General features: G+C 43.8%; 1 protein-coding gene across 1 annotated transcript; it reads left to right on the top strand.

Annotated features, from left to right (window-relative positions):
* Window positions 1-3,282: 3,282 nt before the first annotated feature.
* si:dkey-42p14.3 (EF-hand calcium-binding domain-containing protein 10) lies at window positions 3,283-10,158 on the top strand. Its single transcript, XM_059652236.1, has 4 exons — window positions 3,283-3,450; window positions 5,400-5,564; window positions 5,665-5,755; window positions 9,943-10,158. Exons 1-4 carry the CDS (start codon window positions 3,312-3,314, stop codon window positions 9,992-9,994), a joined length of 447 nt encoding a protein of 148 aa, XP_059508219.1. The 5' UTR covers window positions 3,283-3,311; the 3' UTR covers window positions 9,995-10,158.
* The last annotated feature ends 61,931 nt before the right edge of the window (window positions 10,159-72,089 follow it).

The raw sequence follows: 72,089 nt of genomic DNA on the forward strand, positions 1-72,089 counted from the left end.
GGTCTCCCCCCCACCACTCCCTCCCTGTCCCCCCAGGGTCTACCCCCACCACTCCCTCCCTGTCCCCCCGGGGTCTACCCCCACCACTCCCTCCCTGTCCCCCGGGGTCTCCCTCCCTGTCCCCCAGGATCTCCCCACCGACTCCCTCCCTGTCCCCTGGGGTCACCCGCCCCCACTCCCTCCCTGTCCCCCCGGGGTCTACCCCCACCACTCCCTCCCTGTCCCCCGGGGTCTCCCTCCCTGTTCCCCAGGATCTCCCCACCGACTCCCTCCCTGTCCCCCCGGGGTCTCCCTCCCTGTTCCCCAGGATCTCCCCACCGACTCCCTCCCTGTCCCCCCGGGGTCTCCCTCCCTGTTCCCCAGGATCTCCCCACCGACTCCCTCCCTGTCCCCCCGGGGTCTCCCCCCCAACTCCCTCCCTGTCCGCCAGGGTCTCCCCCCTACTCCGTCCCTGTCCCCCCGAGGTCTCCCCCTGACTCACTCCCTGTCCCACGAGGTTTCCGTCCCTGTCTCCCGGGGTCTGTCTCCCTGTCCCCCAGGTCTCCCCCTACTCCCTCCCTGTCCCCCGGGGTCTCCCCCCGACTCACTCCCTGTCCCACGGGGTCTCCCTCCCTGTTTCCCGGGGTCTCCCCCACAACTCCCTCCCTGTCCCACAGGGTCTCCCCCCCACCACGCCCTCACTGTCCCCTGGGGTCTCACCCCCCACCACTCCCTCCCTGTCCCCTGGGGTCTACACTCCCCACTCCCTCCCTGTCCCCCGGGGTCACCCACCCCCACTCCCTCCCTGTCCCCGGGGTCTCCCCCCCACCACTCCCTCCCTGTCCCCCCAGGGTCTACCCCCACCACTCCCTCCCTGTCCCCCCGGGGTCTACCCCCACCACTCCCTCCCTGTCCCCCGGGGTCTCCCTCCCTGTCCCCCAGGATCTCCCCACCGACTCCCTCCCTGTCCCCTGGGGTCACCCGCCCCCACTCCCTCCCTGTCCCCCCGGGGTCTACCCCCACCACTCCCTCCCTGTCCCCCGGGGTCTCCCTCCCTGTTCCCCAGGATCTCCCCACCGACTCCCTCCCTGTCCCCCCGGGGTCTCCCCCCCAACTCCCTCCCTGTCCGCCAGGGTCTCCCCCCTACTCCGTCCCTGTCCCCCCGAGGTCTCCCCCTGACTCACTCCCTGTCCCACGAGGTTTCCGTCCCTGTCTCCCGGGGTCTGTCTCCCTGTCCCCCAGGTCTCCCCCTACTCCCTCCCTGTCCCCCGGGGTCTCCCCCCGACTCACTCCCTGTCCCACGGGGTCTCCCTCCCTGTTTCCCGGGGTCTCCCCCACAACTCCCTCCCTGTCCCACGGGGTCTCCCCCCCACCACGCCCTCACTGTCCCCCGGGGTCTCACCCCCCACCACTCCCTCCCTGTCCCCTGGGGTCTACACTCCCCACTCCCTCCCTGTCCCCCGGGGTCACCCGCCCCCACTCCCTCCCTGTCCCCGGGGTCTCCCCCCCACCACTCCCTCCCTGTCCCCCCAGGGTTTACCCCCACCACTCCCTCCCTGTCCCCCCGGGGTCTACCCCCACCACTCCCTCCCTGTCCCCCCGGGGTCTACCCCCACCACTCCCTCACTGTCCCCCAGGGTCTCCCCTCACCACTCCCTCCCTGTCCCCCTGGGGTCTCCCCCCACCACTCCCTCCCTGTCCCCCCAGGGTCTCCCCTCACCACTCCCTCCCTGTCCCCCAGGGTCTCCCCTCACCACTCCCTCCCTGTCCTCCGGGGTCTCCCTCCATGACCCCCGGGCTCTCCCTCCCTGTCCCACGGGGTCTCCCCCCCACCACTCACTCCCTGTCCCCCTGGGGTCTCCCCCCACCACTCCCTCCCTGTCCCCCCAGGGTCTCCCCTCACCACTCCCTCCCTGTCCTCCGGGGTCTCCCTCCATGTTTCCCGGGCTCTCCCTCCCTGTCCCACGGGGTCTCCCCCCCACCACTTCCTCCCTGTCCCCCCGGGGTCTCCCCTCACCACTCCCTCCCTGTCCTCCGGGATCTCCCTCCATGTCCCCCGGGCTCTCCCTCCCTGTCCCACGGGGTCTCCCCCTACCACTCCCTCCCTGTCCCCCGGGGTCTCCCTCCCTGTCCCCCAGGATCTCCCCACCGACTCCCTCCCTGTCCCCCGGGGTCACCCGCCCCCACTCCCTCCCTGTCCCCCCGGGGTCTACCCCCACCACTCCCTCCCTGTCCCCCGGGGTCTCCCTCCCTGTGCCCCAGGATCTCCCCACCGATTCCCTCCCTGTCTCCCCGGGGTCTCCCCCCCAACTCCCTCCCTGTCCGCCAGGGTCTCCCCCCTACTCCGTCCCTGTCCCCCCGAGGTCTCCCCCTGACTCACTCCCTGTCCCACGAGGTTTCCGTCCCTGTCTCCCGGGGTCTGTCTCCCTGTCCCCCAGGTCTCCCCCTACTCCCTCCCTGTCCCCCGGGGTCTCCCCCCGACTCACTCCCTGTCCCACGGGGTCTCCCTCCCTGTTTCCCGGGGTCTCCCCCACAACTCCCTCCCTGTCCCACGGGGTCTCCCCCCCACCACGCCCTCACTGTCCCCCGGGGTCTCACCCCCCACCACTCCCTCCCTGTCCCCTGGGGTCTACACTCCCCACTCCCTCCCTGTCCCCCGGGGTCACCCGCCCCCACTCCCTCCCTGTCCCCGGGGTCTCCCCCCCACCACTCCCTCCCTGTCCCCCCAGGGTCTACCCCCACCACTCCCTCCCTGTCCCCCCGGGGTCTACCCCCACCACTCCCTCCCTGTCCCCCCGGGGTCTACCCCCACCACTCCCTCACTGTCCCCCAGGGTCTCCCCTCACCACTCCCTCCCTGTCCCACGGGGTCTCCCCCCCACCACTTCCTCCCTGTCCCCCCGGGGTCTCCCCCCACCACTCCCTCCCTGTCCCCCGGGGTCTCCCCCCACCACTCCCTCCCTGTCCCCCCAGGGTCTCCCCTCACCACTCCCTCCCTGTCCTCCGGGATCTCCCTCCATGTCCCCCGGGCTCTCCCTCCCTGTCCCACGGGGTCTCCCCTCACCACTCCCTCCCTGTCCTCCGGGATCTCCCTCCATGTCCCCCGGGCTCTCCCTCCCTGTCCCACGGGGTCTCCACCCACCACTCACTCCCTGTCTCTCAGGGTCTACACTCCCCACTCCCTCCCTGTCGCCCGGGGACTCCCTCCCTGTCCCCAAGGGGTCTCCCCCCAACTCCCTCCCTGTTCCCCCCACCCCCCCCCCCGGCGTCTCCCCCCCGGGGTATCCGTCCCTGTTCCCCGGGGTCTCCCTCCGTGTCCCTGCCCCGGTTGCCATGGTGACACCGCCTGTTTACCGCTGGCGGACTGACATGGCGTCGCCCCTGGAGCGGGAGGCGGCCGAGTACCTGACGGAACATCAGATCCTGGAGCTGCTCGATAACCTGGTCAGCATGTTGCTGTACGAGCGGCCAGGTGGGTGACTACGGAGGGAACCGAGGGCGCCGCGCCCCGGGCTTGGCGGCCCGCAGCGACCCAGCGGAGGCTCCGAGGCCGGGAGCCCTGTTCCTGACAGCCCCTGCCCTCACCCGCCCCCATTAAACCACCTACCCCATTCCTCAACCCCTTTCCCTTACCGCCCCATCCCCACAATCACCTTCATTCCCCTCTCCCCATCACCCATGGCACTTCCCTCATCTCCATGTTCCCCCATTTCTCCCCGTTTTGCCCTATTCTTCCACCAATTCCCACCACTCCCCCTCCCCATATACCCACCATCCCCCCTCCCCCATATACTCACCACCCCCCTCCCCCATACACCCACCACCCCCCTCCCCCATACACCCACCACCCGCCACATTCTCTACATTCCCACTATTCCCCCTTCCGTATCTCCACCGTTACCCTCTACTCCAACATTGCCAATCCTGACAGTCCACCCCATCTGCCTCTCCCCCAATCCCATCCCGTTCCCCCATCCACCCTTTCCCTGTCCTTCTCATCCCTACATTCCCAAACTCTTCCCCTTTTTCCCGTTAAACTCTTCCCCTCAGCCCCAAGCTCAACCCTCTTGGCACCATCTAACCACTGACTTTATATTAGTTTAATGGCACCTTATCATATTTTATTTCACACAGAAGTATTTACCAATTTATCACCAGCTTGGCAGGTTTGGATGGGTGATTGACACGTTTGTGTTGTATATTCCATATAGTTCTTTGTTACTATGTTAGAGTGAGCATAATAAAGTGAGGATGGATAAATGTGTCAGAACATCCTACATATCTGCCCACATTGGAGAACAACTGGGGCAATTTATGTTCATTTCATGGAATAAAATCTTCAATTTATAAAGTTTGTATCATTCAAAAGATTCAAAATTGAATCTGAAACAAAATAATGTGCAGGGTTAAAGGCAGAACGCAAGGAAATAACAGTGAATTACTCCCAGCCATAGAGCAAGACTGGATAAAATGGGCTGAGTGGCAGCCTCCTGCCTGGTAACAATGCTGTGTGATATCTTTCTTAAATAAACATTTTCTTAAAAATCAAGCAAAACTGCTCCTTCTTTTATAAAGCCACAGCTCATCAAGTCCAAAACCATAACAAACGTAACGTACAAAGTGGTAATTCTGCTGTTTTATCTTGTATATTCTGTGGTTCCAAAATATCACAGTTGTATTGCCAGACGCTGGGTACTGTTTGTCCATTGCAGCCTTAGCTCGTAAGAAAGTAAAAGAGATGGAAGCCACCAACTGATCATTCTCCACAGCCTATTTCCAACCAGGTACTAAATAAAAACTGAAAGAACTGCGGATGCTGTAAATCAGGAACAAAAACAAAGTTGCTGGAGAAACTCAGCAGTTCTGGCAGCATTTGTAAAGGAAAAAACAGAGTTAACGTTTCGGTCTGGTGACCTTTCCAGCGATTGGAAGGGTCACCGGACCTGAAATGTTAACTCTGTTTTTTCCCTCACAGATGCTGCCAGACCTGCCGAGCTTCTCCAGCAACTTTATTTTGTTCCAGCCAGGTACTAGTCATCCGGCCAAACCTAGGTTCATATCGACAAGGAGACTCTCTAGTTTGCACACTCGGCGACCAAAGATCAGGAACACAGGACAGAAGTTCAGGAAGTCCAAATTCTCATAGTGAACAAAAGTATAAAATATTGAGAGATTATAGTCAGATGGTATACAGACCTACTTATTTTCGATGTGTGAGATAAATGTGAACAGAATGTAGTGATATGTTGAACAGAAAATTAGAATTGTTTTGCCACCTCCATTCATGCTGCTGTTTTCATAGGCAGTTGTTGACCTATTTATTACCAAGTGTAGAAATTTGTTCTTTTGTCTTTGTTTACAAAATGAATAACATAACTAACTGAACTACAGTAACAACTGTTCGATTAAAAATATTTGCAGCTAAGCCAGTGGAGTTTTTAGTACAGCAACTGGAAAAACTGAAGAGTGCCAGACAGACTAAGAAGGACTATCCTTCCTTGTTTGATGAGTCAAATGTAGATGCTGTGTTTGGAATTTTGGATCCTACAAAGCAAGGACATATTACTTTGAGGCAGTATAGAGAAGGTAAGATTCTCATGTCTATTTGTAAAGGATTTTCTGCTGTTGAGTATGGAGTATTGTGAAATGAGGCTCAGTTCTAATTCCTTGCATGGACTCATTTCAGCTTTGAAAACTCTCGGAATAAAGGATTTTGAAATGAACCCAACGGGTGCCGAAAATGATAAAATCACTCTGGCAACATTCAAAAAAGTGGCGTAAGTACTGAATCCATTCTCTTGGCATTGTCCTAGTAACTTCCAAATTATCCAGCAGAGAACAAATATTCTGATGGCTTTTGTGCCATCCAAGAATTCAACAGTGAACAATTCTGATAGTGATTGGCCAATTCTAGTACATTCCCACTGGGGAATTATAAACTTTAATCTCCAAAACGTGCAGATTCTTGGCGCTGTCAGTTTTTGATTTTTGGACACATATATTTCTATTTCTGGAAATATGATTTGTTTTTGGAGGAACCTAGGTAAGATTCAGGCTCGCAGCATAGACTTTCAATGGTTTTAAAGAGAAGAGAAAACAATCTAAATTAATCTGATGAAGTGTCACAAAGATTAGTTTTAAGAAATCTGAAAATTTCTGAAAAAATTGAACTTACAGAAAGCTGTGTGTTGATTGTAAAAACAAAATGTGGTTGGCACAGTAGGTTTTTATTTTTAGCAAACACAGAAATGTGGTAAGTTAGAGAAGGCAGTGAGACCTAACATGTTAATAGAGGAGGATGTTTCGTTGATCTGGAAATTTTACAGGTGGGAAATAGTTCCTCGAGGATTGTCTCCTCTCATCCTGTCCTTTAGACACTGTCTGTTGCTTTTGTGATTCATGTGTAATATTCACAGCCAAGGCTTCTTCATGTGCACCTTTCATTACTCAGAGGGAGAAGTGCAGCAGGTAGAGTGGGAACACTGTCAGTTCCAACCTCTCCTTCGTGGCTGTTAGGTCAAATTCCTGGAACTCTCTATCCAAAACACTACAGGAAGTACCCTCACACTGACAGCAAAAACAGTTCGAGAAGAAGGCTCACCATCACTACCTTGAGAGTGGCTTTGTTGGTCATGCCCTTGAAAATAAATTGAAAAGAATTCAAGACAGCATGGTTCCAAGGGGGTTGAGAAACATATCAACCATGATCAAATCACAGAGCAGACTTGATAGGGTGAATGGTGTAATTCTGCTCCCGTATTTTATGATTGATGGATTTCATCTTCAGTCTATACTGGGTCAATCAATCACAAGCCAGGTAGGCAGCAGGGACAATGCAGTTGCTTTCCTGCCCCTTCACTACAGAAATTGCCCATGGTTGTCACTAATCATCATTATCATAGATGAGGATGGGTCAGTTTAACTGCATTGTTGTCTTATTGTAAGAGCTTTCCATCACTGCTTGGTTTATGTTGACTTAGTTGTCACTTAAGGATACAACCTTCGAACATAACCCAACAAGGAATCAACACTGAACACTGCAGAGAGAAAATTGATAGAAAAGCAAGAAACCAAATAATAACTTGATGGCACGAGTATTATAAATGGCAACTGTCAAAGTATGATTACAAAACTGCATGGTATAATTCCATTCTCAATTTCTATTATCACTTTATATCTACTGTAAGTTGCACGCAAGAAAAGTAAGCTATCCTCTCTGGAAATTGTGCATTTGTCTTTTTTAAATTCTTGGATTCAACTGAATCTTAAATATTTGCATGACTTATCCAAATCCATGGCATAACTTTGAATTATAATTTGCAGTGGTGGCACTACAGTTGCTTTTCATACTTTCTTAATCTAAAGTAGCATCAGGCCCTTCATTTTAAGTTAACTGTGATTCCCTAGAGGTGACATTAAGAATTGGCCTGAAATTTGATGTTATAATGACAATAAAATATTCAACTTACGCTATTATTGCCCTTTGAAGTACTGACATTAACACATAGGAAGTTAAGAGGGAAAACTAGAAGTTGCTGTATGTGATTCCATGCTCCTCCACAGGGTGCACTGTTGTAGATTTTGCATATTATTCTCCAATCACGGTATGATTTGATACAATCTCCAGCTTTTTACACACAATTCTCACTATAAAGAAAACTTTGAAAAAGTTTAGCTCTGTTGAATGAAGGCTGAATGAGTTTTTTTTAAGCAGAATACTTAGTCAATATTATTGAACAATATTATTAAACTACTAAAATATAAGAAATAGGTACTAAGTCATCCTGGAGCAGTGTTTTTAGAGCCATAAGACTGTGCTATTTTTGGGTCTGTAGATTGTGAAGGTGCAAAGATGGCCTTTTGAGGAATGGTGTGCTTTTCCTGTCGGATGTGGGAGATTACGAAGAATTTCAATGTTTCTGATGATTGTCTGTAGGAAGTGTGTTTTGTTGCAAATCCTGTCAGATCTCATGAATCAGAGCGGCAGCTAGGGGCAATGAGGAATTTACAGGTGCTAGGGAGTGTGATGGATGGCATTTTGGGGAGGGTAGAAAAACTGCAGATACAGTCACATAGATAGGTTACCTCTAGTGAGAAGGGTAGGCAGGTAGTGCAGGAGTCTCCTGTGGCTATCTCCATCTCAAACAAGTGTGCTGTTTTGGAAAATGTAGGGGGTGATGGGCTGTCAAGGGAATATAGCACTGAAAGCCAGGTTTCTGGCACCGAGACTGGCTCTAATGTAATGATGGTATGTCAGGTTCCACATTGGACTTCACAAGCTTCAAAATCTCCCCTCCCCCTACCGCAATCCCAAAACCAGCCCAGGCCATCCCGCCTTCCTAACCTGTCCTTCCTCCCACCTATCCCCTTTTCCCACCTCAAGCCCCACCCCCATCTCCTACCTATAACCTCATCCCGCCCCCTTGATCTGTCCGTCGTCCCTGGACTGACCTATCTCCTCCCTACCTCCCCACCTACACTCACCTTTACTGGCTCCATCCCCGCCCCTTTAACTTGTTTGTCTCCTCCCCACTTATGTTCTCGTCTATCCATCTTCGTTCTGCCTCCCCCTCTCTCCCTATTTATTTCAGAACCCCCTTCCCATCCCGCATTTCTGAGGAAGGGTCTAGGCCCAAAATGTCAGCCTTCCTGCTCTTCTGATGCTGCTTGGCCTTCAAATGGAACTAGATTTCATTTCTATGAAAATGAATTTAGGGTTTCTAGTCAGCAGGGATAAGTTAGACTGAAGGGTTTGATTCTATTCTGTACAGATTTATGACTCTATGACTCTATAACTTCTCTGTCCCACAAAAAATATTCAGAATTCTGGAAGGTTATTATCTCCAATTCACATTTTAAAAAATCCATAGGTTTTTAAAGTTTCTTTTTAAGTTTGTTTGATATTTCAACTTCTGCCCTCATCCTATTTATATGTCCCAAATTTTATTTTCTCATTGTGAACTGATTAAAAATAATGATAATGATCCCATCTGTACTGATCTAGGTTTAATTTACATCACAATACAGGAGATGTAGAGTCCTTTTTATCTTTCTTGAAATTCAAGCTTCCTTCACTATTTACTTCAAAATCTCACCATTATTTTAAGGAAGTGCTATCAGTTACGTTAGTGTATGAGTAAATTTCCTTTAGAAAAGGTAGGAAGTCATTCTGTGCTTACTACTGCAACTATTCTCATTATCAATGGGTGCTCCATTTACGAGTTAATAATCACCTCTGTGTTTTGCACATTCATAGTAATAGTCCACGTGGTGACCTGAAAGCCATCAACTGCATTACTTTGCTTCTGTGATTAGTTATGACTGTATATAAATGCTAATAAAATGTATGGGATTATCATAACAATTTATTATTTTTAAGTTTCAGTTTTTTTAAATAAACATCACTGAAAGGGATAACATGACTATATTGAATTATTATTTTTGTATGGTAAACATTAGCAAACAACTAAACACCGCACACAAAAATGTATCAGTTGTTTTATTTATTGACTTAATATGGAAATGAGGGTGGTTGATTTTTAGCTGTCTGTCATTTATCCAGGAATGTTCAGACAGTTGGTAGCAAAGAGGAATTAAACTTGGTAGTCAGGTTAAGAAACTCTTAAACCCTCTCACTTGGCATGAATTGTTCACCATTTCCTGTTCTCACATAGTCAGTGAGATTCCATAAAACAATGATCATCAACACAAAGAAGTCAAAATGTCATTTCATTTAGCACTTAGAGCTGTGAAAAAATAAATGATAATATTTTTTAAATTTTCATCAGTTGTCTTTCCAATAGGACTCCTCAAGATACATGTGGCTTCAGAAAACTTAATTTTTGTCGCAAAATTATATATATATACACACAATGTTCTCTTTTGACCTTATATATAATACTACATGCAATGCTGTTTCAAATCTATTGCTATACTTATTTCATGTTTTTATTTATATTCTCAGGAATGTTGGATTAATGAACGCTTGTGCCACATTCAAAACTACTCAAAGTTAAGCAGCTTGCTTTTGTCTCCATTGACATTTTGTAGATTTACCAATAACTATTTGGATGGCAGCAACTGACGTGCATCTCAACATGCGTAGAGTATAAATGATGTAGCCAGATAATTTTGCTACACACGTGTACGTGAATAAATTATATTCACCTTGACAATGAAATTGATATTGTTATTGTTTCCAATGGAGTACAACTACACTGTGACCATTTTATGTGGACTTGCATTAACCTTGTGTTGTTTTAACCATAGAAGAATTCAGAGAGGAGCCTGCATTATGCCAGAGTAAGGACTGAATTTTATTTAGCTAAATTTTGCTCTGGAGGTGGCCTCCTTGTCCGATGCAGTAAAGATTGGGAGTATACCTGCCTCCACTTGACCAGTTTGCCATTTAGTAGTTGTTGGATGGTTAATTGGCCAGAGGTGGGCCTTCTGCCCCCATTGATCATAAAATTTAGGCTAACATCTGGATGCTTGAACACTAGAGAACACTAAGTGGATGATTTGAGTAGATTCAATCCTGGTTCTAGGTTAACATTGAAAGACATGAATATACAAATGTGAGGGCAGAAAAAAAACTTGTCCATCAAGCCTCCTCCACACTCATGTTCCTTTTAGCTCCATAGCTAGGCATTTCCATATGCAGCCATCTAATCTCCTGCAAAAAACACAAAATCCTTGGATCGGTGAAGGTCAGACAACCTCTGGAAAGTTTCTATCATGATGTCATCATGTGATCTGAACTGGTCAAATTCATGTTAGTCATGCTTTTGTGGACCGTTAATCCATTTATTTTTTATATTTGATGCAAAGACCATGACAATAGAAAATGTATTATCAAACTAAAAACTGTTCTGTTCTCAATTTGAGTACATGAATAGAGAGCTTTCCCTTTGTATGAGGAACTTAAATGACACCATCAGGCCAGAAGATGAAGGCACCACCTAGTTTCAAAGATGTAGAAGAAAAAACAAAATAAAGCAAAAGTAACTGACATTGCAATCAACTTTTAACACATCAGAGTGCAGAATTATAGAATTTTACAGGACAAAGGAACTATGTAGCTCATTGTGCCTGTGTCAGATCCCTCAAAGATAGTACCTATTTTGCCATTCTTTTCCTGTACATTTCTTTTCAAAAGAAAAAAGTCTGGTTCTTGTCTGGTTCTTATCCATTTCTGCAGCATTACAGGTGTTAACAACGTTTTACGTTATTTTCTGCTTCCAATGCCTTACATCCTCAGTTTCCTGATAGAGAGATATTTAACTCAATAAAAACCGAAATTGCTGGAGAAACTCAACAGGTCTGGCAGCACCTGTACAGAGAAGACAGAGTTACCATTTTGAGTCGTGTGACCCCTCAGAATAGTTACAGTTGTGAAGATGGGTCACTGCACTCAAAATGTTAGCTCTGTTTTCTTGCCAGACCTGCTGAGTTTCTCCAGCAATTTCAGTTTTAGTTTGTTTCAGATCTCCAGCGTATGCAATTCTTTATCTTTTCATAAGTAGTCGATTCAGTTGGTTAGGTGGCTGAAGTGTGGCTCAGATTAATGTTCAGTTTGTGTTCCAGCTGAGGTAGATTTTGGAACCTGCCTTCTTGCCCTGTCACTGACAGTGGAAAGCAATGCAAACGACCACTGACAAAACCACAAAGGAACATGGTTCGCAATAGAGCATCAGCAGACATTGAGTCAAGGTCCTGTCTTCAGGACACAGCAATCATGTTATGAAATGGAGTTGCAGATGCAACAGCCAGTGGAAGTTGTTCTTTTCTGCATCTCAAAGATACCTCCGTCTGATCTCCCTTTTTTTTAAGATGTACCAATGTATCTTTATTCCCCTCACAACCGAAGCCTCATATACAGATACCCTCTGTTTTTGTGCCCTCTCCATGCTAGCACCATTGTGTTGTGTAAAATGGGGAACTGTTTAATTGTTCTTCTTTAAAGGGAGGTGATGGCCTTGTGGTATTATCACTGGACTGTTAATCCAGGGATTCAGATAACATTCTGGGGACCCCAGATTTGAATCCGACCACAGCAGATGGCGGAATTTGAATTCAATAAAAATCTGGGACTGAGAGTCTAATGATGGCCGTGAAACCTGATTGTCAGGAAAAACCCATGTAGTTCACTCATGATTTCTAGGGAAGGAAATCTGCCATCTTAGCCTCGTCTGGTCTACATTTGACTTCAGACCCATAGCAGTGTGGTAGAATATCAACTGCCCTATGTTAGGGATGGGAAATAAAGATAAGCTTAGCCAGTTATACTTATGTCCCAAGAATGAATTATTAAAAAAAACTCCATGTTTTCCATTCCTTCCCCAAGAAACTAGACACAAAATCCTAACATGAAATTCAGAACATTTGCCTATTGGCACAGCTTGTCACTTGCTTGTCTGGGCTTTAATCCAGCTCTGCGATCAGCACTGTGTTGCTGCATAAGCTATGAACACCAAGCTATTCCACATTTCTGCAGGCTAGTGGGCATCATCAAAAAACTAGCCTCATCATGGCTGCTGTCAGAACTACTCATTATTACAGCTTTTCAGGGCTTCAATGTGGAGTTCGGGGGCATTTATGACTTGCAACCATCTGCCAGGTCACTTTGACAGCAGGGATATACATGCATTTACGCACGATGCTTTTTATTCCTTTCTTAGTCGTCATTCATTTTGCACTGACTGGGAGGCTGCCAGACTCTCTGGCTTGCTTTTTAGAACATAGCCTCTCCAGTCTTAAACTTACAGTCTGTCAGCCTCTTGTCATTTGCATTTTGTTTTCAAGTATATGCTCTTCAGCTATTACTTAAAATCTGCCAACTTTTCCAGCTTGCATTGCTGTTTAGTGCAGACAGAGAGGCCTGTCATGGTTCATAGCACTGAATAGTCAACAAGGTAGACACCAAAGCCATGTCAATATCACACCTGCAGCCTATTCTAGCAACTTACACACAGAAGCAACCAAATGATCGTGTCTGAAAGTCAAAGTTGGTGTTGGGGGTGGGGTGTAGAGGGAGGAACTTCACTTACTAGACTGAGGAGTGAATCAATTATGGAGAGCTGAAACACCCAGTCAAGGCGCGGGTCCAATCTCAGACCAGGAGGTTGGCTACAGTCAGTGAGGAATTTGTCCAACCAGAGTCCCAGGATCCTTGCAGCCCACAGATTGGGTCATTGGTCCAGGGGTGGATTGTGCACATTTGGGCTGTTTTTGTAAGTCAGTCTAGGGGTGGACCGTAGTCAGCCGTGGGGGTTTGGGTATTAACAGTTAAGGGGGCTCAACAGTGGATAGTCTGTGCAGTCCTGGGGAATGTGAGAAGCTTTAGTCTGTGCTTACAATTGATTAGGCGGGGTCCCAGAGGGAAGGACAATGGTGAAAAGGGGCAGATAGAAAATGGGTTCTCATAGGAGGGAACAGAAAGCTGTAGAAGGGGGTGTTTGCACAATTCACGGTACAGCCAACAAAAGCATGGCAGTTGTCAAAGCCATGGGCTCTGGGGTAAATGGGAACATAAATAGTAAAGAGGCTGAATGGTAATGAGGAAGCTGGCAGGTCATTGAGGACACAAGGACAGTGACACAAAAGGGAACATGACAGGTGGAGAGGTCATCAGAGAATCCTGCGATTCACTCATGGTAGCTTGAAATTGTAATGTCACTCATCTGACATGCAACTACATTACATTAAAAGATCATTCTTTATGCAGCCATTAACATTAAAAGCTAATGCCTCAAGCAACCTTGACCACAACATTCATTGTATCATATGTGGTCCCCTGTCATTGTCATATGTGCAAAACTGTTGCCACAAACTTAGAAGTTTCACCTGGCTTTGCCATTTCTGCATCACTTTGCATACTTGATACCTACAGAACTGCCACATCTTCACACTGAACTGTACATATTCAGAGGCATGATCTGTGCTGTTCAAAGGTGGCTTTTGTTTTCTGGGAGGGAGTGTTATTACATTACCTGAATTTGACTTCCCATTGTAACATGAGCACTTTAGTCTGCACTACAAATCTGCTTAAGGTTTCATAACTGAGGCTTGACATTGCCTTCTTGTGAAGGTGAAGCCTCCATGCCACAGTGTGTGATGGTAACACATGTCACTTCACTGTGTTTGATTATGAGCAAATATGAATACTGTTGCTGATACATCGTTCTGACGTTCCCTACGGATTATTGGTTCACACATCTGAGCCGAAACCGGTGTTTGGAGAATTCTTTGTGGGTCTGCTGACCGTGAGACGACTGTATTGAAGTGGAAATCATTTACAATGTCATCACCAGGAAACTCCAGCAGCTGCCATATAGCCTCCAGAGGGAGGTCAAGGAAAATGATGAGTCCACAAATCTACTGGCCTTGCTAATGTTCGTTACAGCTCTTGGAGAACAAGGTGGAAGCAAAGGATGTCATGGGCCATCAACACCAATCTCTATTGCTCACTCCGATGTTGTAATCCGAAGGAATGGCTGGCTATTCCATCCTGGTGCCCATCAAGGTTACATCTGCACTGAATTTTTATGCCAACTTCTCATTCCAAAGATCAACTAGGGACCTGCATGGCATTTTTTTTGTTCATTTGTGGGATGTGGATGTCGCTGGCTGACCAGCATTTATTGCCCCTCCCTAGTCCCCCTTGAGCAGGTGGTGCTGAGCTGCCTTCTTGAACCGTGGAAGTCCACCTGCTGTAGGTTGACTCACAATGCCATTAGGGAGGGAATTCCAGGATTTTGACCCAGCGATAGTGAAAGAATGGAAATACATTTCGAGGTTAAGATGGTGCATGCCTTGGAGGGGAACTTGGAGGTGGTCGTGTAACCACATGTCTGTTGCCTTTGTCCTTCTAGATGGAAGTAGTCGTGGATTTGGAAGGTGCTGTCTGAGGATCGTTGGTGAATTTCTGCAGTGTATCTTGTAGATAGTACACACTGCTGCTACTGAACATCGGTGGTGGAGGGAGTGGATGCTTGAAGATGTAGTGCCAATCAAGCGGCTGCTTTGTCTTGGATGGTGTCAAGCTTCTTGAGTTTTGTTGGTGCTGCACTCATCCAGGCAAGTGGAGAATATTCCATTGCACTCCTGACTTGTGCCTTGTAGATGGTGGAGAGGCTTTTAGGAGACAGGAGGTGAGTTAGTCACCGCAGTATTCCTACCTTGTGGCCTGTTCTTGTTGCCACTATGTTTATGTGGTGATCCAGTTGAGTCTCTGGTCAATGATAACCTTCAGGATGTTGATAGTGAGGGATTCAGTGATGGTAACGTCAAGGGGTGATGGTTAGATTGTCTCTTATTGGTGATGGTCATAGCCTGGCATTTGTGTGGCACTAATGTCACTTGCAACTTGTCACCCCAAGCCTGGATAGTGTCCAGATCTTGTTGCCCTTGAATGTGGATTGCCTCAATATATGAGGAGGCACAAATGGTGTTGAACATTGTGTAATCTTGGGTGAACATCCCCACTTCTGACCTCATGAAGGAGAAAGTCATTGATGATGCAGCTGAAGATGGTTGGACCTAGGACACTATCCTGAGAAGCTTCTGCAGAGATGTCCTGGAGCGGAGATGATTGGCCTTCAACATCCACGACCATCTTCCTAGATGGTAGGTATGACTCCAACCACTGGAGAGTTTGTTCCCTGATACCCATTGATTCCAGTTTTGTTAGGGCTTCTTGATGCCACACTTGGTCAAATGCAGCCTTGATGTCAAGGGCTGTCGCTCTCACCTCACTTTTGGAATTCGGTTCTTTTGTCCATGTTTGAACCAAGGCTACATTGAGGTCAGGAGCTGAGTGGTCCTGGCAGAACCCAAACTGGGCATCACTGAGCAAGTTATTGCTGAGTAGGTGCTACTTAGCAGCACTGATGATGATGCCTTCCATCACTTTACTGGTGATTGAGAATAGACTGATAGGGCAGTAATTGGCCAGGTTGGATTTGTCCTGCCTTTTATGTACAGGACATACTTGGGCAATTTTGCACATTGTTGGGTAGATACCAGTGTTGTAACTGTGGCTAAGGGAGCGGCAATTTCTGGAGCGCAAGGCTTCAGTACTATTGCTGGAATGTTGTCAGGCCCCGTAGCCTTTGCAGTATCCAGTGTCTCCAACCATTTCTTGATATCACGTGGAATGAATTGAACTGGGGCTAAAGACTGGTGTCTGTAATGCTGGGGACCGCTGAAGGAGGCCGAGATGGATCATCCACTCGGCACTTCCGGCTGAAGATTGCTGCAAATGCTTCAGCCTTGTCTTTTGCACTGATGTGCTGGTCTCTTCCATCATTGAGGATAGGCATCAAAATTTTGGCAAAGATCAAGAGCTCGGGTTGTGGATGAGGTTGTTGACTTGCTCGCCGAGCTGGCTTGTTCTCGTTTAGACTGTTTATCACCATGCTAGGTAACATCATCAGTGGAGCCTCCATTGAAGCAATGTCATTCTACTCTGTTTGGAATTTATACTATTTGGTCCATTATGGTGAGTAGTGTCATTTCCGGTTTTGATCCGTATGGGTTTGTATATGAGGTCCAATTCTATATATTTGTTGATTGCATTACGGATGGAGAACCATGCCTCTATGAATTCCTGTGTGTCTCTGTTTGGCTTGGGCTACAATGCTTACATTGTCCCAGTTAAACTGATGGCCCTCATTGTCTGAGTGTACTGATATTAAGGAGAATTCGTCTTGCCGTTTTGCTGCTTACTGCTAACTGTATAAATTCGAAGCAGAGTAGAATAACATTGCTTCATCAGAGGATCCACTGATGATGTCACCTAGCATGGTGACGATATGTCTGAGCGAGAACAAGCCAGCTTGGCGAGCATGTCAACAACCTGAGTGTGGGGATATTTGAGGAGCCTCCTCCTCCAGTGAGTTGCTTAGTTGTCCACCACCATTCACGACTGGATGTGGCAGGACTGCAGAGCTTAGATCTGATCTGTTGGTTGTGGGATCACTTAGTTCTGTCTATCACTTCCTTGTTTTGCTGTTTGGCATGCAAGTAGTCCTGTTTGGTGGCTTCACCAGATTGATGCCTCATCTTCAGGTATAGCTGGAGCTGCTCATGGCATGCCCTCCTGCATTCTCCATTGAACCAGGGTTGATCCCCTGGCTTGATGGTAATGGTTGATTGGGGGTATGCCAGGCCCTGACGTTACAGATTGTGCTGGAGTACAATTCTGCTGCTGTTAATGGTCCACAGCACCTCATGGATGCGCAGTCTTGAGTTGCTAGATCTGCGTGAAGTCTGCCCCATTTAGCACAGTGATAATGCTATGCAACATGATGGAGGTTATTCTCAATGTGAAGGCTTTGTGATGGTAAGGATGAGGTCAAGTATGTGTTTCCCTCTTGTTGGTTCCCTCACCACTGCCGCAGACTCAGCCTCGCAACAATGTCCTTTAGGAACCGACCAGCACAATCTGTAGTACTGCTGCTGAGCCACTCTTGGTGGTGGACTTTGAAATCCCCCACCCTGTGTCATTGCCATCCTCAGTGTTTCCTCCAAGTCCTTAGCCCACAACTCCATTCGGGAAGTGACAGGTGCCATTTTTACTTAAACTAATACCACCCCTGTGAAAAGAAACCAGTGGAATTTTCCAGATGAAGGGCAGTATAGATCACATTACTCTGGAATGTTGTACAGCACCCACATTACATTGGGAGGCTCAACCTGCAGGATTCATCAATCAAAAAACCTTCAATCCATCAGATCAGCTTATCTCAACATTGTGCCAAATTCTGGAGGAGAGCTCCAGGTACCCTAAGAACTGCCATGATGTTTAAATTCTGGAGAATGAATAGGTTCCTGTCTTCTTCCAAGGTGCTTGGGCCTTTCAGGGACAGCTGCCTGGAGACAAACCTGCTTTCCAAGAGGAATGAAGTGCTTTTGGAATTCCTTTCATCGTGTTGCGTTCTGTTGGCTATATGGCAACCAGCTCTTGGCCAGGCCAGAATAAACATGGCTTTGGTTATTTTTGCATCTCTTGAACATTTCTGATGATGAATCCATATGTCTGTACTTATTCATAAAGTAACTGCACTTTACAGATCTGTCTTACCATTTGGGAGACAGTAGCAGTCAGCGAAATGAGGAATATCATAGAATAGTGTTGAAGCTAGGTGGCCTTTAAGGCTTTAGCCAGCATATGATGTCAGAGTTAACAAAGTGTGGAGCTGGATGAACACAGCAGGCCAAGCAGCATCTTAGGAGCACAACAGCTGACGTTTCAGGCCTAAACCCTTCATGTCAGAGTGTTGAACAGTGCAGCCTCTCATGATTGGCAGCAGGCCATGAGCAATCTTGAGTCACATGGTTTACACACCTCTAATGTTTCAGTGTCTGAGTACACTGACAAATTGCCCTGAAGTACTGGAGCATCCTGTAGATCTGCCTTGTGCTGTTTCCCTTAGAATGAGGTTGAGCTTTGAGGGAGGGTGGAGATGTGAACTTTCTATTGACTACCTCCCAGCCTCAACTAGCAAGGTGCTCCATTGTAAAAGTGAATGATAGAATGCGACGTTGCTTTGCTAAGTTGCGTGGAATCATCACAGATTCTGTCTTCTCACTCAGAAAGTAGGTCTAAGTGCCAATGACCTGTACAGACTAGGGTTTTGAGGATCTGTGAAATCTGAGACTATCTGCTGTGAAGGAGTTTGTAGAATGTGAGAGCTTTTTAACATTTGGTCATTACAAGCTACTTTCATCCTTGGGATGTCTGAGCTACTCATCTGTCAAATGCCTCAGTATCTGAGGAATCTTGCATGGTGCGGAACGTTGTGCAATTATCGGCAAACATTCCCACTTCAGACCTTATGATGGAGGGAAGGTCATTGACGAAGCAGCTGAAGATGGTTGGGCCTTGGACAAGACACTGAGGAACTCCTGCAGAGATATCCTGGAGTTGAGATGACTGACCTCCAGCAACCACAATCATCTTCCTACACACCATGTAAGATTCCAAACAATGGAGAATTTTCCCCCGATATCCATCGTTTCCAGTTTTTCTCGGACTCCTTAATGCCACACATGAGCAAATGAGACCTTGATGCCAAAGACAGTCGTAGTCAGACTTTGCAGCCATTTGGTGCCCAGCATTAATGGCAATGACAGAGTGAAGGTCCTTGCACGTATCTGACAGTGACAGTGTGCTGGATATCGATCTCCAGAAGCCAATCAGCAGTCAGATGCATCCATGACAGAGCAAGCATGTAACTAAGAACGTTGGGAAACTCCTCCATCCTTCAGCCTAGTTTATTGATTGCCTCTAACAAACCCAATTGCTGTTCCTGTGTTTCTCTGTGCTTTTTGTCAAAGTCACTAATGGCTAAATCCATGGAATAGTTGTCTGCCTGAGGCTGAGGAGGTGCCTGATCTCTGGCAGTCCCCATGTTACCAGCCCAACTGGCTTTGAAGAAGTGCTAGTGATGCTGTCACCAGATTGTGTTCCTGAATCTCATCTAGAAAGACGTGTTCTGGAGGACAGGGTGCAGCTCAGAGCCTTGTTGGTGTATTTTCTGAGAGTTCACTGCCTTCCTGCACAGAGGTGGTTATTGAGGTGAGTGTAGGAAGTGGTGGCCTCCTTCTAATTTTAGTTTGCTGGGCTCTACAAGTACCTGCATAAGAGTAGGGAGAGAATTAACTGTGAGAAAGGGAAAAATCTTGTATGGAATGAGAATGAGTTAGTGAGAGCATTAAATGGAGAGTACTGCACGCAAGATCTCACAGTGAAGCTCATATCATCGGTTGCTCATGGAGATCTCACCAAGACCCCAGGTCTCATGTTCTCGCACGAGCGATTATCATCTTCTCCAGCCAACTGCAGCATTAGGGGTGGCACAGTGGCTGGAATGGTACAATAGCTCATTAGTTGGCACTGATGACTCACGGCACCATGGACCTGAGTTCAATTCCAGCTCAGATGACTGTCTGTGTGGAGTTTGCACATTTTCTCTGGGTCTGTATGGGTTTCCTCCAGGTGCTCCGGTTTTCCCTCACAGTCCAAAGATGTGCAGATTAGACAGATTGACCATGAGAAATTGCTCATAGTGTTCAGGGATGTGTAGGTTAGGTGGACTAGCCTTGGGAAATGCACAAGTGCAGGGATAGGGTAGGGGTGTAGTTCTGGGTGGGATTCTCTTCAGACAGCCGGTTTGAACTTGATGGGCTGAATGGTCTGCTTCCACAGTACAGGGATTCTATGATTTCTACTCATACAGTCTAAGAAGATTTTTGGTTGCCATCCTGCTGCTGGTCTTGGCCCTCTCACCCCCAGTTCAGAGAGACTTTGTCCTACAATTTTTCAATGTGGAGGACTGAGTGTGGTGCAAGTGGATGGGAGCGCCATTAATGGTGATGCAGGAGCAGGAGAGGTAATGAGGTGTCTCCAGTGAGTGAATGAGACATGCAGGGGGCAGGGAGGATGAGGAGTTTGGGTGTATGAGGTGTGTGAGCAGAGCTGTTGAGTGAACATGTAATGACAAGAGTTGTAGTTGGTGGCAGAATTAGAATGAGTGGTGGCCCTGTGAATACAACTGCAGCTGATAGAAAATACTATTACAGAACAAGAAGGTCTTTAACTTTCTTTCAGCACTGCAGGGCATCATCATTGGCCCTCGAGACAGCATTTACCCAGCAACATACCAAGTCCCAACAGTGGTCAGTACTTTCATTCTCCCACACTACAATTAGGTGAGTCTGAAACCGTAGAGGCTGGCTACACAACCAATAAGCTGTAAGGTGGAAGATTTCATGAGAGACCTTGACATGGGCCATGGACGACAGTCACCAGGAATCTCACCGAGAAAAACACATTGCCAAAAATTGGGGAAATTCGGCCCAATGTCTTCAGTACTGCCACCAACTCCATTTCCAAGCTCTCAACTCTATCACTCTCCTGAGCTGCTGTCTGGGCTGAAGTCAGACCACTCACAATGTTGGCACACTATCTGGCTCTGAACTGAACTTCATCCATGTTATCTCTTATCCGGATAATTTCAATTCTTCCTTGTCCATTCTACGACCTTGCACTGCCTATAAACTTAGAGTAATCAAAAATGCTTCATCACAAAAATGCAGTGTGATTTACTGTCAATTTGTGTACTGAATTTGGAAAATTATTATTAAGGACAGAGAAAGTGAAAATTTGTCAGTTCCTAGTTTGGAAGCCAGTGCTATTGAATTGTTTATTAAACTTTCTATTAAACTAAGAGTCAGTAGTTCAAAATAATATGGGGCCAGCCCAACTCAGCAGAAACAAAGAACATTCACACCGTTCTCTACGTGACCCCCTGTTCCACTCCACAATCACTCCAAACACTTCCTGACTCCCCTAATGTATGATCTGAGGCTCTTGTAGAAGATATAACTCTTGCCCATTCACCTTTACCTCCTTGATAACAAAGTGTGAAGCTGGATGCACACAGCAGACCAAGCAGCATCTCAGGAGCACAAAAGCTGACGTTTCGGGCATAGACCCTTACCTCCTCACTGTCCAAAGCTTGGAATATATGTTCCAGGTGAAGCATTATTTTTCCTGTATTTCTTTCAATTAAGTCTATTGCATTCACTGTTAACAATGCCTACGCTTTATTTGGTGAGACTAAATGCAGTGTGAGTGACTGCTTTTTGGAATGACACCGCTATGAGCCTAGGAATGACCCTGACCTGCCAGTTGCTTGCTAGTTCAATAAACCACCTGTCTCTCATTGTAAAATTTCTGTCCTGGGCCTACCGTGCTGTTCCAATGAAGCACAATACAAGCTTGAGGAACAACACCTAATTTTCCATTTAAGTCTTAATATTGAACTCAATACCTTCAGAAGCTGCTTGCAATCTGATCTCACTGCCTTTCCTCTGGCTCTCCCAAAAGTATATAAAAAACATTTTCCTATACCTTGCAGTTCTGAAGAAGATTCACCTAGACTCGAAACATTAAGCTTGTTGTCTCTTCATGGATGCTGCTTGATCCACTGTGATCTCCAGCATTTTTTGTTTTCAACACTGAAGAAGAGTCATCGCAGACTCAAAATATTAACTCTGTTTCACACCCCGCAGATGCTGCCAGATCTGAGGAGTTTCCCCAGCATTGCGTATTTTAGATTTCACAGTATTCTGCTTTTATTATTGTGTAAATGCACCCCAGTTTGAGTTCTCTGATCAATTCAAAGGGCTATCGAGGGCCCGTGTGTTCCGAGTTAAGGGAAGACAAAACCAAAAGACTCTAGCCCACTTCCCATCCTGTTTCTAATAATTCCAGTATCCCCAACTGAATATGTGTAAATGTTGGATGAGAACAGTATCAGACTTGGCTATGAATGCTCATGCACTGAGTTATTTGCAGACATTGATTACCAAAGTTTACATTTTGGATATGATTACTTGGACAAGTGCTCAAACACCAGGTTGCCCTAATGCAATGCCCCAAGGCAAGGATATAATGTTCCATATTGATAGATGAATGAGAAGATCCTGCTCTACCATTTCATAAGTTTGTAGGTGAATTGACTGTGGCTTCAATTCTGTGTTGTACCTATCCCCATACTCTTGATTCCCTTGTCAATTGAGAATCTAACCAACTCAATCAGCAAAGAAGTAAGGAACTTTTGCATGACAGAAAAACCTTTTTATAATATCCTGCATAATAAGCAACTGTATTGTAGTCATTTTCTTGGCCTCAGTTCAGCATATGAAGCCAAAGCTCAGAATAAGTTTTAATTTAAACCAAATAATCTTCTAAACTGACAAAGTGATAAAGAACCTCAGTCCTCAGTAAAGGGGTCACCTTTGTCCCCCTTCACCCACACATCAATGTATACCGGTCATGCTGGGATGTTGACCAGTTTTTCCGCCGCCTCCGCCTCCGCACTTACTTCTTTAATGGTGAACCTAACCCTCCCTCCACTGACCCCTTCTCCCACCTCTAACACACTCCCACCTCCTGGACAGCACCAAAAGGTCTCCTGCTCTCTCTCGACCTCTTCATCTCCGACTGCCATGGAGACATCAATCGCCTCACCCTCTCCACCCCTCTCACCCACTCCAACCTCTCCCCCGCAGAACATGCAGCCCTCTGCTCCAATCCCAATCTCACCATAAAACCCACAGACAAGGGAAGCGCAGTTGTAGTAAGGTGCACTGACCTCTACATCGCCGAGGCCAAAAGCCAGCTCTCTGATACCTCCTCCTACCGCCCCCTTGATCATGACCCCATCCCTGAACACCAAACCATCATCTCCCAAACCATCCACAACCTCATCATTTTAGGAATGACCTTCCACCCACAGCCTCCAACCTCATCGTTCCCCAACCCTGCACTGCCCACTTCTGTCTTCCTCCCAAATTCCACAAACCTGACTACCCTGGTCAACTCATTGTCTCCACCTGCTCGTGCCCCACCGAACCTATCTCCACCTATCTGGACTCCATTTTCTCCCCCTTAGTCCAGAAACTCCAATGATACCACCCACGCCCTCCACCTCCTCCAGAACTTCCAATTCCCCGGTCCCCAACACCTCATCTTTACCAGGGACATCCAGTCCCTATACACCTGCATTTCCCATATAGATGGCCTAAAGGCCCTCGCTTCTTCTTGTCCCACAGGCCCGACCAGTTCCCCTCCACTGACACCCTCATCCGCTTAACCAAACTTGCCCTCACCCTCAACAACTTCTCTTTCAATTCCTCCCACTTCCTACAGACAAAGGAGTTGGCCATGGGTAACCGCATGGCCCAAGCTATGCCTGCCTCTTTGTAGGTTATGTGGAACAATCCCTCTTCTGTACCTACACTGGCCCTAAAGCCCACCTCTTCCTCCGTTACATTGATGATTGTATCACGCCACCTCATGCTCCCACAAGGAGCTTGAACAGTTCATCCACTTTACCAACACCTTCCATACCAACCTCAGGTTCACCTGGACGATCTCCAACACATCCCTCACCCTCCTGGACCTCTCTGACTTCATCTCCGGTGACCACCTCGAAACCGATATCCATTTCAAGCCAACAGACTCCCACAGCTACCGAGAATACACCTCCTCCCACCTACCTTCCTGCAAAAATGTCATCCCCTATTCCCAATTCCTTTGTCTCCACCGCATCTGGCCCCAGATCAAGCATTCCACTCCCGTATATCTCAGATGTCCTCGTTTTTCAAGGACTGCAACATCCCCCCCTTAGGAGTCGACAACTCCCTCGACCGTGTCTCCCGCATTTCCCGCAACTCATCCGTCACACCCCCTCCCGGCAATAAAAAGAACTAAAAACAGAATCCCCCTCATTCTCACGTACCACCCCACCAACCTCCGGATCCAACGCATCATCCTTTGACATTTCCACCATCTGCAATCCAACCCCACCACCAAAGGCATTTTCCCTCCCCACCCTTATCTGCTTTCTGGAGGGACCACTCTCTCTGTGACTCCTTTGTCCGCTTCACACTCCCTTCCGGCCCCACCACCCCTGGCACTTTTCCCTGCGCCCGCAGGAAGTTCTACACCTGCCCCTACACCTCCCCCTCATCCCCCAGTGCAGGCCCAAGAAGACTTTCCACATCAAGCAGATGTTCACCTGCACATCTTGCTAATGTAGTATACAGTATCGGCAGTTCCCGTTGTGGCCTCCTCTACATCGGGGAAACCAAACGGAGGCTTGGGGACCACTTCACAGAACACCTACGCTCAGTTCGCATGAAGCAACTGTACCTCCCAGTCGCGAACCTTTTCAACTCCCCCTCCCACTCTGCAGACGACATATCCATCCTGGGCCTCCTGCAGTGCCACAGCGATGCAACCAAAGGTTGCAGGAACAGCAACTCATATTCCACTTGGGAACCCTGCACCCTAAAGGTATCAACGTGGATTTTGCCAGCTTCAAAATCTCCCCTCCCCCTACTGCATCCCAAAACCAGCCCAGTTCGCCCCCTCCTCCCTAATCTGTCCTTCCACCTAACCCATCCTCCTACCTCAAGCCCCGTCCCCATCTCCTACCTATTATCCTCATCCCGCCCCCTTGACCCGGCCGTCCTCCCTGGACTGTCCTATCTCCTCCCTACCTCCCCACCTTCACTCACCTTTACTGGCTCCAACCCTGCCTCTTTGACTGGTCTGTCTCCTCTCCACCTCTCTTCTCCTCTATCCATCTTCTATCCATCTCCCCCTCTCTCCATATTTATTTCAGAACCTCCTCCCTCTCCCCAATTTCTGAAGAAGGGTCCAGGTCCGAAACGTCAACTTTCCTGCTCCAATGATGCTGCTTGGCCTGCTGTGTTCATTTAGCTCTACACCTTGTTATCTCCGTTTAAGATCATCATTGACTTCAAAGCATTACGGATCTGGGATCTTTCTGCTTCTTGTGTTGTAGTTCACAATTGTTGGCCATTCAGATGAAGTTCTCATTAGACTAGTTTGAAATTGTTTTATATTTTCCATCCAAAACCTTTGGAACAACAGCAGAAGCGTGCAATATTATTTTACAGTTGGTATAATCCCTAAAATCAATGAACATTTGTACTGTATAAATTGATTTGTATCAATAAGTGAACTCTTGAGAGATAAGCCAGTTCTTAAGTCAACAAAAACTGCAACAATTTGCATTTATAGCTTTTTACATTGGAACATGTAGAAAGATGTTGCAATGCATTTCTCAGAAGCGAGTCAGATAAAAATGCTGAGCATAGAAGGTATTATTAGGAGTCATGGCTAAAAGCTTGCTGTAAGAAACTGAATTTAATGGAGCACTTTAAAGAATGAGAGAGAAATTGAGAAGGCAGAGAGACTTAGGAAAGCAATTTTAAAGTTTAAGGCCTATGTAACTGAAGGCACCGATCGTAGGGCAAAAGGAGGAGGGAGGTCTAAGAATTAGAGTGGTAGGAATCACAAAGTTGTAGCATTTATTACAAAGAAGGAGGGATGAGGCCATGAGAACATTTAAACATAAAGATGAGTATCTTAAAGCTAAATGGGAGCCAATGTAGACGAATAAGCACAGGAATGATGTGTGATTGGGTCTGGTTGCAGAGGACATGTCAGCAGAGATGATGTGAACTTAAATCTTTTTTGAGAGAGTAGAAGATGGAAATTTGAACAAAGCATGCTTGAGAACTTCAGCAACAGATGGGCTGAGGCAGCATTAAAGGAAGGTATATATCAGAGATTAGATCAGATGGTCTTTGCAATGGACACAGTATAGAGCCTGGGGAGAGGGATAAAATTATGGTATAAAGATATTCGTGGTAGGGTCTGAAGATGTCACTTTTCAATTTGAATAAAACACTTTTTCCCTTCCTTAGTTTTCCTGAGAAGAAGGGGGACTTTCCTCTTGGACCTCAACACTCTCTCTGAAATTAAAGACATTTATGTTACTGTTTGACGCAATAGACCACTTCAGGCAAACATACCAAATGCCTTCTTCACTGTCCTGTCTACCTGAGACTCCCCTTTCAAGGAACTGTGTACCCGTTCTCTATGGTCTCTTTGGAGGTACAGTAGGAGGTAAGGTTGGAAGGGGGTTTGGGAAGATGAATGAGGCAAAAATATGTTTGAGATATGATCAAGATCACTTAAACTTTGTGGCCTTCACCCCAGTAAGCTCATGGACTGAATGTATATATATGTTCCTGCTTCATTACAATAAATACTTTCTAATTCTTGGTTGATAATTATGTCACTTTTCCATCACCAACTATTAAGTGGCAGAATTCAACACCCCAATGTAGTATGAAAACTTTGTTTAACATACATTTGGATGAGGAGAAATACTTCAAAGCTCACTACGGAGGCATAACATTGACTAGGAAATCTCATGTCACACTGTGTGAAGGCATAACATGAAGTTTCATTGTGATGGATATGAGGCTCAGGAGTTCCTTCCAGAAAATCCATTTATCTTTCTGACATTCCATGCAGATTATCTGCTCAGTATAGACATCGCTGTGTCTAGAGTCAATGTGAACTTAGTACTACTCAATGGTAATGTAGATAGAGACAGCATATACAACTTCAGCAGCAAGCTCAGCAAGGGCAGCAACCTGCAATGCCCTCCAGAAGGAGAAACAGTTGGTAAAAATCCATCAAGGAGTTAGAAGAGAATGACGAGAATGATGGATCTATAGGCCTCATTGTCATTTTCGTCAACTCGCTGAAGACTGTGCAGGCACTGATTAAGGATGCCCTGCATCGTCATTGAACTCCGTCATCTGTTGGAGGAGACCTGTGCTCGATGATAGCCCCACCAAATGTGTGTCAAAACTGCTGTGATATTTTAAGTCTCTGGATTGTTTCAAGGAGCAACTGGATGACTGCGTAGCATCTATCAATCCTCAACCCATAAATGCATCCAGGATGTCACCGATGCCATTTTCTTCAGATCGCCTATCTTCATATAACTCAACCTGATGAGGAGAGCTGAGCAGCTCGGCCGGTGGGATTTACCACCATCACTGGTGTTCTCCGAGTGTAGGACCCTTTAGATTTCACCCTCCTCTTTTGATTTGACTGCACCACATCAACAGCAAAGTTTTCCACATCATCAACATTCAATTTAAGTGTGACCATCATTGTGTAAAATTTTATTGGTAATCTGGCAAATAGAGTGCTAGTGAAGATATTTTCTCAAAAGTTGCTTGGTTGGCCATTAAGCTTTCCTCTGGCCCCACATTAACAGTTGCACTCTTGAAGGCTCCCTTTGCAAAGAGTGAGAAACCTATATTGCACCCCCTTAAAACTGCCATCTTAATTCTCCTGACCTGGTTGTGATCCAATTTCTCTTGCAGTGAGTGCAAGAGGGGGATTGACTGGTGGAAGGAGATGGGAAAGGCATTAGGAGTGATGCAGTAGCAGGAGTGATGGTGAGGTGACCATAATGTGAGAGTAGGAAGCACAGAGGGAAGGAAGGGTTAATAGCATGGATGGGTAAGGTAGCTGAGAGAATTTGAGTGGATACATGAAATAGCAAGAGTTATTGTCCATCAGCCTCAGTTGATTTGTGTACTGTGGCAGAGTTAGATGCAGCAGTGGTGACCATACAACTGTGAGGCAGCAGGGAAAATATTTCCCTTAGAGACACAGACCATTGACCTTGGTTTTCCTGCGTTGCTGAGCATTCTGCTTCATCCAGGAAAAACACTGACCCTGACCACTATCCATGTCCAGACCGGCTGTGTCTGGTATCCTTGAGCCCCGTAGCTGTTAGTAGGAAAAAGAATTGGCCTTCTGCCCACCACCCTTCTACCAGCACTTCCAAATTCTAGTGTGCAAAGCAGGAAGCGATCTTTGCTTTCTGGGCCACATCTACAGTGATGATGGTAAGACATCACATTGGGACGGGCAGTTCATGGCTTGCAGCATCTGAAGTGGTGTACAGCTGGGCGTTAATATGATGCCAATGTGTCAACACTGGAAGGTCCAGATAGTTGCGAGCACTTCCACTCTGCTGCCACACAAATCCACATTGAAGGTGTCAAAGAGCCTGTTGAATAACTAACAAGATGAAGAGCAGAAGCTTGCATGTAACAAGTCTTGAGCCATGACAGACAAATGCCATTAATCTCACTTGACAAAACACTTTGATTGAAAATGGGAAAATTCTACACTTTGCATTAAAGTGTGCAACATCAATAATGAAATTTGACAAGTGCCATTAATGCTAAGTGTGCCACTTGGATTTTAACTCCACGCTGGCTTTCGTTGGTTGGGTCCATCTGAGAATTCAGTAACTTCAATCCAGGCCCCTTCCTGCAAACCATTTCTAGAGCACTTCAACTTCTGATTAGAGAAAACATTACAGCAAAAAATTATCTTCACTTGAAATATAATTTTATTTTTTCTCCTTTTTTGTTGGGATCTGAAATGTATGTTTACTCGGACATTTAATTAATGTACTGTGACATTAATTTAAACAGATATTTTATGATGTTATTGTAAATTTAGGTGCATGAGTGTACGTGTACACACATAATGAATTTCACAACCCCTTACAACTCCTCCACCTAATGCATCTGACCTCCAGCAAGCCCTCACCCAAATTACTTACACCTGACCCTTCAATTCCCAGTTTAACATGAAATAAAATCTGAAAGAACTGTGGATGCTGTAAACCAGAAACAAAAACTGAAATTATTGGAAAAGCTCAACAGGAGGGGTAGCATCTGTTGAGAGAAATCAGAGTTAACATTTTGAGTTGAGTAACCCTTCCTCAGAATTGAGGTGTTACTGGATTTGTCAATTTGTTGTACCACTCTCCCTCCCTCTCCCTCACCATTGATGATTTTGTTTCCAGTAAATTCTAGGAAAAGGGCAAACTTCTTCTAGCCTGAATGCCTGATGTTGCATTTCTGTGTTTGATAGCGCACTCCACAACTGGAGTGAATAATATCGCCAACAAATGTTGTGCTAGCTTTTCACTGTGGAGGTTTTTTCTCCAGGAGATTGGCTCAAACAACGCTAACATTTTATGTTGTGAGGTGTGTGGCCTTACTCCTTTCATAAAATATTATAAGCCTTTTATTCCCATTATGGATCTCCCCCTTATTGGCTTATTTGGCAGGACTAAGATTTCAGATCCTCAGGTCTGCCCTGCAAGAGGGGGTGAGTATATTTTGTTTACCTCCAATAAGTAGTGCAGAAATATCTAACCCAGAACAGTCCAGTCAAGGAGCAAAAGAATGTGAAGGGAGGACTCAGTACAGGAGGCAGAGCTGTGCTCTTGGGCTGCGATGTGTGTGCAGATCATAGGTGAAGCTGTGCATATTCCAGACCACTCGGTAGTTAAAAACAAATATGAAGTATTGCTGGGAACAGTTGCCCCAGCAGATGAGAAGTGGACTGATCCCACAGGATTCAATGTCTAATTGGCTTTGAATTTTAAAAAGCAGAAAACTTTGATTGAATTTACAATGGTTTGTTCTAGTTTCCAGAAGGAAAAAAAGCTTGTGAACAAGAGGTCTGAGTAAGAAAAAAACTAAAACCATTTTGAGAAACAGGATATTTTGTCCTGCCCTTTCTTATACCAGCAGAGATTTAACAATTTTTCTCAGTTTCTCAGTTTTCTTCATGACACAATATGGTTTCTATATTTCTGGATGTGAGATTTTGGACAGGACTAGTGTTTGAATTTCTAAACTTAGATATGTTTGGAAATTATAAACCAGTTGGACTTCTTCTAGAAACTCCATGATTTCATTTTTAATCAGGTTTGGAGAACATAGTGAGAATGGGAAAACCCTGAATTGATTATGGTCAATAAATCTCCAAAGTAAAAGCAATGCTTAAAACTTTGAAACCTTGACATCAATGTCTCTGAAAATTACCACTATTAAAATAACTTGAGTCACGTATTTAACTCAGACATGCAATCAGAAAATTGATTAAAGTGTAAGGAGTCACTTTACTCTTGTTGTGACCCTTTTACAAAATCTTATTTAATTCCCATTGCACTGGTGACCGCATATTTATGATTGTATAAGAGGAGCAATTGTAGACCATTTGGTCCCTGAAGACTGCTCTGCTATTTAGTAAGATTGTGGCTGATCTGTTTCTGTTGCTTTGAATTCCACGTTCCCTTCTACCACCAACCCCCACCCTTGCCTCAAAAGAATCTATGAACCTCTGCCTTAAAATAGTTAAATACATTTTCTCAGCTTGTTTCTGAAGCAGAGGATTCCAAAGTCACACACTCCTCTCAGTGAAAGGTGCGTGTGTATGTGTCTGCCCCAATAACAAACCTATAGAAGGGCATTTAAATGGAGCGGTGGGATTCATGGAAGAGGTACTGAATGCAGGATGTTCAACGTATAACCTCAATACCTTGCACCTGTAGTTTGAAAATTTGCATATCGGAAATGGTAATGGTTATATTACTGGACTACAAATTGGACTGCTTCAGAGTTTAAATTGCATTAAAGCAACTGGGAAATTAAATTGCATTAGTTTAGTTATTTACTAATTGCATTAATAAATCTGGAATAAGAGGTCAGTGTTAGTAATGGTGAGATAACAAAGTGTAGAGCTGGATGAGCACAGCAGGCCAAGCAGCATCACAGGAGCGGGTAGGTTGACATTTCGGGCCTAGACTGTTCTTCAGGAATGTTCAGGATCTTCATTTCTGAAGAAGGATCTAGGCCTGAAATGTCAGCCTTCCTGCTCCTCTGATGCTGCTTGGCCTGCTGTGTTCATCCAGCTCTACACCTTGTTATCTCAGATTCTCCAGCATCTGCAGTTCCTACTATCTCTGAAACAGTGTCAATAATGGTGACCATTTGACTACCAGACTGCTGTAAAAACCAGTCTGGTCCATTAACATGCTTGAGGGAAGGAAACCTGAAGCCCTTATCTGTTACAGGTAGTTCTGCTATAACACATGTTTTGTTAATACAAATTAGCTGTAATGTGATTGATGTATAGTGGACCTGTTTGGATAACGCAAACTTCCTGCCATGCACGTACAGCGAGTTCCTTATATTGTGATTTCCTATGGCCATTTTCCATAGTGCAAAGTCACACGAGAATACAACTATTGCATTATGAGAGAGCTAGCGGTACGTGTTATAAAAAATAATGATTACTGAAAGAGTTTGCATAAAGCTCCATGCAATCTGATGTCACACAGGCTTTGGATGGAAAAACAAGACACTTGAGCACAAGGTTCTTGTGGAGATAATTTTTTCCTGGTGTTGTGATCACAGCTGATGTTATTACTGGATTAATCAGATCCCAGGTTGAAAGCCAACTTGACAGATTGTTTTCTGTCTTGATTTTTATTTAACAGGATGGCCTTCCACTTAAACAAAAGCACACAATACTGCAGAAAAATGTACAATGCAAAAGAAATTAAGATACAATGGAATAAACAGTTACTAATAAAACGACCTGGAAGATACATTTCAAAAATGGAATCCCATCAATTCCAAAACCATCATGGTACAACCGAAGAGAATTTCCTTCCCTCAGATTTACATATATTTGACTTTAACTGCCTCCTCCAATTCTCAGTCTTGTTTGATAGTCTCTTCCTTGAGTGTTCATAGAGCTAAGCTTAGATTTTCAAACATAGAATAATTCCTTTCAGGCTTCTCACCAAACACTTATGGTTTGGAACTTTTAAATTAAAGTCCTGACATTCAGGTAGCCTATTTTCAAACTGTTTTGAATTTTCTCCTTTCTTCGGAAGGAACTGTTCCTTATATTTAATATCAGCCAGGAATTCTGGGAACTGAAACACAAAAGGCTTTCAAGCTGTGGATTTTCCTATGAGTACAAAAAAATTACTGACTCTTCTCCCAAAAGTAAGGGAATGTTTTTTAATGTTTACTCAGTGTATTTATAAATCTCTCTCCCTGCAACTCTCTCTCTCATATGGCCTTTTAAAAAAATTATGGTTGCAGAAATACTCACAAGTTAATCATTAAACTCCCCTCAATGAATTTCACGGTTCAAGAAGGCAGCTTAACATTCCTTCTGGGGTGACTCAGTGGCTCAGTGGTTAGCACATTCTTCTCGTGTCTGCATGAGTTTCGGCCGGGTGCTCTGGTTTCCTCCCACAGTCCAAAGATGTGTAGGCTAAGTGGGCCGGCTATGCTAAATTGCCCATAGTATCCAGGGATGTGCAAGTTAGGTGGATTAGCCGTGGGATATGGAGGGTCACAGGGATAGCGGAGGGAGTGTGGGTTTGGGTGGGATGCTCTTCGGTGGCTTGTGTGGACTGAGTGGGCCAAATGGCTTGTTTCCACACTGTAGGGATTCTGTGATTGTCAAAATCAACTAGGGATCGGCAATAAATAACTGGTCCTCATTTCCTATGACGAAACCTATATGCTCCTAGTACAAAATCCAAACGAAAATATACATTGAGCACATATTTTACATCACACTGACTCCTGATAATCTTAACTAATTAAGCCTAACTTACCAATGTGACTTGAACCTATTTCTATAAACTGCCCCTTGTTGTGTAAGACAATTACCTCTTGTTAAGACTCACTAGTGGTCTATCCTTTTCATAAATAATTAGATAGGCTTTTAGACTTAGCGGACAAACAAGGGTTTTTGACATAAGATCATATGAAATAGGAACAGAAGTAGACCATTTGGCCCCTCAAGCCTTTTCTGCCATACAATAGGATTATGGTTGATCTGACATTTCTCACTTTCACCTTCCTGTCCTTTCACCATAATACTTGTTTCATGTCCTGATCAAGAACCCATCTTAGTCTTAAATATACACAATGAGTGAGCCCTGCAGCTCTCTGAGGCAACAGGTCTCTGTGGCAAAGAGTCCCAAAGAGTCTCAACTCTCCGAGTGAAGAAAATGCTCTCCATCTCACTCTTAAATTTGCACCCCTTAATTCTTAGACTATGCCTTCTAGTCGTGGACTCTCCCATGAAGTGGAAACATCCTCTCAGCATTTACCCTGTCAATTTATTCCTTAAGAATCCGACATGAATCATTGGATCACCTCTCATTCTTCTAAATTCCAATGAGTAGAGTCCAAACCTGTTTAATTTTTGCTCATAAGATAATCCCTCCATGCCAAGGCTCATCCTTGTGAGCCTTCTCTGAGCTGCCTCTAATAAAATAATATATTTCCTAAATTGAAAGGAGCAAAACTACTCACAATATTCCAGATGTGATCTCACCAGCACCTTATACAATTTCAGTAAGACTTCCCTACTCTTACACTTCAACCTCCTTGAAATAAGGTCCAATATTCCATTAGACCTGCTGATTCCTGCTGCACCTGTGTGCTAGCTTTGTTTGTTTCATGTGCAAATATCCCCAAGTCCTTTGTGTTGCAGCTTAATACAGTTTCTTTCCATTTAAATAATATTCTATTATTTTATCCTCCCTTCCAAAATGAACTTCATATTTTCCCACATTATGCTTGCTAATTTTTCCCCCTCTTTCTTAGCCTATCAGTATCTCTCTGAAAACTGTTTGTATCCCTCTTATAACCTGATTTTCCACATATTTTAGTGTCATCTGCAATATTGGCTACAGTAGATCCACTTCCTTCCTCCAAGTCATAAATATATGTTGCATTGATCCCTGTGGAACCCCATTGGTCACAGGCCGCCAACCTGAAAAAGAACACCTTATCTTCAATTGGTGTTTCCTTCCCATGAGCAAATTCTCTCACCATTGCCAATATCCTACTTCTATCACAATGGGTTCTTAATGGATTAACCTTTTGTGAAGTACCTTGTCAAATGTATTCTGGAGGTCCAAATATAACCCATCCACTGGTTCCTGTATATCCAGTCTGGTTTAGACTTCCTCAAAAAACTCTAATAAATTGGTCAGACATGATTTTCCATTCATGGAGCCATGCTGGCTTCCTTGATTAGATTATGATTTTCCAAATGTCCTGCTATTACTTCCTTTATAATTAACTCCAATACTTTTCCAAAAATGGATGATACGCTAATCAGCTTTTAGTTATCCCTTTTTTGAATAGGCATGTCATATTAGCAATTTTCTAATTGTCCGGTACTTCTCCAGAATCCAATAATTTTTGAAAAATTGGTAGGTATCCTATATCTCTGTATCTACCTCTTTTAGGATCCTCGGATGCAAGTCATCAAGGCCAGGGACATATCTGCCTTTAGACCCATTAGTTTGTCTAATACTACGTTGTGGATGACAAGAATACTTAATTCCTCCTCCATATTCTTTAGTGTTAAGGGAATGTCCAAAGTATCTTCCACTGTAAAGACTGATGCAAAATGTCTGTTTATGTCCTCTGCTGTTTCCTTGTTGCCCATTGCCATCTCCCCAGGTTGAGTTTCTCAGGTGGCTAGGTCCATTTTGATCTCTCTCTTTTCATTTTAACACATTTTTAAAAGCTCTTATAATCAGCTCCTTGCTAGTTTGCCCTTTTAGTTTATTTTCTCTGTCTTTATCATCTTTTTATCATTTTTTTGGATTCTGATCTTATCCTAGTCTCAGGGTTATCACTGACGTTGGCCTCTTTATATGTTTTCTCTTCTACCTTCATACTGCCCATAACTTCCTTGGCTAACCATGCTTAGTTTCTTTTATTCTTAGGCTTTTATCCTTCTTGCTGAGGTGTATTTTTGCTGAGAGTCATGAATTACCTCCTTAAATGCCTGCCACTGCACTTACAGAATTATTAATGATAATAGAAAGCTATCAAATGGTTAATCTTCTCTCCAGTTTTGGATTATTAATTTAAGCCATTAAGTTCAATAGTTCTCTGTTCATTCCATTTCAAAATTGAGGCCAAGGTGTATTAATTCTCTTCTTTAGGTTATGTTGTTATATTCTTCATAGAATGCTAGGGACTATTTCTTACGTGAATATATATCCTAGGGCACCATATTTTCTTCCGGTCATGCGCTGAGTATCAATGTATCAGTCTGTCAGTTCACCAATCCACCTAACCTGCGCATCTTTGGAGTGTCGGAAGAAACCGGAACACCTGGAGGAAACCCACACAGACACTGGGAGAATGTGCAAACTCCACACAGACAGTTGTCCAAGGGTGGAATCGAACGCATGTCCCTGGCACTGTGAGGTAGCAGGGCTAAACGCTGAGTCGCCATGCCACCATGGCTCATCTGTGGCTTTGATCCATATGCCTATCTCTGACCCATATCCTTTCATACCTTTGCTTAACAAAGAATGATCTATCTCAAATTTAAAATTAACACCTGATCTTGCATCAATTGCTGTTTCTGGAAGTGAGTTCCAAACCTTTGCATGTAGAAGTGCATCCTAATATCACATTTTCAGCCCATTAGCTCCAATTGATCAAGATCCACTGATAATCTTAGACAACCTTCTTCACTGTCCACTGTGCCACCAATTTTGGTGTCATCCACAAACTTACTAACCAGGCCTCTGAAATTCTCAATCAAATCAATTATTTCCTGGACACAGGAAATATCATGGAGTTCATTGCTTTCCAGGTGTTAGAACTGCCCTATTCATTAGTTACTGTTCAATGACCCTCTGGTCTTTAGGGAAGAGAATTCCAAAGATTAGTCTGTCTCTGAGAAAAGAAATTCCTTCTGATCTCTGTTTTAAATGCAAGAATCCATGATTTTAAACTGCGGCCCCAGTTTTAGATTATCCCACTGGATGAAACAGCATCTCACTATTTATCCTGTCTAGCCTTCTCAGAATCTTATGTGTTTCAATAAGAACACCTCTCACTCTTCTAAACTCCAGTGAATATTGGCTCAACTTTTCTGCATTAGACAGCTCCTTCATCTTAGGAATTTGCCCAGTTAATACACCTTTACTATTATGTGGTGGCATAATTTTAAGGTGATTGGAGGAAGGTATAGGGGAGATGTGAGATGTAGGGCATGTGGAATGCGCTGCTGGCAGTGGTAGTGGAGTCAGATACTTCAGGGACTTTTAAGCGACTCTTGGATAGGCACATGGAGGATAGTAAAATGTGGGGTTTGCAGGGTAGATTGTTCTTAGTAGAATAATAGGCAGGCACAACATCATGGGCCGAAGGGCCTGTACTGTGTGTGCTGCTCTATGTTCTATGTTCTAAGTGCTAATGTTCTTAACCTTCCTGAACTGCCTCCAACATTATTATCTCTCTTCTTAAAGTAAGGGGACCAAAACTGTAGATTGTACACCAGGCCTGGTCAATGGCCCATGCTGTTGGAACAAGACTTACTGACTTTTATACTTCAAGCCCTTTGCAATGAAAGCCAGCATTCCATTTTCCAGCCTAATTACTTGCTCTACCTGCCTTTTATGCTAATTTTCTTGTACAAGGCCATCCAGTTCATTGTGTACTGCAGCATGCTGCAGCCTTTCTCTATTTAAATAATACTTATTTTTACATTTCTTAGTCTCAAAGTGGACAACCTCACATTTTTCCATATTAGAAGAAACTGTCAAATTACTGCCTATTGGATTAAACCATCCCTTTGCACAGTCTTTGTGTTCGCTTCAGAATCTGCCTGCCCCTCAAAACTGCATCATCAGCAAATTTGGCTGTGATACACTCAATCCCGTCATTTGAGTCACTAAGTAGATCATAAGTGGTTGAAGCTCAAGCACTGATCCCTGTGGCATTCTACTATTTATAGTTTACTCAACCTAATTGTGCCCTATTCATCTCAAATCTGTTCCCAGTCAGTTAGCCAATCTGCCGTAAATACTCATATCCTGTCCCCATAAAAATGAGCCCTTGTGTAGGGCACACCTTTTATGGGTCACTCTTTCAATTGCCTGTGTATGGTTTCCCTTTACACATCCTGCTTGTTTCACCCTTGACAAACTCTAAGCTTTTGTTCGATGTGATTTATCTTTCACCAAACCATGTGGACTCTTTCTGATTGTATTATGATTTTCTAAATATCTTTACACGGCGTCCTTAGTAATGGACACCAGCAATGTCTCAATGTCCTGAACAAAAAATCAGAAATTACGCAAACGGATTTTGGACTGTCTGCCTATGTTCTTGAATGGGGACATGACATTTGTTAACTGTGGTCACTGAGATAAAAGGGAGGTGCTGATGCACTAACAAAGAAGTAGAGGGCAGTCTTGAATTTGTCTCATAACAGAAGAGAGCTGAATTATGGGGAAAGATTGTAACAACTTGGACTATTTATCCTTGAGCATCAGGCAATCTTATTGCTGTACCTAATGTTGGAAGTGGAATAGAAAAGGTACATTGAGAGCGCTGCTTGAAGCTAAAATCACCACTGCAGAACAGAGGGTCACAGATTTGCAGAGGGAGATGAAAATGTAAGATTGATGAAAATTCCTTTTCAGAGTGTGATGAATATGTGGAATAGAATTCTGAGCCTGTAGCAATGTGGAAGGAACAGCTGGATCCTCCGATATGGGAACCTTTAAGGCCTCTGGACAAATCCGGTGAACCAAATTTTGCCTCATTTGCATCTATCCAGGGCCGTCATTTACATGAGCTCCATCTGGTGGTGACAACACATATTTTTCCAATCTCCGGTATGCAAGGAAAATCTTAGCATTCTTAGCTTAAATAGTTCTACGTAATCAACATTTTCAGCATTAGATTGCAAATAATATACTGGAAGCCGACCACATTATAGGATTTATTATTTATGTTGTATTTTGGAAATTAAGGAATGCCCACAAGAGATTTCTACCCTGTTGAGTTAATGGGTCATTTATCTGCATCTTGTATTTGCCATGCTACTCATTTAAATGTTGATGAAACCGTCTCATGTAAAAATTCAGCCTGAAATATCACTTCTATTATCAGACTATTGACTGTCACAAGCCATTTGATGCATTTAATGTGCTGAAAATGTGAAAAGAAGGATGTACTTTTCTTTCCATGGCACCTTACACAACCTCAGGGCATGTCAAAGTACTTCATGACCAGGAAGTTAGTGCTGAGATATTGTTCCTGTTGTAAGGAAATGTGGTCAATTAATGTGCAAAGCAACATCCATACAGCAATGAGATATATGGCATAATAACAATGTTTACATGGAGTTGGTTCACTTCAACTTTTTCATCAGAAGAGAATTTGTTCAATATTAGTAACAAACCCAATTTAAAAAAGCTCTGCTGTTCTTTATTTAGCACTTTGGCTTAACACTATATCTGAAAGGCTGCTGACAGTACAGTACTCCATTGTAAAGCGCATAAAATTCAACCTAGATTGTACACTCAAGTTTCTTGATGGGACTTGAAAGCTAACCCACTGACTCAGAGTCAGACACCAAACCATTGAGTCGTGGTTAACCCATTCAACTCAGAATTGAAACTTATGAACTGCTAAAGCTACAAACCAAATTATTTCAATGGTAGTTATGAATGGGAGAATGACAGTGTTATCTCACCAGTTGGGTCATCTGTGTTTTTTTTCCCCAGATGATTATCTTTCCATGCAGTGTGACCTATTTGCTGAATATATGAGCAATGCATTAGTTCAAAAACTGTGGCCCAACAGGAACTGAAATAGCAAGGATTAATTCTCTAACTTTGGGCAGTATTGCTATCACAGATTAAATAAGCTTCTTGCTTTGTTCAAGTAACAACAGTAACTTGTTCTTTTATATAGGGCCTTCACACAGTGAAATTTTAACACACTGTAACATCCCTAGGTGTTCAAAGCAGCATTGTCAAACAGGATTTGACATTAAGCCACATTAGATATTAGGACAGATAGCCAAATACATGATCAAAGAGGTAAGTTAAGGAGTGCCTTAAAGAAGGAGACAAATAAAAAGAACTCTTGAGGTCCAAGGGAGAATTCCAGAGCTTAGAGCTCCAATGACACTTCAATGGAGATGTTCAGAAGTCCAGGATTCATGAAATGAGTTTTGGAGGATTGTAGCTTTCAATACAATTACAGACGTAGGAAGGAGTAAGGCCATGAAGGAAGTTAAACTCATGAAAATTTTAAAATCAGAGGCATTGCTTATGTGTAAGCTAACGTGAGTGGACAAGCAGAGAGATGTTGGGTGAATGACACTTGATGTGAGTTTGGACAGGCCAACAGAGTTTTAGATGACCACAATTTTATGTTTTCCAAGAAAAATAATCAAATCTATAGGTAACTAAGTCATGGATCAGACCTTCCACTGCAGATGAACTGATGCAAGTGTGGAATCCAGCAATGGTACCTTCTTGATACATGGCCTTTGTGGTTGGAAGATCATCTAGGTGTTATTTTTGCCTCAAGGTTACTTTAAGGAGTGAGTAACTGTCTCTTAAAAGGTTACCCTTGCCTTCCAGAATTTATGAGACCACTTTTGGAGTACGCATACAGTTCTCGTTGCCCTGCTATACAAAAGTATTATTATTAAATTGGAAACGGCACAGAAAATATTTACAAGAATGTTACTGGGACAGGAGATTTTGATTTTTAAAAAGATGCTGTATAAGTTGGGACTTTTTTCCTTGGAGTGTAGGAAGTTGAAAGGGTGACCTTATAAAAGTTTATAAAATCATGAGGGGCAAAGATAAGGTGAATAATAAAGGTCTTTTCCCTAGGGTAGGGGCAGTTCAAGATTAGGGAGCATATTTTTAAGATCAGAGGAGAAAGATTTCAAAGGGACCTGAAGGGAAATGATTTCACACAGAGGGTGGTTCGTGTGTGGAAATGGTAGATGCAGGTGCAGTAACAACATCTAAAATACATTTGGACAGGTAGATGAATAGGAGAGGTTTAGAGGGATATGGGCCAAATGCAAACAAACAGGGCCAGTTTAGTTTGGGCAATTTGGTTGTCATGGAAGAGTTGGATCAAAGTGCTGTATGACTCTACGACTATGTAGGATGGAAGGAAAAGCTGTGACATCCTAAGCTAATGATGAAGGCTGTTGACAGGAAAGAAAGCATACACCTACGCAAATCACTTGTGGTTCGACAGCAGATGAATATTGAAAGACTGGAAGACCATCTCACTGGGTAGGCAAATCACTGCAGCCATAAAATTCAGCAATTAAAGCAAAAATCATCAGCTGTCTATGTCTCTGAGTCCCCATCTGTTTGGACAAGGGCACAAATAAATGCGACCATATACACAATTTGTTTGCGGTCTCCAATGACACTGATTCTCTTCTTTGGAGGTATCTTTAGTTTTCTGTACTCATCCTGCTTTAGTTCCCTGCACTCAATGAAAATCCTGAAAATCATGTATTTTATGTCTTCTCAGCTTCTTTCCCACTTATTCTTTAGTCATAATCAAATTTGGCCTCAATATTTTTGCTTCTTTCTCCTAAGTCATTAAAAGGTTCTGCACATTGTTTGAGGTCACAACAATGATTCCTGTGATATTCCACTGGTTACAGTTTGCTGACATAAAAATGAAGCATAATTCCCATTCTGTTCTTTCAGTTAATCAGCTCACTGCCTAGCATTGCCAATGGAATACCTTGAACATTGTCAAAAATTGCTGGAAAAACTCAGCAGGTCTGACAGCATCTGTGGAGAGAAAGCAGAGTTAACATTTAGACAGGTACATGGATGGGATAGTTATGGTGGAATCTGGGCCAAATGCGGCAAATGGGACAAGCTTAAACTGTGAAAACTGGGCAGCATGGGCAAGTTGGGCTGAAGGGCCTGTTTCTATCCTGTAGACCTCTATGACTCTATAACATTTCAGGTATAGTGACACTTCTTCAGAACTGATTGTAGCTGGGAAAAATTTGGCATATATGCTGATGATGGGTTGTGGGGCAGGGTGGTAGAGTAAGTGAAATGGAGCCCAAAGAGAGAGAACAGTAACTGGGCAGACAAAGGAATGGCAAAGATTTGGTTTGATTTGATTTGATTTATTGTTGTCACATGTCCCTGACTACAGTGAAAATCTTTGTGTTGTGAGCAGTACAGGTAGATCATAGTGAACAAAGGTATACAGATCATAGGGCGTTTAGGCATACAGAGTTTTAATTGCACAGGAGGTGCACAAAAGCAAGACCAACATTAGATTTGAAATTAGAGACGACCATCCAACAGTTTGATAACAGCAGGGACAAAGCTGTTCTTGAACCTGTTGGCACCTATGTTCAAGCTTATGTATCTTCTGCCTGATGGAAGAGGTTGGAAGAGAATATCACTGGAGTGGAAGGGATCTTTGATGATATTAGCAGCCTTTCAGTGGCAATGAGAAGCATAGATGAAATCCATGGATGGGAGGTTGGCTTATGTGATGGTCTGGGCTGTGTTCTGTAGTTTCATCCAGTCCTGGGCAGAGCAGTTGCTGTACCAAGCCATGTTGCACCCAAATAGAATGCCACCTGTGGTGCACGTGTACAAGTTGATGAGGGTCCTTATGGACACACCAAATTTCCTAAGCCTCCTGAGGAAGAAGAGATGTTGTTTTGCCTTCTTGTCCATTGTACCTACATGGGAGGACTGGGACAGATTGTTGGTGATTTTCCCTCCTGGGAACTTGACGTCCCTAATCCCATCCACCTCAGCTCCATTGATGTAGATAGGGGCCCATCCTCCTCCTTTCTTCTTGAAGTCAACAATCAGTTTTTTTGTTTTGCTGACATTGAGAGAGATTGTTATCATTGTATCACAATACCAAGCCCTCTATCTACTTCCTGTATTCCAACTCATCATTGTTTGATATCTGGCCTACCATGGTTGTGTCATTGGCTAACCTGTAGATGATATTCATATGAAATTTGGCCACACAGCCATACATGTACAGGAAGTACAGAAGGGGGCTGAGTAAACATCCTTGCAGGGTGTTGGTTTTAATGGTTATTGTGGAAGAGGTGCTGATGTCTAACTTCATTGATTGCATTCAATGAAGATCCAGTTGCAGAGGGCAAAACTGAGACCTATGTCTCAGAGTTTTGAGATTGGCTCGGTTGTGATTATTTTGTTGAAGGTGAGCTGTAGTCGATAAGTAGGAGCCTGACGTAGGCATCCTTATTATCCAGATGTTTCAGAGATGCACGTTGGGATAGGGAATTGGTGTCTGCTGTGGATCTCTTTTGCTGGTAGGCAATTTGCAAGGGATTGAGGCAGGCTGGGAGGCTACACCTGATGCAGCCATGACTAACCTCTCAAAGTACTTCACACTTGGAGATCAGGGCCACCAGACTGTAGTCATTGGTGTACGTTATGTGTGTTTTTTTTGGTACCGAGATGATGGTGGTCTTCTTGAAGCAGGTGGGAACTTTGAATTGCAGCAGGAGATGGTTAAAGATGTCAGCGAATGCTTCCACCAGCTTGTCTGCACAGGGTCTATGTGCATGGCCCAGGGACTCCATCCTGGCCGTGGGGTTTAATCTCAAGAAGGCCGACCTGACATCTGCAGCGGTGACTGAGGGAACAGGTGTATCTGGAGCTTTAGGGGCAGGTGTCACTGCACTGCTGACGTTCTGCTCAAACTGAACATAAAATGTATTGAGAACATCTGAGAGAGATGTGTTTCTGGTTGCTATTTCATTCTGCATTATTTTGTACCCTGTTATGCCATATAGGTCTTCCCAGAAGTGGCGGGAGTCTGTGTGGTTAGTTTGGGCCTCTAACTTGGTCTAGCACTGCCTCTTAGCATCTCTAAAGGCCTTGTGGGGTTTGTATCTGGATTTCCTGTAAAGGTTTACGGTTGGGGAACACTTGGATTGACTTCTTTGGCACACAGCCCTCTACGCACTTGCTAGTGAAGTCTGTGACGGTGGTAGCAGACCCCCCTAGTTTGTCTGCTGAATTCTTGAATATGATCCAGCCCACTGATTCCAAGCAGTCCCAAAGACGGGTCTTCCACTGCCTCAGATCAACACTGTACTACTTTGTGTACTGGCTTCTCTCGTTTCAACTTCTGCTTGTAAGCTGGGAGAAGGAACACAGATAATAAAATGTGAGGCTGGATGAACACAGCAGGCCAAGCAGCATCTCAGGAGCACAAAAGCTGACGTTTCGGGCCTAGACCCTTCATCAGAGCGGGGGATGGGGAGAGGGAGCTGGAATAAATAGGGAGAGAGGGGGAGGCGGACCGAAGATGGAGAGTAAAGAAGATAGGTGGAGAGAGTATAGGTGGGGAGGTAGGGAGGGGATAGGTCAGTCCAGGGAAGACGGACAGGTCAAGGAGGTGGGATGAGGTTAGTAGGTAGCTGGGGGTGTGGCTTGGGGTGGGAGGAAGGGATGGGTGAGAGGAAGAACCGGTTAGGGAGGCAGAGACAGGTTGGACTGGTTTTGGGATGCAGTGGGTGGGGGGGAAGAGCTGGGCTGGTTGTGTGGTGCAGTGGGGGGAGGGGACGAACTAGGCTGGTTTAGGGATGCAGTAGGGGAAGGGGAGATTTTGAAACTGGTGAAGTCCACATTGATACCATTGGGCTGCAGGGTTCCCAGGCGGAATATGAGTTGCTGTTCCTGCAACCTTCGGGTGGCATCATTGTGGCAGTGCAGGAGGCCCATGATGGACATGTCATCTAGAGAATGGGAGGGGGAGTGGAAATGGTTTGCGACTGGGAGGTGCAGTTGGAACACAGGAACACAGAGTTGTGATCTGATTTTCCAAATGGGGGTATGGAGTGGTATGTAGCAGTGATCAAGGATGTTCAGTCCTCGAGTGGGGCAGGTGACGTGTTGGTGGTATTTTGGTGGCACCCTTTTGAGATTGTCCTGGTTGAAATTGCTGGCCATGGTGAATCAGGCTTCAGGAAGTTTCATCCCCAGAGCATTTGTTGCAGTGTAAATTTCATCCAGAGCATTCTTCACTCTGCTACCGTGGTATGTAGACCGCTGTCAGAACGGCGGAGGTGAATAATGTCCCAGACCACCAAATTGCCTGGTCAACATCTCTGTCTCAGGCTTTCTACAATGCTCCAGTGAAGATCAGCACGAGCTCAAAGAACAGCACTTCATTTTCTGTTTGGGGATCCTGCAGCCTTCAGGACTCAATGCCGAGTTCGATAATTTTATAGCCTGAGCAAGTTCGCCCATGTCCTTACCCAACCTCCACACACCAGGCCTAGTCATTACATGGGCTGCTACCACAAATAACCATTGTCTGCCACTCATGGTCCCTTTTAGCAACTATTGATTCACCCAGGCAAACTTCTACCCATTCCTTTGTCGATCCAATTACTGTTCTCTTTCCCTGGCATCCTTCTCCACCTGTTGTTTACTCCACCACCACCACCCCCCCTCCCCCACCACCCTAACCAGCATAAATACCAATCTTTTTCAGCCACAATCAGATCTGAAGGAGTGTCACTCGACCGCAAAGGTTTCTGTCCACAGATGCTGCCAGACCTGTTGAGTTTTTCCAACTATTTCTATTTTTGTTTCTGACTTTGAGCATGCGCAGTTCTTTGTATTTTCTTTAATCATTGAGTGTTTAACCTCTAACGTCGAGCTCTTGAGCCATAACCCTTTATGTGGCACCCTATTGATCGCCTTTTGCGAAATCCAGTTACCCTACGTGTACTGGTTCCACTTCAACCACCCTGCTTCTTGCATTCTCAAAACACTTGAATAAATTTGTCAACTGCAACTTCCCTTTTACAAAACTGACTTGACTCTTCCTTAATGTATGTTGAGTTTTGAAGTACCTTGTTCCTGTTTCCTTAATACTGGATTCTAGCATTTTACCAAAGACAGATTATAGTTTATCCTCGTTCTTTATTGAAGAGTGGCAAAACATTAGTGATTTTTCAATCTGCTGGAGCATACTTGAATCCAGGCAATTTTGGAAGATGGGCTTTGTCAGTAGTCATTCCTTTTAAGGTTGTTGGATGTAGGCCAGGAGGTCCAGGGGACTTGTCAACGTTTAAACCTGTCAGTTTGCCAATTTTTTCTCCCTAGTAAAAATGATTATTCTATGTTCATACTTTCTGTTCATCTCCTCATTATTTTATGATTGTTAGATTGCTTATGGTGTATTCTACCATGAAAATAGATACAAAATATTTATTTAAAGTTTCTACTTACTCTTCAACTCAGCATTAAGGTGACAGGCTTGGATTTGGAATGACAACCAATGCATTTGAGGGCACAGAAAGTACAAGTTACATAGCCTGTTTATGTAGAAATTAGTAAGATCCATATTGTGATAATAAATGGAGGGCAGAGAGGGGATTGCTGTATAAAGGCTTCAAGACTCTGAAGCAACCTTTTGCTTACATCAAGGAGCTGCACATGACTGACTATAAATACCACAGTGTTAGAGTCCAGAAGATCACCACCAGATTGCAACAGTCTTGACTGGAAGACACACACAACAACTTAACATGAACAAACAGGAGGATAATTTTGTCCTTAAGCCATGAGTCAGTGCCTGGTATAGTATAGCACTGTGTATAGCAGTATTTACCTCTAATGTATAATAAATAGTGGTACATTGAAATTTAAGCCTGAAGGCAGTGCTTCATTTTGCCTTCTTCTAAAAGAGTTTATCTCGAACCCAAACTCACATTGTGATCCACAAACATGATAAAAGAAAGTGACAGCTATGGGATACACTGCAGAGAGAAATCACAGCAGCAGTGAACATCAAAAACAGACTTGAGTTCATCTGTAGAAACGAAGAATTCAAATGTGATTTTTTTTTCAAGGTATTGTTCTGTAGCTTTAAGCCCTAGCTAGCAGCCAGAAAACCCATCTCGCCAAATAACTGCTGTGAAGGAAAGTTGCTAAACAAAAAACTCCTCTAAATGATGTACAGGAATACAGTAAGTCTCAAAAAGCTTTCCCTTCCCAGTCAAGAAAGGGGAAGAAAGTCTTTAAAAATGTAGAGAGCACTAAAAACTCACTTGTACCTGAGGAGAGAAATACAAATTCAGTATCCACAGAAAGAGGTCAATCATTAAACTCCAAAGCCAGGCAAACCCTTCAAGAGAGGGAACAGAAAGATTTCATTTCTGCACGAAAAACTAGGCTGAGGGGCAAGTGAATGAACACTGAGCTATTCGCACAATGATAAAGTTAACAATTGTAAATTAAAATAATTTCTCCAAAATCATTGATTGATAAACGAAGAAAAGTTTTTAAAAAGTTATCATTGAAATTTGAAGTACCAGAGACCTAACAGTGAAATTAATGAAATCTTATTACTTTGGATGACAGTTTGGATGTGGTGCCTCTGTAAAAGTTTCTGAGGGTCCTTATGGATGTGGCGAATTTCCTAAGCCACCTGAGGAAGACGAGGTGTTGTTGTGCCTTCTTGACCATTGCAGCTACGTGGGAGGTCCAGGACAGATTGTTGGTTCTCATCACTACTAAGAACTATACACTCTTGACATTCTCCAACTCAGCATTGTTAATGCTGAAAAAAATGTCATCCCCCCCCAAGGGGATGACATTTTTGCAGCAAGGTTGGTGGGAGGAGGTGTACTCTAGGTAGCTGTGGAAGTTGGTGGGCTTGAAATGGATATCGGTTTTCAGGTAGTTGCCAGAGATGGAAACAGAGAGGTCCAGGAAGGAGAGAGAGGTATCAGAGATGGTCCAGGTGAACTTAAGGTTGGGGTGGTAGGTGTTGGTGAAGTGGGTGATCTGTTTGATCTCCTTATGGGAGCACGAGGCGATGCTGATGCAGTCATCAATGTAACGGAGGAAGAGATGGGGTTTAGGGCCAGTTTAGGTATGGAAGAGGGATTGTTCCAGTAACCTACAAAGAGGCAGGCATAGTTTTGGCCTATGCGGGTACCCATGGCCACCCCCTTTGTCTGTAGGAAGTGGGAAGAATTGAAAGAGAAGTTGTTGAGGGTAAGGACGAGTTCGGCTGAGCGGATGAGGGTGTCAGTGGAGGGGGAATTGGTTGGGCCTGTGGGACAGGAAGAAGCGGAGGGCTTTTAGGCCATCTGCATGGGGAATGCAGGTGTCTAGGGACTGGACGTCCATTGGTAAAGATGAGGTGTTGGGGACCGGGGAATTGGAAGTTTTGGAAGGAGGAGATGGAGAGCATGGGTGGTGTCATGGACATAGGTGGGGAATTCCTGGACCAAGGGGGAGAAAATGGCGTCACAATAGGTGGTGATAAGTTCGATGGGGCAGGAACAGGCAGAGACAATGGGTCAACCAGGGCAGGCAGGTTTGTGGATTTTGTGAAGGAGATAGAAGCGGGCAGCGCGGGGTTGAGGAACAATGGGGTTGGAGGCTGTGGGTGGGAAGTCACCTGAGGTGGTGAGGTTGTGGATGGTTTGGGAGATGATGGTTTGGTGGTCAGAGGTGGGGTCATGATCCAGGGGGAGGTAGGAGGAGGTGTCGGAGAGTTGGTGCCTGGCCTAGGCAATGTACTATAGCTGCGTCTGCGGGTTCTATGGTGAGTTTGGGATTGGAGCAGAGGGCTGCATGTTTTGCGGGGGAGAGGTTGGAATGGGTGAGAGGGATGAAGAGGTTGAGGCGATTGATGTCATGACAGCAGTTGAAGATGAAGAGGTCAAGGGAGGGTATGAGGCCTTGGGGTGGTTTCCCACCTCCCTAAACTGCTCTTCCTCCCACCTATCCCCTCCTCCCACCTCAAGCCCCACCCCCATCTCCCACCTACTAACTTTATCCCATGTCCTTGACCTGTCCGTCCTCTCTGGACTGACCTATCTCCTCCCTAACTCCCCACCTACACTCACCTCTACTGGCTCCATCCCCGCCTCTTTGACCTGTCTGTCTCCTCTCTACCTATCTTCTCCTTTATCCATTTTCGATCCGCCTCCCCCTCTCTCCCTATTTATTTCAGAACCCCTTTCCCTTCCCCCATTTCTGAAGAAGGTTCTACGCCTGAAACATCAGCCTTCCTGCTCCTCTGGAGCTGTTTGGCCTGCTGTATTCATCCAGTTCTACACCTTGGTATCTCAAATTCTCCAGTATCTGCAGTTCCTACTAACTGTGAAACTATCTTCGTTCATCTCTGCAATGATGCTATGTTGGTAATGGAAAACCGAAAATACATCGAAAACATTTAGATCTGCAGAAGATTTGACAATTTTCAGCTTTAGTTTATTTTTAATCCTTCATATGACGTGGGCAGCACTGCTAAGCTAACATTTATTTCCCATCCCTAATTGCCCAGAGGGTGGTAAGAGTCAGTCACATTGTTGTGGATCTTGAGTCACATGTGGGCCAGACCATGTAAGGATAACAAATTGCCTTCCCTAAAGGATAGTAGTAAACCAGATGGGCTTTTCCTGACAATCAGCAATGGTTTCATGGTCATCATTGAACCCTTAATTCCACATTCTTCTTACTGACTTAAAATTCCACCATCTGCCGTGGCAGGGATTTGAACCTGGGTTCCAGAACATTAGCTGGATTAGTAGTCTAGCATTAATGCCACTCGGCCATTGCCTCCACATTTAGTTCCACAATGACGATCTTCCAACAAATTTTCAACAACTTTAATCAATGAAGTATACAACAAGGCAACAAACTTAATGTGTCACAAGGAGGTCAAATCCTAATGGTATTCCTCCAAATCAAGAAAATGACCATCAATCTCAAATCACTGTTAACAATCAGCTCATGCAATACCATACACCAATACGTATCATTCCATCAGAAAAAAATGAGAGGTCTTATCTGAGATAATGCAGATATCTGCAGAGGCTGGAGAATCCAAGATAACAAAGTGTGAAACTGGATGAACACAGCAGGCCAACACAGAACACAGAGGTCTTATCTATTTGATAGATCAGTAAATCAATAGATTTTGAAAGCATAATGTCTAAGACTTCAAACAAATTCAGTGTTGGAAAATCAAATCAAATGTAGAACTCTTAACATGACTCCACTACATGGTAAAAATATCTGATCATAAATTGCACAGTCAACAGGTCAATGAGAAACTTTACATTTGAAAGCCTCATAGCAATTTTCATAAGTATTCCACTTCAAGATCGAATAAAGCACTAGTGAAACCATGCTACAGCAGCAGATACCAATTTCCAGGAGAACCTGTCAATTGATTCTTGAACAAACTCTATGTGGTATTTGAATAATGCAGCAGTGGCAACTTATAACAACAGTCCATTTATGAAAGGATTTTCATTGGCTTCTTTGATCAGTCACTGCCTGTTTTCAATCAAAAAAAATCTAACTTTAGATGCACAGTTGATATAGCAGTGGATACTGTGATTGTAAACTGTGCAATCTATATATATGTTAAAGGCAGTGTTCACTGATACCGTGGGCAACTGTGCATGCGCACACATGGAGCATATGGTTCTAGGCACTGACATCATCATGCCGACTTTGTGTGTGATGTCATTGGCAAATACATTACTGAGCATGTGCAGGAAAACATGTGTGGCTTTGAAGTTGGCTTCAGTGGTGGGGAGAACTGATGGCAGACATGGGACGGGGCTGGTGGAGAATTCCCAGAGTGAAAGGCAAGAGAGAGAAGGCCTAGAAGCCATGGGTGGGGTTCAACAAGCAGCGCCCAGGAGCTGGGTGGGTCTCTTTCCCTTTGTCCCCCTTCTGTATTTTCTCTTGCGCCTGGGTCCTCCTTGTCACCCCACCTCACCCCTCCTTACACCACCCCCCCCCACACCTGGTTGTCTACACTCTTCACCATTCTCTCCCACGCTTCCCATTATCTCCCTCCACCCCACCTCACCACCAACCAGATCTCAAACAGCATCTCTTCCCACCCACCTTCCCCCGATTCTCTCCTGGATCCCAATCTCCCACACCCGCCACCTTTTCAGGTCCTTCCAAACTCTTCAACCCAATCCCCAATCTATTCTTTCCCCCACCCCAGCCCATACCCAACCTGTTCTTTCTCCTTCACACTCCCGGTCTCTTCATGATCCCTATCTACCCCCTCACCCCGCTCTGGCCCTCTTGAAATCTGCACATGTGTGATCCAAAGCAGCACCTAACTGTGTCAGTGCATGCATTGGTGGCAGCAAATGCAGCCTTTTTAAAAAAATAATTTATTGTAAGTTTGTGTTTCTGGTGAGTAACTAGTGGGTTTTCCATGTGACTGACTTACAAGTATTTCTGTAGCCACGGTGATTTCTGTTAAAACAGTTTGAGGCCTCGCTTTCGCGTGAATGGGTTTTGTGCACCACTAATGAGCGTTTATTTATTTATCAAATAAGAAATTTATTTTCTAAAAAGAACGTTAAAGTCAAGATCAATAATACAAGTGAACAAGTTTCTTTACACGAAAAACATCAAAGCATTTATGAACTGCTTCATTTTTTCGTAGGGGAACTAACAATAGTATCCGAGATAACAAAGTGTGGAGCTGAACACAGCAGGCCAAGCAGCGTCTTAGGAGCACAAAAGCTGACATTTCGGGCCTAGACCCTTCATCAGAAAAACAATAGTATCCAGCCATGTTAATGCAACAGGAGATGTTTAGCCACTTCATCACCACTCCATAACCAGTCCAGCAGCTACATTACCACAGATTCCTTTAGCCATCTGAATTTCTAGCCCATGTGTTGAAGCTTGTATTTTCTGCCTGATGGGAGAGCTTAGAAGAGAGCTTTACCAGGGTGGGAGAGGTCTTTGAAGATCTTGGCAGCCATTCCGTGGAAATGAGAAGTGTAAGTGGAGTCCATGGATAGGAGGTTGGCTCCTTTAATGGTCTGGGCTGTGCAACACCGCCTTCTGTAGTTTCATATGATAGTTCAGCAACCGGACAGAATCCTTTCTGTGGTGCCTCTGTAAAAGTTTCTGAGGGTCCTTATGGATGTGGCGAATTTCCTAAGCCACCTGAGGAAGACGAGGTGTTGTTGTGCCTTCTTGACTGTTGCAGCTACGTGGGAGGTCCAGGACAGATTGTTGGTTATCATCACTACTAAGAACTATACACTCTTGACATTCTCCAACTCAGCATTGTTAATGTAGATGGGGGTGTGTCCTCCTACTTTCTGCCAGAAGTCAATGATCAGTTCTTTTATTTCATTGACATTAAGAGAAAGATTGTTATCGTTGCATCTCAACACCGTGCCTTCTATCTCCTTTCTGTAAACTGACTCATCATTGTTTGATATTCCTTCATGCAACTCATCTAATGTTGAATGTCTGAGTTAACGTTTCGGGTCTGGTGACCCTTCCTCAGTTCTAAAATGTTAACTCTTTTTCCTCCTTCACAGATGCTGCCAGACCTGCTGAGCTTTTCCAGCAACTTTGTTTTTGTTCCTGATTTACAGCATCCACAGTTCTTTTGGTTTTTATGTTGAATGTTTGACATAGTTTTCAACCTCAAATTCTGATCATGGAGTAGAGCTCAATATTTTCACATCTCTCTGGGTAAAGAATAAATGAATACTTATCCCATTCTAAATCTTTCTAAGTCTTTTAATTGTATTGTTCATCTAGAATCCTGAACTACTGGAAAGAATCTGCTGTTATCTAACTTTTCCCATCTTTGCATAATTGAAAACATTTCTATCACATTTTTCTGTAATCTGCGTTGTTCAAATGTTTTTTTCATCAATTTTCGCATGTGTGTATTGCTAGCTGGGCCAACATTTATTGCCACCCCCTGGTTGCCCTTGAGGAGGTGGTAGTGAGCTGCCTTCTTGAACTGCTGCAGTCCACCTGTTGTGGGTTGTCCCATGATGCCATTAGGGAAGGAATTCCAGGATTTTAACCCAGTGACAAGTGAAGGAATGGCAATATATTTCCAAGACAGAATGGGAGTTGCTTGAAGGGGAACTTGAAGGTGGTGGTGTTCCCATGTATCTGCTGCCCTTGTCTTTCTAGATGGAAGTGGTCAAGGGTTTGGAAGGTGCTGTGTGATGACCTTGGGTGAATTTCTGCAGTGGATCTTGGAGACATTACACACTGCTGCTAATGAGCATTGGCGGTGGAGGGAATGGATGCTTATGGATGTAGTGCCAATCAAGAGGGCTGCTTTGTCCTGGATACTGTCAAGCTTCTTGAGTATTGTTGGGGCTGCACTCATCCAGGCAAGTGGAGAATATTTTATCACACTCCTGATGTGCGTTGTAAATGATGGACAGATTTTGGATCATCAGCAGGTGAATTACTCTCCGAAATATTCTGAGCCTCTGATCTAGTCTTGTCGCCACTGTGTTTATATGGTGAGTCCAGTTGAGTTTCTGGTCAATGGTCACCCCTAGGATGTTGATCGTGGGGGATTCAGTGATTTCATTGAATGTCAAGGGGCAATGGTTAGATTGTCTCTTATAGGGGTTGGTCATAGCCTGCCATTTGTCTGGTATGAATGTTACTTGCCACTTGTCAGCTCAAGCCTGGATATTGTCTAGATCTTGCTGCATTCGAACAGTATCTGAGGAGCCATGAATAGTGCTGAACATTGTGCAATCATGATGAACATCCCCACTTCTTGATGAAGCAGCTGGTGGTGGTTAGGCCAAAGACACTTTCCTGAGGAGCTCCTGCAGAGACATCCTGAAGAAGATCTATCAGGTAGAATTCTGTCTGCATCTGGTGTAAATACTCGAGTGTTACTCAGGTGTAGGGAATAGGCCAATCAATGATCAAATCTCTGATAGTAATAATGAAACCCTGAGAAAGGTGGGTTTAAATGAAAGCAGAATACCATGGATGCTCAAGATTTGAAATGAAGACATAGTGCTGGAAAATCTCAGTAGGTCTAGCAGTCTTTGTAAGAGGGATTCAGATTTGATGTGTTGAGTCCAATATGACTCCTGGTTGTGGATTCTCCCGGAAGCAGAAATATCCTCTTCAAATCTAACTAATGGCTTCATGTTTATGTTTCTCCTTGTATGTTTCAATCAAGTTAACTCTTACTCTTCTGATCTCCAGTGGATACATGCATAACCTGTCCAACCTTTCCTATTGAAACAACCAATTCTAGGTGTTAGTCGTGTAAACCTTCTCTGAACTGCTTTCAGTGTATTTGCATAATTCCTTATATAAACATTGAACGTAGAACATGGAACAGTACAGGCTCTTCAGTCCACGATGTTGTGCCAAACTTTTACTCTAATCATAAAGTCTATCCAACCTCCACCCCTATCTTATACCATCATCCAAATGCCTATCTAATAGCCACCTAAATGCCCCTAATGAGGCCAACTCCACTGCCCTCTCTGGCAATGCATTCCACGCCCCTACCACTCTCTGAATAAAGAACCTACCTCTGACGTCTCCCCTATATCTACCTCCACTCATTTTAAAACTATGCCCCCTCATAATAGCTACCTCCACCCGAGGAAAAAGCCTCAGGCTGTCGATTCTATCTGTACATCTGATCATTTTGTACACTTCTATCAAGCCACCTCTCATACTTCATCGTTCTGAAGAGAAAAGAGATTCTAAAGAGATGAGATAGTGTAGGGGGAGGGGCTTAAATTAGTTCACAGGTCGGCTCAACATCGAGGGCCGAAGGGCCTGTTCTGTGCTGTATTGTTCTATGCTCTATGTTCTAAAATCCCTAACTATTTCAGCATTTCCTTGTAAGACGTTCCCTCCATTCCAGGCAACATCCTGGTAAATCTCCTCTACACCTTTTTCAACGCTTCCACATTTTTCCTGTAATGAAGCAACCAGAACTGGACACAATGCTCCAGATGTGGCCGGACCAGGCTTTTGTATAGCTGGTGCATAACTTCCCAGCTCTTGAACTCAATCCCTCTATTAATGAAAGCTAATACACCAAACACCTTCTTAACAACTCTATCCACCTGGGTGGCAGCTTTCAGGGAACTGTAGATATGAGCCCCAAGATCCCTCTGTTCCTCCACACTGCCAAGAATCATTCCGTTAACCCTGTATTTTGCTTTCAAGATTGTCCTTCCAAAATGAACCACCTCACACTTCTCAGGGTTAAACTCCATCTGCCACTTCTCAGCCCAGCTCTGCAACCTATCAATGTCCCTTTGTAATCTAGAACAGCCTTCTGCACTGTCCACAATGCAACCCACCTTCATATCAAACACGAACTTACTAATCAACCCTTCCACTCCTTCATTCAAGCCGTTTACAAAAATCACAAATAGAGGAGGACCCAGAACAGATCCTTGTGATACACCACTTGTAACTGAGCACTATGTTGAATATTTTCCGTTAACTACCACCCTTTGTCTTTTAAGGGTCAGCCAATTCTGAATCCAATCTGCCACATTTCCCCCATCCCAATCGTCCTTAATTTCTGCATGAGCCTTACCATGGGGAACCTGATCAAACGCCTTACTTAAATTCATGCATACCACATCCTCTACTCTACCTTCATCTACGTGTTTGGTCACCTCTTCGAAGAATTCAGTAAGGTTTGTAAGGCATGATCACAAATCCATGCTGACTATAACGAATCAAACTGTGCCTTTCCAAGTAATGATAAATCCTAACACTTCGAGCCCTTTCCAATAATTTGCCCACCACTGACGTAAGACCAACTGGTCTGTAATTTCCAAGGTTATCCCTATTCCCTTTTTTGAACAAGGGAATGACGTTTGCCTCTCTCCAATCTTCCGAATTCATACCAGTGGACAGTGAGGATGAAAAGATCGTCGCCAAAGGCACTTCAATCTCTTCCCTCGCTTCCCATAGAATCCTTGGATAAATCTCATCACGTCTGGGGAACTGATCTACCTTAAAATTCCTCAAAATTCCTTGCACATCTTCCTTATTAGCATCAATCTCCTCTAGCCTACCAGCCTATTTTACGCTGTCCTCCTCCACAACTGGGACCCTCTCAGTTGTGAATACCGAAGAAAAGTATTCATTAAGGACCTTTCCTATCTCTTTAGGCTCCGTGCACAAATTCCCTTCACAATCCTTGATCGGCCCTACCCTTTCTCTGGTCATTCTCTTATTCCTCGCGTACGTGTAAAAAGCCTTGGAGTTCTCCTTGATCTTATTTGCCAAGGTTTTCTCATGCCCCTTTCTCGCTCTCCTCAGCCCTTTCTTCAGCTCCTTCCTGGATAACTTGTATCCCTCTAAAGCCTTTTCCGTTCCTTGTTTCCAAAACCTTACATAAGCATCCATCTTCCTCTTGACCAGTCGTTCGACCTCACTTGAGAACTAAGGCTCTCTCACTTGACTGCATCTTCCCTGCCTGCCAGGGACAAACATATTGAGCACATGCAGTATGCACTCCATAAATAATCTCCACATTTCATTAGTGCTCTTCCCTGACAGCATCTGTTCCCATTTTATGTTACCCAGTTCTTGCCTAACAGAATTGTAATTACCCTTCCCCCAATTATAAACCATACCCTGCTGTATGTGCCTATCCTTTTCCATGGCTATTGTAAAAGCAACAGAGTTATGATTGCTACTGCCAAAATGCTCTCCTACCAACAGGTCTAACACTTGACCTGGTTCATTACCAAGCACCAAATCCAAAGTGGCCTCTCCCCATGTTGATTTATCTACATACTGTGTCAGAAACCCTTCCTGAACGCGCTGGACAAAATCCACTCCATCTAATCTATTGCAACTAAGAAGTTTCCAATCAATATTTGGAAAGTTGAAGTCACCAATGACTGTAACCCTGTGACTTCTGCACCCTTCCAGTATCTGCCTCCCAATCCGCTCCTCTACTTCTCTGCAACCAATACGGGATCTGAAAAAAGCCCCCACCAAAGTGACTGCTCCTTTCATGTTCCGGACCTTAACCCAAACTGACTCAGTGAACATATCATTCTCAAACTGCCTTTCAGTAGCTGCTATACTAGCCCTGACTAGCAATGCCACTCCCTCGCCTCTTTTACCACCCTCCTATTTCTTTTCAAGCATTTAAATCCAGGAACTTCTGACAACCATTCCTGTCCCTGAGTTAGTCAAGTTTCTGTAATGGCCACAACATCACAGTTCCAAGTACTGACCCACATGAAGGAGACCAATAATATACATAGCAATCCAGCTTTAGGTTCAGCAATGCCCTGTATAACTGAGCCATCACCTCCTTACTTTTGGTGACAATTCCCTCACAATAAATGGTAATATTATATCAGCTTTCCTGATGACTTGTTGTACATGCATACTAGCCTTTGGTGGTTCATGCACCCAGAACCCTCTGTGCCTCAGAGCTCTCACCATTTCGATGACAGCTTAGCTTTTTATTTGTCCCTGCTATACGGACAATTCAATTTTCCCACAGTATACTCCATCTTGCAGATCTTTGCACACTCAGCTAACCTGTCTATATTCCTTTCATCAGAAAAAAAAAGCATTTTTTTTTCTGATGAAGGGCCTAGGCCTGAAACGTCAGCTTTTGTGCTCCTGAGATGCTGCTTGGCCTGCTGTGTTCATCCAGCTTCACACTTTGTTGTCTCGGATTCCCCAGCATTTGCACTTCCCATTATGTCTGCCTATATTCCTAGTTGCCTCCTTAGGCCCTCTTCACAACTTCCTTTCCCATTTCTCTTTGTGTCATCAGAAAATTTAGCAACTATACCCTTCAGTCTCTTTATCCAAGTCATTGATATAAATTCATAGAATAGAATCCCTACAGTGTGGAAACAGGCCCTTCGGCCCAACAAATCCACACCAACCCTCAGAGTACTCCACCCAGACCCATCCCACAATAACACACCTAATCTACACACCCCTGAACAGTACAGATAATTTGCCATGGCCAATTCACCTAACCTGCACATCTTTGGACTGTGGGAGGAAACCAGATCACCCAGAAGAAACCCACACAGACACGGGAGAATGTGCAAATTCCACACAGACTGTTGCCCGAGGATGGATTTTGTAAAATGTTGAGTACAAAATGATCCTCAGTCTTGAAAAAGGTTAGCAATCATCTCATTCAGCTATATAGGATTCTATTGAGAGGAGTCGGAAGAGAATTATAGAATATTTAGGGCACAAAATTGAGACCATTCAGTCTGTGATGTGGGTACTGGCAGTCTGAAAAAGCAATTCACTTGATGTCACTTCCCTACCTTTTTCCCATATCAGTGTAAATTTTGCAAGAGATATGATTCAGATTCATACAGTACCTGGCATGGTGAGAAATAGAAGTGAAAAATAAACAGAATACGTAAGAAGTAAGAATACGTGTAGTTGTGTTAGGGCCTAGCTGCAACCTCCATCCAATGGATATAATAGAGTGTCATTATCACTACACAAATATTTGCACACAAGCCAGTACACAATTTGTACACAAGCCAGGAAACATAATTTTTGAAGATGAAATACTGAAGTATAGTTTACCTTTTAAAAGGGGAAAAGATAATAATGGGGGGCGTAGGGTAGTGTGGAAGTATACATTTTCACAGGAAGTTTCTGACTGGCAGGGCATCTACAAGCTTGTGAGACAAGTGAAGTTCAAATTAATTATACAACATAATTTTGAAACATCTAATTATTTTAACATTAAGTTACACACGTTTAAGGAAGGCACACCCAGAAAATCTGCAGACACCTGATTCAAAATGCCAACATCTAACATTGTGCCACCAAACAAATTTTGTGGCTTTTGCACACTCATATGAAAATGATAAAATGAATTAACTCTGGCGGATTCAGACCAGCATGGTACCAGTTCTGAGCTGTACTATATGTTGCATGATAAACAGTGTCATGGGGATTGCACTATCAGTGCAAGTCAGTGACATTTCTTCTTTATCTTTTTTGACTTCATCACCTTCAGATGAATTGGTATCTGTTGCAGTATTAGTCTATGCAGCCAGCGGGTGCCTGATAAGACAATAAGCATTGATGCCTTCATTGCTTTTCACATTGACGTTAGCCCTGATGTGGAGATGCTGTTAGTGGACTGGGGTAGACAAAGTCAGAAGTCACATGACATCAGATTACAGTCCAACAGGTTTATGTGAAATCACAAGCTTTCATAGCATTGCTCCTTCGTCAGGTGAAGTCAACTTGTTTGACGGTAAGCTAGTATTGTGGGGCTTCCGAATTTTCAGTTGGAAAGCTAAAACATAAGGAACCAGGTTCGCAATGACATTGAAGAAGTCATCGATTATAGGTCTGTGGCAACAGCTATAACTTGCTCACCAAAATAGAGTAAACTACTGGTACCATCTCTTCAAGTGTTCTACCTGTATCTGCTGAAATTGTTATTAATGCAATGGTGCTGGCAAACATGACAAGGGGCTTGCTTATTCCACAATCTGCTAGTTGAATATCCCCAGGTCTGCAATAACAGCAAAAGGCTGAATGTGTATGAAGAAGCAATAATTGTGTGACAATCCAATAATGTAAATCAGTGTGAGGATTTGAAGAAAAATTGAGTTTGGGAAATCTACAACTTAACATTCTCTACTGCCTTCAGACTTTGCAGCATATTCAAATAATGACGTCAATGAAAGGGAAATTGCATCATCTGTGCAAACGTGCAGCTATCTGAGTCATCATTTTTCAGTACTTCTGAAACTACACATTTTCACTAGGATGTTTTGGGTGATACTGACCGAAGAACACCTTGTCACGAGCTTTATAATCAGCTTGTTCATGGTGAAAAGGTTTAAAATACCAACCTGACCTACTGAGGACTCCTAAAATAAGATATAATCTTAAGAATGACACCAAGGCAATGTGGCACTCCCTCAGATTTATACCAGACTTTCAACCTAGATTATGTGTTGAAGTCCTGAATAGATTAGGAACCTACAATGTTCTTCTCCTCCTCCTCCTCCTCCTCCTAAGGTCATCACTCGAGTTTGAGGATGATTTGCTTCCAGCACTCCAGTTTGATGGATTCTGAGCTGATAAGCCCAATCTATGCTTTGCAGACTTTGAAACACATGGTGCTGATTGTGCCAGAAAGCTTGGGTAGATGAAAAAGAGAAGATGATGAAGAAGAGTTTTTGGACTCAAAATAGTAACTCTGTTTCTCCTCCACAGATGCTGAGAGACCTGAAGTTCTCCAGTGTTGTCAGGTTAATTTCTGATCCCCAGCATCCACAGTATATTGCTTTCATTTGAGGTATTTGGAGGTTCGTGCACTTTCTTCAATGCCTCAGTTTTACCTCTGTGTCTTCCCAATGAAATTTCTGTATTTGTTCAGTGCCTTATCCAATAAACCTTCTCCATTTTGATTGGTCACAAGCCAGAAACTTCCATGAAAGCTGCTTTAGAGTAAGGTTCTCGGTCAGGTTTGAAAATCATAACAGCTAAGCCATCATTCAGAGGGTACGAATAAGATGTGTCTAACATTATGCTATATTCTACTCATTAGTTAATTATGATTATGGCTAAATTATGATTTTATAATCATAAAATTTATAGTGAAGTAAAGGCAGGCAAGTTGAACATTTTCATTATTAAATTGAGCCGAAGGTGAGTCAGTGGTCAAGAGCTAAATTCGATTGAGGGCTCTTTTAATGCCATTCAGTTTCAACAATATTTACTGAGTAAAACATGAGCCAATTAAAGTCAGATCATGCTAAGGTTCGGGTACGTGGCGATATTTGACATCACAAGCAGCAGTTTTGCGAGTAAGTTTCAGTTTTGTAATGGAATTTAATTTGATGCATTCTGTTTTGTGGTTTTTGACACTTTCAATTCTGGCTGTAATTCACTGGCTGCAGAAGAATGGACCTAGGTTTGGGAGGGGGTGGTGTTCGATTTATTTGTTATCAATAAATATTTCTGTTTAAATCATGAGTCTATGCTATTTTTGAAAAAAATAACTTCCTTTCAGTTAATTGATTATTAAAAACAAAACCAGTTTTATTTGAACTTACATCCTGCCAGCCAGTATATATAAAGACAGGCTTTTCTCTCTCACACCCAAACATACAAACACATTGCTCAGGGCTCTGAGCCTGTCAAGGATGCATTTATACCCAGAGGGACATAATTACTTCCTTAAGGAGACCCATAAGAGGTACCAGTCTTGAAAAATGATTGTCTTAATACATGGACTGGTAGAAGTGTATGGATTGTTTGGGATGAGAAGTGGATTTGCAAGGGATAATTGTGGAAAATAACATAGTGAGGATCAGTATTCTACTCTGCTGATAGCAAGAACATAAGAACATTAGAACTCGGAGCAGGAGTAGGCCATCTGACCTTTTGAGCCTGCCCCACCATTTAATAAGATCATGGCTGATCTTTTTGAGATTCAGCTCCACTTACCCGCCCACTCACCATAACCCTTGATTCATTTACTGTTCAAAAATGTATCTAGCCTTGCCTTAAAAACATTCATCGATGTAGCTTCAACCACTTCACTGGGCAGGGAATTCCACAGATTCACAACCCTTTGGGTGAAGAAGTTCCTCCTGACCTCAGTCGTACATCTGCTTCCCTTTATTTTGTGGCTATGCTGTGTTGTCCTAGTTTCACCTGCTAGCGGAAACGACCTCCCTGCCTCCACCTTATCTATTCCCTTCATAATCTTCTATGTTTCTATAAGATCTCCCCTCATTCTTCTGAATTCCAATGAGGATAATCGCAGCCTACTCAGTTCCTCCTCATAATCCAACCCTCTCAATTCTGGAATCAACCGAGTGAATCTCCTCTGCACCCCCTCCAGTGCTAGTGTTTCTCTTCTCAAGTAAGGAGACCAAAACTGTACACACTACTCCAGGTGTGGCCTCACCAGGACCCTGTACAGCTGCAGCATAGCCTCCGTGTTTTTAAACTCCATCCCTCGAGCAATGGTAGACAAAAATTCCATTTGCCTTTTTAATTACCTGCTGCACCTGCAATCCTACTTTTAGCAATTCATACACAAGGACACCCAAGTCCCTCTGCACAGCAGTGTGCTGCAATTTTTTACCGTTTAAAACATAGTTCATTTTGATGTTATTCCCACCAAAATGGATGATCTCACACTTATCAACATTGTACTCCCTCTGCCAGACCTTTGCCCACTCACTTAGACTATCTCTATCCGTAGCAGGCTTTCAGTGTCTTCTGCACACTTTGCCGTACCACTCACCTTAGTGTCATCTGCAAATTTTGACACACCACGCTTAGTCCCCAACTCCAAATTATCTATGTAAATTGTAAAGAATTGTGGTCCCAACTCTGATCCCTGAGGCATACCAGTAGCTACTGACCACCAACCAGAAAAACACCCATTTACTCCTACTCTTTGCTTTCTACTGGTTGACCAATAATCTATCCTTGCCAATACATTACCTGTAATGCTGTGCAACTTTATCTTATGTAGCAGCCTTTCGTGTAGCATCCTGTCAAATGCCTTCTGGAAATCCAGATACACCACATCCACAGGTTCCCCATTGTCCACCATGCAAGTAGTGTCCTCAAAGAATTCCACCAAATTAGTTAAACATGACCTACTCTTCATGAACCCATGTTGAGTGTTCCCAATGGTGCAATTTATATCTAGATATCTTGCTATTTCTCCCTTAATGATAGTTTCAAGCATTTTTCCCACTGCCGAAATTAAGCTGACTGGTCTATAGTTACTGAGATGCTGCTGGGCCTGCTGTGTTCATCCAGCCTCACATTTTATTACCCTGGTCTATAGTTACCTGTTTTTTTGTCTATTTCCTTTTTTTAAACAGTGGCCTCACATTGGCTGTTTTCCAATCTGCAGGACCACCCCAGAGTCCAGTGAATTTTGGTGAATAATTCCTCGTGCATTTGCTATTTCCCCCATCACCTCTTTTAGTACCCTGGGATGAATTTCATCAAGGCCAGGAGATCTGTCTACCTTAGCCCCATTAGCTTGCCCAACACTGCCTCCCTAGTGATAATGACAGTTTCTAGGTCCTCACCTGCTATTGCCTTCTTGCCATTAGTTTTTGGCATGTTATTTGTGTCTCCCACAGTGAAGACCGACACAAAATAACTGTTTAATGTCTCAGTTATTGTCCCAGTTATTAAATTGGCCTTCCCATCCTCTACAGGACCAATGTTTACCTTTGTCAATCTTTTATGATTTACATACTTATAGAAACTTTTGCTGCCTGTTTTTATATTCTGAGCTACATTACCCTCATAATCTATCTTACTTTATAACTTCTTTGAGGTTATCTGTTGGCCTTTAAAGATTTCCCAGTCTACTCATTTCCCACTACTCTTTGCTTTTTTTGTATGTGTTTTTTTCAATCTGATACTTTCCTTTATTTCTTTAAACATCCATGACTGACTCTCTCTTTTCCTACAGTTCTTCCTTATCACTGGAATATACTTCTGCTGAGCACTGTGAAAAATCATTTTGAAAGTCCTCCACTGTTCCTCAATTGACCCACCAGAAAGCTTTTGCTCCCATTCTACCTTAGCTAACTCCTCCCTCATTCCTTCACAATCTCCTTTCTGTAAGAACAGGCTCTAGGTACTGGATTTAACCTTCTCACGCTCCATCTGTCTTCGAAATATGACCATACTGTGATCGCACCTTCTGAGAGGATCCATAACTGTGAGACCATTAATTATTCCTGTCTCATTACACAGGACTAGATCTAGGATAGCTTGCTCCCTCGTAGGTTCATTACATATTGTTCAAGGAAATCATTGCAGAGGCATTCTATGAATCCCTCCTCAAAGCTGCTATGAATGACCTGGTTTGACCAATCGATACATAGATTAAAATCCCCCATGATAATTACTGTATCATTTTTACATGCATTAGCTATTTCTATGTTTATTGCCCGCCCCACAACGATGTCATTATTTGGTGGCCTATAGACCACATCTATCAGTGACTTCTTCTCCCTGCTATTCCTAATTTCCACCCAAATGTGTACCTGAGTGATCATGCTGTGTTGGACATCACTATTCTTTCTTCATGTATTTTCACCTCTACACAGGCAATCGGCTGCCGTCTCTTTATTGTCCAGTTCAGTAGGTGAGTTAGTATTTTGTAGCATGTCAATAACCTTGATTATGTTTACTTCTGTTCTGACTCGCTGCACAAATGCCCTTTCCTTATGTAATGATGGCTCAGGGTTCCTTAAAACCAACCGTTTCTGCCAAAGCACCAAAACTTCTGAGATCCAGGCTTTCAAAAGCCCTAAAGTATTTTGATTATTCTGTTAATGAGCGCTGTAAATTCAAGTCCCATGCTTTCTGTAGTTATTGTAATGAGGTCAGCCAGGTAGACCTCATAGAATATGAGTTGCCTGATTGGACCGGTTTAACGGGGTCTATCAGGGTGCCCTGGCTGATGGATAAGAACAGGAGTTTCAGACATCTTGTTCACTCTGAGAGCTGGCTCTGAGGAAGCTGGATCAGTGTCAAAGACTCTCCGCATGTAAGTAAGGCGTGACTTGGTGACAGGATACCAACCTCAGTGGAGTTATTTCATTTATGTTGACCTCACAAAAATCAATGGTGGCGACATGAACTTGAAATAAAAATAGAAAGTGTAATCACATTCAGCTACCTTCAGGCTCAGATGATGCCTGTCAAAGACATTCAGCCACAAAGAATGGCCACCATATATTCAGGTTTCATAGCTCAACCCTGGTTCTAACTGGACAACTTGTGCCTGTCTTCAAAGAATATTCTGCAAGCAAAGACGATTCAAGGGGTCTAATGTGAAGGAAAAGCTTAAGGTAAATATTATTAAGTTAAAGGAATATATTTGGGAAAAAAAATGGAAATTTAATGGGATTAAAACATAGGACATAGAACATAGAACATAGAACAATACAGCGCAGAACAGGCCCTTTGGCCCTCAATGTCGCGCCGAACTGTGAACTAATCTAAGCCCCTCCCTCTACACTATCCTGTCATCATCAATATGCTTATCCAAGGACTGTTTAAATGCCCCTAATGTAGCTGAGTTAATTACATTGGCAAGCAGGGTGTTCCATGCCCTTACCACTCTCTGAGTAAAGAACCTGCCTCTGACATATGTCTTAAAATCTATCACCCTTCTATTTGTAGCTATGCCCCCTTGTGCAAGCTGAAGTCATCATCCTCGAAAAATGACTCTCACTGTCCACCTTGTCTAATCCTCTGATCATCTTGTATGTCTCTATTAAATCCCCTCTTAGCCTTCTCTCCAATGAGAACAGACCCAAGTCCCTCAACCTTTCTTCATAGGGCCCGTGGTCCAGACCAGGCAAAATTCTGGTAAATATCCTCTGCACCTTTTCCAATGCTTCCACATCCTGCCTGTAATGGGGCGACCAGAACTGCATGCAATATTCCAAATGAGGCCGCACTAGCGTTTTGTACAGTTGCATCATGACATCACAGCTCCAGACCTCAATCCCTCCACCAATAAAACCTAAAACACCGTAAGCCTTCTTAACAGCACTATCTACCTGGGTGGCAACTTTCAGGGATCTATGTACATGGACACCAAGATCCCTCTGCACATCCACACTACCAAGAATCTTTCCCTTGACCTGCCTTCCTATTATTCCTCCCAAAGTGAATCACCTCACATTTATCTGTATTAAACATTATTTTCCACCTTTCGGCCCATTTTCTGCAGTTTATCCAAGTAAAAGCTGACAGTTCCCTCAGACTTGATGATCTAGACCACATAGTTCTAAAAGTTGCAGCTGCAGAGATAGGAGCTGCATTGGTTTTAATCTTCAGGAATCTCCACGGCTCTGAAACAATAACCTTGACATTTAAGGTAGCAAAATATAGAGATGACAACGTGTAGAGCTGGGTGAACGTAGCAGGGCAAGCAGCATCAGAAGAACAGGAAAGCTAACGTTTCAGGCCTAGACCCTTCTTCAGAAATGGGGGATGGGCATGGGATTCTGAAATAAATAGGGAGAGAGGGGGAGGTGGATACAAGATGGATAGAGGAGAAGATAGGTGCAGAGGAGAGAGACCGGTCAAAGAGGCGGGGATGGAGCCAGTAAAAGTGAGTGTAGGTGACGAGTTAGGGAGGAGATGGGCCAGTCCAGGGAGGACAGACAAGTCAAGGGGGCGGGATGAGGCTAGTAGGTAGGAGATGGGGATGGGGCTTGAGGTGGGAGGAGAGGATAGGTGGGAGGAAGGACAGGTTAGGGAGGTGAGGACAAGCTGGGCTGGTTTTGGGATGTGGTAGGGGGAGGGGGGATTTTGAAGCTTGTGAAGTCCACATTGATACAATTGGGCTGCAGGGTTCCCAAGTGGAATATGAGGTGCTGTTCCTGTTTTGGGTAGCATCATTGTGGCACTGCAGGAACCCAAGATGGACATTTCATCTGAGGAATGGGAGGGGGAGTTGAAATGGCGCGCAACTGGGATGTGCAGTTGTTTAGTGTGAACCGAGTGTAGTTGTTCTGCCAAGTGGTCCCCAAGCCTTTGCTTGGTTTTCCCGATACAGAGGAGGCCACATCTGGAACAGCAGATACAGTATACCACATTAGCAGATGTGTAGGTGAACATCTGATTGATGTGGAAGGTCTTACTGGGGCCTGGGATGAGGTGAGGGGGCAGGTGTTGGGACAGGTGTAGCACTACCTTCAGTTGCAGGGAAAAGTGCCGGGTGTGTTGGGGCTGGAGGGGAGTGTGGAGCGGACAAGGGAGTTATGGAGAGAGTGGTTTCTCCGGAAGGCAGATAACCCTCTACATCAGGGAAACCAAGCAGGAACAGCACCTCACATTCCGCTTGGGAATCCTGCAGCCCAATGGTATCAATGTGGACTTCACAAGCTTCAAAATCCCCCCTCCCCTACCGCATCCCAAAACCAGCCCAGTTTGTTCTTGCCTCCCTGACATGTCCTTCCTCCCACCTATCCCCTCCTCCCATCTCAAGCCCCACCCCCATCTCCTACCTACTAACTTCATCCCGCGTCCTTGACCTGTCCGTCCTCCCTGGACTGACCCATCTCCTCTCTACCTCCCCACCTGCATTCACTTTTACTGGCTCCAAACCTGCCTCTTTGACCTGTCTGTCTCCTCTCCACCTATTTTCTCCTTTACCCATCTTCTATCTGCCTCCCCCTCTCTCCCTATTTATTTCAGATCCCCCTTCCCCTCCGCCATTTCTGAAGAAGGGTCCAGACCCGAAACGTCAGCCTTCCTACTCCTTTGATGCTGCTTGGCCTTCTGTGTTCATCCAGTTCTACATCTTATTATCTCAGATTCTTCCGCATCTGCAGTTCCTACTATCTCTGTAGCAAAATACAGCCCAGATTTTTAAGCCAGTTAGCTTGACGTCAGCAATGTAGGAAATGCTAGACTGGGGCATGCCCTATTATTTAGAAAATTGAAATATGTAAACAAACCATGTTTGACATATCTAATTGAGATTTGAAGATGTAATGATCAGGATAAGCAAGAGGGAACAAGAGAATATGTCATTTATTTGGATTTACAATATACAATACTTAATTGCCACACACACCATTTAGCAAAGAATAGGGCTCATAGGATAAATTGGCTAAATTATTATCATGGACTGTGGATTGGTTAACTGCTAGAAAACAAAAACTAAATGGACAATTTCTGGATCAGTAGGGTATATCTAATTGGGTGATGCAAGGATCAGTGCTTGGGCCTCAGCTACTTGTAATCATAATCAACAATGTAGTTGAAGGACTGAGTGTACTGTATTCAAGTTTGCCAATAATTCCAAATTAAAGGGGAAAGTAGACAATAAGGGTGCACAACTCTGGAAAGGAATGTAGACCAGTTAAGTGATTGGACAAGAGTGCATCAGGCAGAATATATGAGGGAGACTGTGAATTTGTCCACATTTGTACAAAGAATAGAAAAGAAATGACACAAAACTGTGTGAGGAATTGTAAACTTTGAGGAGGACAGTGTGGACCTTCAAAAGGACATTGACAAGTTGGTGGAATGGATAGATAGATGACAGATGTGGTTTGATGCGGAGATGTGTGAGGTGATGCACTTTGATCGGAAGAACATTGAAAGACAATATTAAATAAGTGGTTTAATTCTAATGGGGGTGCAGGAACAAAGGAACCTAGCTGTATACATGCACAGATCATTGACAGCAGCAGGCCACATGGAGAGAGCAGGAATAAAGCATACAATATCCTTGGCTTAATATCAGAGTGACATTGTGCACCTCTCTTTTGCTGTTTTCATGCCACATCTGTACAAAAATAAATGGCTCAATTGACCAATGTATGAACATAGACAAGGCTTATATAATACAAACAATGTTTTCTCTCCAGCACTTTCACTGTTTTTCATTCTAAGATCACTTTCCCATGTCAGCACATCATTTTTTTTTTTATCTGGACATGCTGTGACTCCTTTTTTTAGTAGAGATGTTTGTCCTCCACTAAGTTGGCTGTGTTTCAGTACAGATTAGGATGCTTGGTTGTTAGTTGTAAGCTTTAGGTCTGAACTAATTTAAATGATGAGTGATATTTAGGGAAAAGAAACTCTTGACAACTATCTCTGCTTTCAGCCTCTAGTACCAACAAGCTGTTACTGGCTCTTAGTTCTAAATTGTTCCAACATGATGTGGGATTCTTGGGTCAAACCCACTGCTGGTACGATATGGTCTGAGCACTTCTCTAAATGTTAGTCGATGTAACAAAAACTGAGTGCTTCTTGAAACTTATTAAGAATATTAACCAAACACACTGCTGTAAGATTCCAGACTTGCAGAGTTTGGAACCTGTACTTATTGATGTTATAGCTCCATTGCATAACTATGATACTACACATATCTGACTGCAATGGCTATACATTGCTATACACTACACTGCACTGCTACTACTAAGTTGTAATCTAATATGTTTGACTCTTTTGGACACAATAGTTGTAGTTAAAAACTCATGTGCCCAGGTTGTGACCATAGAAGAACATTAAAAATTTCATGCTGCAGTTCCACAATCCCAACAGGGTGTTTGGCTCGATGATTCCAGATGGATGCCAATCAGTGAAGTGTGACTTAATGTGATATACGTGGAACCCTGATGATCTCCAACCCACAGATCAAGTTACTTTCAAATACCCCTGCATGCAATGTTGCAGCACGTACCTATGGTGATACCATTGATTAAAAATCTTGTGCATTCCATGTCTAGATCAAGTCCCCAAGAGAAATAAGGTCAGTAAGGGCTACAGACAGGTGCTGAAGTGTTCTGCCTGGGTTAGCTGTGTAGAGTTGGCGAGTGCAAATAATCTGCCAAACACATTTCTCCACCAGAACAGAATCATACTGGTGAGGAGCACAATGGAGGATACTAGAGCAAACATGGTAGGGTGCTTACCACCTGTTCAGTTTCTTGAAGGTTCGACAAATTTGAGGTACAATATTGCAGGATTGCAGAATCAAATTTGTGTAAAAGATGACACTGTACACTTCACCTCATATTCTAAAATGTAACCTTGAATTTCTCTTTGTTGAAAGAAGAACAAGACCAGCCAGTCAGCGAGTGCCCAAAGAAAACAGTTGCAAAGCTTGATGGACAGCTTCAGGGCCAGAATGTCTAGCAGTGTTCCAGGGGATGAGACCTATTTGGTGGATGCTACAGAACGTTCCTCTATTTCAGAAGGAAGTTGGTGAATGAAATGCCCCCCTCCACCAGCGTGGTTGAACCTGACTGGCAGGAAAGATAGCCACGGCTCACAGAGACCAAGGGAGGGAAAGAAGGTGAAAGCAGTGAAGTATGAAATATGATTTTGCTTTTCAAATCAAAGCACAGCATCTGGATAAGAAGGGAATAAAGAACATTCTTTTTTGATGTTTTATTACAGATTGACCTCCATGGATAAGTCGAGCCACGGATCTTGAGACCAGAAAAGAACCATCCAGATCATTGCAGATGAGCCAGAGTCCTGTGCTGTTGTTGAATGGCATAGGCAAAGACTCCAGAGCCCATGCACGTACCCTCTGTGCCTGGAATGGCAACTTTCATTTTGTACCAAGTATAGTTCCTAAAACACCTGAACTATGATGGAGGTGGGATATTGAAGAAAGGATTCCCTCAACAGTCCTCTGGCTCGGAAGTATATCATCAGTGCCCACATAGTCTGTACGTTCATACTTTTATTCTCCATAATTTCCAGGGGATGAAAGCTCATACTTCCTGTTCCCTAGCTGGTGTAACTGCAGAGTGGTCTGGAGATCACAAATCAACAAAGGGAAAATGTTCTCGGCTCTAAAACAAACTCAGTGTTTGTCAAGACACTGGCTGTCAATGCTGGGCTCAGACATATTCTGTGACAGTTCATTCCATGGAGAGGATGTATCCATTTCCTTAATGCAGACAATCATCTTAAACCGAAATCTGCACTTTCTCCAGTTAAACTGAGTGCTGTTAAAAGCAAGCTCTCTTGCAAATGGTTATAGTTTTTAATTGTGCATTCGCCTAAAACCCTTGATGCTTTTTTAACAGCATTTTGTTTTACCAACCTCTCAATTTTTAATGTGCCACAGTTGACTTTACTGTGTTTGTAGCCATTAATCATTTCAGCCTCTTTTGCCACCATTTGCAGCACTATAATGTGTATTTCTACACACTGCATCACAGCAGACACATTGACCAGTATGACTGGCTCCAAAGACTAATAATACTGATGTAGTAATCAGCATGACTGACCCTAAAACCTGTACTCATCCAATGACTGGTGCCATGACCAGTGTTACTGGTATCAGGACCTCAATCATCTACTGGCTTCAATTCCCATAGTATACCAGACTTTTAGACTTACAAAATGATCAGAGGATTAGATAGGGTGGACAGTGAGAGTCTTTTTCCAAGGATGATGACTTCAGCTTGTACAAGAGGGCATAGCTACAAATTGAGGGGTGATAGATTTAAGACAGATGTCAGAGGCAGGTTCTTTACTCAGAGAGTGGTAAGAGCGTGGAACGCCCTGCCTGCCAATGTAGTTAACTCAGCCACGTTAGGGGCATTTAAACAGTCCTTGGATAAGTGTATGGATAATGATGGGATAGTGTAGGGGGAGGGGCTTAGATTAGTTCACAGGTCGGTGCAACATTGAGGGCCAAAGGGCCTGTTCTGCGCTGTATTGTTCTATGTTCTATGTTCACTAGCCTTCAACCACTGTTGTTTTCTTTCCTTTCTGGGTTTGATTTAGCTATTTTTCTTGCTAGTTTCTGCTTGTGTTTAATTAAAGAACTAACAAATGATAGTATCAAGACTTTAATTGAGTGTATGTTGTTTATAATGCCAAGATGTTTTGTTTGTGACATGTCACTTTGTTCAATCAGAAGCGTATATGTTGGAAATATAGGCCTGAAATCGCAAGAGACCTGATCCCAAGAATGCAAAAGCCTCCTGGTTAGCAGTCGTGCATTCTTTTGCTTAGCAACACAAAGAAATATGGCCTGGCCTGGAATAATAAAATTTGTAAGAGAAAATATTGAGATTACTAAATTGGCATCTATGTTGAGAATTTGTGATTTGAAGGTTGGGCTTGTTCTTTGTTTGAAAAGCGTCAAGAACTCAACTCATTTTTGTGTAATGAACAAATCAGTAAACATTTTGCAATTATATCTTGCCTGGAAAGTCTAGCAACAAATGATTAATAATGGAGACAACTTCTCCACCAAGTGTGCACTAATTGTGACACACTTATTCTCAAACATAAGTGGCCTTTTAAATTCTGATGACTGTGGTGTTTCCCATTGTGATATTGTTATAATCCTCTGCTCTCTGCTCATGTCGTACAAATGATGACCTTATTATTGATGATGCCAGCCGATAAACTGCATGATAATTTAATAAAGACACTGCCAGTTTGAAATAAAGGGACTGACACCTCTGCTTGTATTAAGGAGTGAAGATGTTATACAAATGCACTATGTTTTTCTTATTAATTTCATAATTCATACATAATTTATTATTTCTGAATTATGTCCATGTACATTGCAATTGACAAGTAAAATAAAAGCATTTACTATCATTTAAGGATGTTTTTATTTCATCATATTAACCTACGAGTAGAATAAAAAGTATTAATTGTTTTCATTTGATATGTTTAGGTGAAAACAAGAACTTTTAGGCTGCTCTCTGCTCTGTTACAGTCATCAAATTTGATTGTATCCTGTTGCCTTTCACATGTGGAGAACTGTGTCTGTCTGTCTCTTTATTGTGTTTGCTGAAGAAAGCATAAATTGACCTTCAGTCCATTAAAGATGTCTTGAAATATTACAGATCACAGCCATAATATGGCATTGCTTGTAAAATTAATAAAACTCAAGTACTCAAAAATGTAAGCCTATTGTTATAAATTAGCATCTCTGCATTGCAAATGTGCACTGCTTTTTGATATGTGGCATGTGCCAGCTTACAGAAATGGCATCCAGATATCAGAACCAGGAGGACGTGGGCTCCTGCACTGTGCTACATTATGCAGTTCAGTTGGCATGAACAGAGCTATTGAAAGTAAGTGCAAACAAAAGTTTTGTGGTTGTTGATTTATGCTTTGTATTTATGCTGTCAGTCTCCTGAGTTTGAAATATGGTGAGAACCTGGTTAAGCCCATTTTTATTGTGACAGGATAAAGTGCGATTCAGTCTGCTATGAGGTGTTCCTAGTCTTGTCATTGTGTTACACCGAAGCGAGTAGAGCTGCAAAGTGGAGACTTTCCATCTGTAATGTTGGCAATATTGTGCTTTATGTTGCTGTGTGGCTTTCAAATCTTTCCGCATAAGCAAGTAGTTCTTGCCAAAAAATATGACTGCATTTACCTGATCTCTCCTGCATGTACGTATGTTTCTATTCTTCATATTTCTTTATAATTGTACCACAAGTTACTTAAGTTATTTTAGTATTTTAATTGAGAAATATAAAGCCATGCATTATCTTGTCATTATAATAAGCTTGCAATTCACACCATAAATTATTTTGTGCAGTGACTTTGTCTAACTTGGTTTCCAATCTTCACCATTATTACTTAAGTCAATTTTTTAAGGAATCAGGTCAGATTTCAGCTA

The sequence above is a fragment of the Stegostoma tigrinum genome, chromosome 18, assembly GCF_030684315.1.
Source record: "Stegostoma tigrinum isolate sSteTig4 chromosome 18, sSteTig4.hap1, whole genome shotgun sequence".
NCBI lineage: Eukaryota > Metazoa > Chordata > Chondrichthyes > Orectolobiformes > Stegostomatidae > Stegostoma > Stegostoma tigrinum.

Bases quoted from the DNA above. Each gene is read 5' to 3' on its own strand.
- si:dkey-42p14.3 (XM_059652236.1), top strand. From the start codon at position 3,312: ATGGTGACACCGCCTGTTTACCGCTGGCGGACTGACATGGCGTCGCCC. The intron at 3,451-5,399 runs GTGGGTGACTAC...AAATATTTGCAG, and splicing joins GTTGCTGTACGAGCGGCCAG to CTAAGCCAGTGGAGTTTTTA. The intron at 5,756-9,942 runs GTAAGTACTGAA...TTATATTCTCAG, and splicing joins GCAACATTCAAAAAAGTGGC to GAATGTTGGATTAATGAACG.